The sequence below is a fragment of the Magnolia sinica genome, chromosome 1 (genome assembly GCF_029962835.1).
Source record: "Magnolia sinica isolate HGM2019 chromosome 1, MsV1, whole genome shotgun sequence".
NCBI classification, from domain to species: domain Eukaryota; kingdom Viridiplantae; phylum Streptophyta; class Magnoliopsida; order Magnoliales; family Magnoliaceae; genus Magnolia; species Magnolia sinica.
Genome location: NC_080573.1, coordinates 80,697,202 through 80,769,290, shown reverse-complemented (window position 1 = coordinate 80,769,290; position 72,089 = coordinate 80,697,202). Strand labels below are relative to the sequence as shown.

At 39.8% G+C, this 72,089-nt stretch overlaps 1 protein-coding gene, 1 long non-coding RNA gene and 1 other non-coding gene across 11 annotated transcripts; 1 reads left to right on the top strand and 2 right to left on the bottom strand.

Moving 5' to 3' along the window:
• Nucleotides 1-21,583: 21,583 nt before the first annotated feature.
• On the top strand, nucleotides 21,584-21,690 carry LOC131222630 (small nucleolar RNA R71). The gene has a single exon (XR_009160131.1). It is a non-coding gene; the product is annotated as a small nucleolar RNA R71 (small nucleolar RNA).
• Nucleotides 21,691-35,325: 13,635 nt separating this feature from the next.
• On the bottom strand, nucleotides 35,326-38,829 carry LOC131251202 (uncharacterized). 8 transcript variants are annotated; one of them, XM_058251790.1, is made up of 8 exons: nucleotides 38,722-38,829; nucleotides 38,596-38,639; nucleotides 38,332-38,382; nucleotides 36,694-36,797; nucleotides 36,482-36,505; nucleotides 36,269-36,368; nucleotides 35,989-36,111; nucleotides 35,688-35,861 (listed from the first exon to the last, which is right to left on the bottom strand). In XM_058251790.1, the coding sequence occupies exons 1-6, from the start codon at nucleotides 38,769-38,771 to the stop codon at nucleotides 36,354-36,356; spliced, it is 288 nt and encodes a 95-aa protein (XP_058107773.1). In that variant the 5' UTR covers nucleotides 38,772-38,829; the 3' UTR covers nucleotides 35,688-35,861; nucleotides 35,989-36,111; nucleotides 36,269-36,353. The 8 variants fall into 8 exon arrangements, 3 of the variants coding, with proteins under 3 accessions (XP_058107773.1, XP_058107781.1, XP_058107764.1); XM_058251798.1 differs by having other exon boundaries at nucleotides 35,989-36,067; nucleotides 36,270-36,368; XR_009173666.1 differs by having other exon boundaries at nucleotides 36,482-36,565; nucleotides 36,694-36,953; nucleotides 38,332-38,483; nucleotides 38,596-38,829.
• Nucleotides 38,830-44,443: 5,614 nt separating this feature from the next.
• On the bottom strand, nucleotides 44,444-45,669 carry LOC131251197 (uncharacterized). Of its 2 annotated transcripts, none has more exons than XR_009173658.1 (5): nucleotides 45,529-45,669; nucleotides 45,296-45,371; nucleotides 45,083-45,172; nucleotides 44,912-44,990; nucleotides 44,444-44,800 (listed from the first exon to the last, which is right to left on the bottom strand). It is a non-coding gene; the product is annotated as an uncharacterized LOC131251197 (long non-coding RNA). The 2 variants fall into 2 exon arrangements; XR_009173657.1 differs by having other exon boundaries at nucleotides 45,296-45,385; nucleotides 45,529-45,643.
• Between the last annotated feature and the right edge of the window lie 26,420 nt (nucleotides 45,670-72,089).

The window sequence follows — 72,089 nt, the reverse complement described above, 5'->3', positions numbered from 1 at the left end:
AGGCGAACGTGGTGGCGGATGCCCTCAGCCGTAAGCCATGAGGCCTGGTGGCACATATGATTATTCAAGAGTGACGGATGCTTAAGGGTATAGCAGAGTATGATTTTGAGTTCGGTCTGCAGTCTTCTATCGTGCAGTTATCGAGCCTGTCGATTCAACCCTCTCTTGTTGCAAGGGTGATCGAGGCTCAGCAGGCTGATGAGTCGTTGTAGGGTTATATGGCTAAGGCGACATCTAAGAGTCAGGCAGATTGGTAGATTGGTTCAGATGGTGGACTTCACTTCAGATGTCGATTATGTGTCCCGGATATTCCGAAGTTACGCAGAGATCTTATGACCGAGGAACATCGATCGCAGTTTTCTATCCACCTTGGCTCGACGAAGATGTACCGTGACATGAGATGACAGTATTTTTGGGCGGGGATGAAGTGCCAGATCGCCAGTTTTGTGGCCGAGTGTGATACGTGCCAGCGTGTCAAGGCCGATCATTAGAGACCCCCTGGTCTATTGTAGCCATTGAGTGTCCCGATGTGGAAGTGGGAGCACGTGTCGATAAATTTTATTATAGGCTTACCAAGGACTCAGCGCGATCATGACACTATCTGGGTTGTTGTGGATTGTCTAACGAAGTCGGCGCATTTTCTTTCGATTCGTGTGACTTGGCCTTTGGACCGGCTTGCGAGGTTATTTATCGAGGAGATTGTGAGACTGCATGGCGTTACAGTCTCGATCGTTCATGACCGAGACCCGAGGTTCATGTCTCAGTTTTGAGGAAGCTTCCAGAGAGTGATGGGGATTGATTTGCAACTCAGCACCACATACCATCCATAAACCGATGGCCAGACCGAGAGGGTCAACCAGATCTTTAAGGATATGCTTCAGGCCTGCGCGATTGATTTCGGAGGTAGCTGGGATGAGCATCTACAATTGGTTGAGTTCACGTACAATAATAACTATCAGGCGACTATCGGCATGACTCTTTTTAAGGCACTATATGGCAGACCATGCAGGTCACCGAGTTGTTGGACCGAGGTTGGAGAGCGCCATCTCGTAGGTCCTGAACTTGTGAAGGAGACGTCAGAGGCTATCGATCTCATCAGGCAGAGGCTGCGCACAACTCAGAGCCGGCAAAAGAGTTTTGCTGATCGTCGGCGTCGTCCCTTAGAGTTTGATGTACGAGACCATGTGTATCTCAAGGTCTCACCCATGAAGGACATAGTTCGATTTGGAGCGAAGGACAAGCTTGCCTCAAGATTCATAAGACCTTTCGAGATAATTGGGCGCGTTGGTGCCGTGGCCTATCGGCTTGCCTTACCATCTAAGTTGTCTGGCGTCCACAACATTTTTCATGTCTCTATGTTGAGGAAGTGTGGGTCAGACATCGTTCCTGTTATTGATTGGCAGCCATTAGAGGTTCGTGAGGACACTTCCTACTTTGAGCAGCCAGTTCGTATCCTTGATCGGAAGGACAGGTCCTCCAGACCAAGGTCATTCCGTTGGTGAAGGGTTAGTGGGGTCACTATTCTGTTGAGGAGGCTTCTTGGGAGCGCGAGGTTGAGATTCGAGAGCGCTATCCCCATCTCTTTGATGATTGATTATGTGTTGTATTTTGTATGCTATTTCTGATTTTATATGATGATGTTATGTTTCTTCTTCCTCATGAGTTATGTCTAGTTGCGATGATTGTGTAAATTTTGAGGATAAAATTTTTATTAGGAGGGGAGAGCTATAAGCCCCGTGTCTAAGTCCGTACCCTTTTGTAGGCTTTTCTTGACCTTCTCGATCAAATTTCGGCGGCCTTCGACCTTTATCCGACGTTTGTGCATGACCCTGAGTTACACGCCATCAACCTGAGTCAACTCAACATAAGGCTTATACCTTAGCCACCTCGTCGTCACTGCGGTTCCGATGCCACGTCTCGCGACCGAGGGATACCTAGGCCAGGAGATGTGGGCCCGTATTCGGTTTGAGGAAAACACCGCGCATTGCAAAACCCAAGAGAATCTCTACCAAATGTCACATCCATCAATCAATCAATCCCATCAAGGGTCAAGTATATGTCAAGTACACATCACCTCTCATCCATCCCCAAGCAACCCCTAAAGTCAAAAGTTCTTACACAAGCCCATACCCCTTCTTACACAATCTATCCCAAAGTCAACAAAGTTCTTACACCCATCACTCACTACATCCATCACTCCATTACCCATCTCGCTCTTTACAACCCTCTCTCTCTCTCTCTCATTTCTCAAACTCACCTTTCCTAAGCAAGAAAAATCACACGTCCAAAGCTCTCTCAAACCTCCATGAGAGAGAGCTTTGTGTGTGACCCACTTCCTACCCCTCATCTCCCATCTCAATCATCAAAACTCCATCTCTTCCGTTAAGATCGAAGTTAAGGAGCAAAGGAAGCCAAAGGAGCAAGAACAAGTGATGATGGTGATCTTGGACCCACATTCTTCCTTTTTTTATATTTTCCCTTTTTTTTGTGATTAAGGGCCCACATATGATGGGACCCACCTTGATGTATGCTTGTATCCAAGAGGGACCTATAATGGCGGGGTCCCTCCGTCATCGCCAATCCCTTTCCTCTCTTTCTCTCTTTCTCTATGATGAATGGCCCACCTACGATGTGGGTGTTTTATCCATGTCGACCAACTAGTGGGCCACTTGATCCTGAATTCGGGGTCCCCATGACCGGATGGACGCACAGGCCCGGATGGATGGGGAAGTTGATCCAAATCAAGTGAGCCACGTCTGTGTGGGACCCACCTTGATTTTTTTGTGAACACGGTCCGTCCAACATCCTTTTGGCGCTGGACGTGTTCACTAAGGTGTGAACCGATAGTGAGGTGTACTCACAGGAGCATTGGTTTTTTTAGCTTTTGGGTGAGCCACTTGTACAGGCCCCACCTTGATGTGTACACCAAATCCACATCATCCATCCTATTCCTCGACTCATTTTAGGCGTTGAGCTGAAAAATGAGGCCAGTCCGATTATTCGGCCGGCAATAGCATAGAAAATAGTGTTTTCTACCCTTGAAATCTCCCTTGATGTTTCTATACACCCAAAATATCTTAAACATTGGGCTCATTTAGCCTGTCATGAGCCGTAGAATCCAATGGCTAGGTTGGATTTTTCGGACGCGGGCCTTACCATGGAAAATCCTTAGAAATCCATGTTTTTAAAAAAAGGGGAATGCAGTAGCAGGCGCTGCTGCACCGTGGACGGTAAAAGGGGTAGGGACCATGGATCCCAGCCATGGGCCCCACCATGATGTGTGTCGATCATCCACACCGTGCATTTAGTGGGCCCCTGCTGGCCGTGGGCCACCCTCAAGATTAGTCGTACCTGGAACTCAGGTGGCCCACATCACAGGGAACAGTGTGATTGAATGTCTGCCATGGAAACCCATTTTGGACATCCTGAAGTTTTGGATTATTTTGAAATTTATTTTTCCTTACATCCAGGTCCGTGTGATATTATGAACAGTTTGGACGGCAGGTAAACATTATGGTGGGCCCCACATGGGACCCAATGATGTATGTGTTCTATCCTCACCGTCCACACTCTTGGATGGTGGGACCCACCCTATGTGTGGGGCCACCTTGGCGTATGTGTATGTCTAGACCGTCCAGGGCCTGGACGTTGGAGTATTATTTATATAATATTAAAATATTATATTATATTATATATATAATATGATATATTATATATATATTATATGTATAGGAGGGTGGGCCCTACGTGGGACCCATCTCTGCCTTATTAAGTACAGTTGTAGCTGCAATGTGCAACAACTATACAGCTGTTGTGTACATCGAGCTAGTGGGACCCCTCCCCTGTCCTTCACGTCAGCTAACTCCATGGGTCCCATGTGATGTATATCTACATCCCAACTGTCCTGATGGTGAGACCCACTGCTAGGCAATGTTTGGATGGTGCTGATGCAGCTAGGCAATGTTTGGATGATGTTGATGCACCTGGACAAGTTTTGAAGGTGCTGATTTATATGGACAAGGCTTGGGCAGTGTTGGTCCTCATTGATGGGCCATGAGCCCCATCGATTTATTATGTACAATGATGCACATGTTACACCTACAACTATTGAAATAATTTTGGTATGGTCTAAGCCACTTGAGGACTATGGGTACGGCCCATCCATGAGGCCCATCATGATGCATTTTGGCCCATGAGTAGGGCCCACCTATTTGTATTGTTATACCTAGATTCATGATCCATTTGGTACGTACGAGGCCTAGGTAGCGTGGCCATTTATTGTATATGAGGCCCAGTTGATCGGCCCATTCGATTCGGCCCATTTGATTCGGCCCATTTGGTCGGCCCATTTGATTGGCCCATTCGATTCGGCCCATTCGATCTGGTCATGCCTTGGGAGTAGTGATGATTTGACGTCCACTTTGTAGACCAATGATAGTTAAATGCCCGCATTGTAACTCTCCCTGGGGCCTATGGTTAGGCCTATATTGGTAGTGTGTAGTCCGTCTAGGCCCATCTTCGTTACGAACAAGAATCCATCGCCATATAACATATTTAGTATAGTTCCATGATTCATGATCATATGCATCATATGTATGCTTGATATGAGAAGTGACTGATCATAGCATATGTCTTTGGGTAGATTATTTATGGGCTCCCGGATAGGCGGTGTTGCCCTATAGGAGCGCATGATATGCGTAGGATTGCTGCATGACTGGATAGTGTGATTCATGCATTTCACATGTGTGTGACCTGGTTACTATACGTCCTAGCGACATCAGGGCCGTAGCCTCCACAGTTGTATCATGGTTGGCAGGATCGGATACCAGAAATCTTGTTCTACATGGGGTGTTATATATATCCCGGGTGAAAGTCTCAAAACCCTTATGATACTAGGAGGTTACTTCAACGTCCCAAAACCCTTATGGGCCCAGTGCCAATTACCAGAAGGCTGCGCTTTCCACTTGTCGTGGTCGGTTGGAAGGGGGTGCGGCCTTACCTGCCTGAGAGGAGGGGGCAAAGCTAGGCTGAGTTTGACCAGTTCGAGGAATGTGTCCGCTATCGACGAGCCGGGCCCGATATTAGCAGGCGGATAGTGAGGTCTCTTCCACTTACCTTATTGCGCACGATCGGGCGGCAATCTGGTTTGGAGTGTACTAGACTCCGGTTATATTCCAGAGTTGATCTGTATTGATTGTGGACTCAAATGAGGATTTGTATGCTTGAGTTGCATCTTGCATCACATGGCCTTGGTATGGCCGACACCATTCATGCTTTGCATTGCATAGCCCTAGTACGGCTAATGGTATTCATGGATTCATCAACATATTCCGCATTACTCTGATACTGCATAATTGTATTACTACCTTGTACACACTTTCACAGCCCTCTAAGCTTTCCATAAGTTTATGTACGACCGTTGTGTGCAGGTGACGTTGGATCGCAGCAGGGTTGAGGCAGGAGCGCATAGCCAATCATCTTGGATCTTTTTGTCCATTATCATTGTATTTCCCTTTATGCTCATTGTACTTATGAAGTTTTTTATCATAGTAGAAATATGGAGTTTTTGGTTGTTGTTTATGGGTTATGCCTTTGATTATGCTTATTACGAATCAAACTGATGTTGAAAATCCTCCTCGTAGCATCCCAGGATCGGAACCTGGCAAATAGGCGCTGGGAGCCGACAATGGGGTTCTAAGGAGGTTGTCGGCGCCGGATTCAGCAATCGGGAATTTTGTGAGCCCGGTTTCTGAGTTTGGGGCATGACACTTAAGATTTGGATCCACTTGATTCGTGGTTAGTGGCTGGCTGGGACCTCTAAAGCTAATGGAGGGAGTGGATTTCCCACAACCATCGCCATGGGCCCCAAAAGGCGTGCATGTACACCAGTGCAACAACACTTGAGGTGCTCGAGACCGTCAGCCCAGTCAACATGGTTTTAACCCACGTCTTTCCAAAAATGGAGAGATTTCTCTCTCGTCTTGCTGTTTACAGTGGACGGACGGAAGTCCGTTTGTGATGATTTGTGGCCCATCATCATCATCCTTTGGGTCGATCCAGACCATCCATCGTGTTAGGGCTTGAGCCCTACCAAAACCTACCTCATCTTGCAGGTTGGAATGTATTTGCGTGAATGCAATCTCTAGTGCAAACCGGCCCTTCAAACACAACATTCCAAAAATGGAAACTTACTGCTGCCAATAGGGTGATCTGCGTGAGTCTCTCTCCCTACATCTTAGTTGTCCACCCCGGTGTATCACAACCCTCCATCTGATGCAGGCAGTTTAGGTTTTCCTTCCGTAGTAAAACAGAAACCAGCAGCCGGTTTCCTCACCTTACCACTTGTGCTTTATGCGGTTGCAAACCAAAGCAATCCTAGCCCTTTGATTCCAATTCTATAGCTTAGGAGAGCTAGGGTTCTCTATAAGGAGAGTCGGATTGAGCAACAACTCTTTCTCCATCTCTTACGGCCACATGCTATCCAAAACTTTCTACCTTAGAACCCACCGAGAAAAGCTCATCTGAACTTCATTTATTCTATTCTCCAAGCTTACTGGGGTCCATTAGATCAGTCTAAAATAGGTAGAATGAAGAAAAACCCAATGAATTCTGTTTTGCCATTAGAGCTGCCTCCTTCTTCCTCATTCACTGATTGTGTTACACCACATCTAGTCGCAGTGGGTTAGAGTGAGCTCTGGTTGGGTTGGAGGTGTTGCTAGCTAAGGTCAAAAGAAAGAAAGAAAGGATAAAAAGAGAGGAAGAAAATGAAAGAAGAAGAGAAGAAGAAAGTAAGAGGGAAGAAGTGTGGTGTGGTTACTGTTGCACTGCACCACCATGACCGGCCGTCCAGACTGTGAACTGGGTCTGTTTTGTCGGAGCCGAGTCCGAATTCTCTTAGACTTGCAGCAGGTAGGGGTGGTGGCGATGACGTTGTTGTTGTTGCTGCGGTCATTGCCGCACTTGAGAAACCTCTCAATGGGCCACGCCCTACATAGTGGGCCACGAACTGGGCTGAGATGTAGACCTTCATCACGCCGTGAGGGGAGCTGAAAATGCCCCTCAACTGGGCCTTCAATTGAGCTGGAAAATGTTCCTCGATTGGGCTTTCAATATGAGCTGAACTCGGCCCTCAGTTGGGCTAAAAATTTGAGGTGAAGCACTTCTCAGATGGGCAAAGATTTTGGTGCTGCTGGGCTAGTAGTCTGCCCAGTTCTGATAAGTGCAAAGATGACCCATAGGCTCAGTTGGGCCATTCGCTTGTTGGGCCAAGGATAGCCTAACCCAGCCCCATTTTTGGGCTTATAGTGGACCCAATGGCTGGGCCAAAATAGAGACCCAGTTCGATCCTTAGTTGGGGGTAAATTTGGGCCCCAAATTGGGCCCTTTTTGGAGAAGAATTTGTCGAGCCTGATCACCCTAATGCATGCCCAAATAACCACATTCATGGGACCCTTCAAAACCCAACTTATTGTCAAGTCAACCATTGTAAGTCGACTTTCTCTCCCACAGTAAATCGTTGATTTATTACTAGAATTGGTGTTACTAAAGTTATTGCAATTATAAATTATGTTTAGCCATTAGCAGGGTATGTATGTTGATATTGGTTATTATAAATAAATTACTACAAGTAGATGTTAGATGTTAGTATTTATGTACCATCCCTAGATATTACATTTGCAATAGACCACACTATCCAATACCATTATAACGAATGTTTTTGCTACACTAGCTAATATGGATTATAACACCAGGGTTAGTAGACACTTCATAATTACGAAATTAACATCATTTGTACACTAACTAAGGTTCAAATCCAAAAAACTAACCTAGACCTAAACTCCAGGGTAAATTCCTAGGCCCACGTAACCTAAACTCTAGGTCTATACTTTAAACATAAGTGTTGAGACCATAACACCTATTATCATTACTAAATTCATTATTATGACTATATTATCATTTTTTCTCCTTATGGGATTAGTATAATACTTATTTATATAATTATTAGTATTAATCCTTATTATATTATCATTAATAAATATTATATTATTATTATTATTACTTGAATTATTTAAGGGATTATCAGTAATTATAAAAATATTAGATGATGTCAGTACGTTTAAATATGAACTTATGGATCATTATTAATAATATGAATGGATTAATGTTCTTATTATGAATTTTATTTGGCCCATTGTACAATAATAATAATAATAGTATTATTATTAATAATAATCTAGGATTCAAATACTAGAATCCAAGCATTTAACTAAATCCTAGGATAAAACCCTAATCTCACGTCAAAACCCTAAAAATAAGTAATCCAAACCCTATGTTATAATCTTAACCACAAATAGTATGTAGAACTTGATCTAACCATACAATTTCATAATTCATGATAGGACCCAACTCTAAGGGCGCACGTATCTCCTAACAGTACTAGTAGGTGATCCTATACATAAGGTGATGATTCTTCCCCTTTAGCTTTTCATTTTCCCATTAGCTTTAGTTATAGTTCTTATCTAAATTTTTAATCACATATGTTAATTGTTGGAATTGAATTGTTATATTACATGCTTAATATTTATCTTGCGTATTTATTTCATGCCTGTGGACTATTTATGTATTGCTTATGGAATTTAAACTGGTACATTAGTGGGAAACCCCCACCTATAAATATACACCCATACTTGGGATGTAACTCAACTGGTTGTGATTATAATGGACTTTTGGCTTAGTGGTTATTGATTGGTGGTTTAAATTGACCATTGATGTGGGCCTGCCATCTTGGGTTATTGTATCCAATGGTTTTCAATGATGGTCTTTTATCGCATGGTTCTGATACTCGCCCTATGTGGCCTACTTTGATATCGCCCTATGTGGCTTTGTTCTAGTATTTTCCCTATATGGGTTTGATGTTTTATACTGTGCAACCATGTTATGGTAAGCCCCATATACTGTAATATGATTGACCACTAGTCGACGGGCTTCCATTAAACATCCTAAGGTGGTAGTCTCATGAGCCGAGGATGGTGGTATGGGACTTATGCTTAAGCTGTCAGCCTACATTGGTGATAAGCCCCCGTAGTGACCTTTGAGCTTATTTAAAATGGCTGGTTGTAATTGGACTAATAATGAGTTGGCTAATCATGCATACATGGCATATTACGATGGCTTGGATCATTATGCCCATGCGATTACGCTGAGTGTTGTACTAATGACCAGTCATTCGATTTATGATGATGACTTGGATCATCATGCCCATACAATTATGCTGAGTGTTGCGCTGATGACCACTCATATTCATGGGTGATGAGCCCAATGTCCGACTTGATGCTTTTCCCAGGTCAATGATATCTGACAGGATGCTTTTCCCAGGTAGATGATTGCATGGGTGACGAGCTCACGTTCGCACGGATGAGCATCCTGGGGCAATGATTGCATTCACGTATCCATGCACATAATAAGACCTACATCATGTATTATTTTGTATCCTTTGTTTTATAACTATGCTTACCTAATGCGGCAGTGTGTAATCTTGAGGGGAATACACACTGAGTTGGCCATTCATCCATCAAATAAATATAACTATACAGGTAGCACAGGTGGCCTAAGTGATTTTCAGGTTTAGACTGATGAGGAGCCGGGTTCAAGTGCTAGGGTTGCATGACTGTATCTATCTTGTGAAGCTAAGGGGTCTTGCAGCTCAAATTTACTTGCATTCTACTATTCCTCATGTACTGGATCATGACATTCTTGTATTTGTTAATTTTGGAGACATTGGATTGTATAAGTCATTATGGGCAGCTTGTTATATATTTGAATGATAATGAAATCTCCCTTTATGTCGATTTGTCCGTTCTATGCTCATTTGCTTACTTTGATAGAATTAAAAAGAAATACACTCGAATTTGACCATCCTTTAAGGTTAACACATGGGTTTTTGGAAAACAGGTCATATACTCGGGTCCTGAAAAGTCGGTGTGTTACAAGTTGTCTTTCTCTCATACAACCCTTCTAATTTCAGCCATAGGCTTGCGGTTGAGGTCTCCGCAGACACATGGTGGAACATGAAATTGTCCAACCATTGTCTAATAAACCCCACCGCCTTCCATATGATCCAGTTAGAACCATTGAGCTGATCTTCCTTGATGAGCCACCTTCCATAATTCAGAACCGATCCCAGTCTGTTCAATGAACTTAGCTCTGATACCACTTTGTTGGGGGCCTTACACAAAACCTTAGGATCTAGCCTCCCAAAACAAACCAAAATTATGACATAATAAAGTAATGAAATAAATCAAAGTATAAACCACACTGCACAAGATATTTTTACGTGGAAAACCCTCGAAGAGGTAAAAACCACGGGACCTCATCCAAATCAACAATCCACTATGAAGTAGAACGTTACAACCTTCTTCACTCACGCAGGAGTGGATAAACAATAAGATAATAAAAAAAGGAGAGATCTCACCAATCATGAGGACATAGAAGCATTGAGTTATCAAGTGCACAATAGATCACCTCTATGAGCATAACCTCCCTTCCACAAGCTTCCTCTCTCTCTCTTTCTCTCTCTCTCTCACACCTTTGATAGCCCTAAACCCTTTATCAAACTATTGTAAAGCTTTAGGAAATCCTCTTGCATTACCTAGAAAGCCCTAGGTACCTCGTATTTATAGTTTAGGAAACTCCCTTTCGCACTTCTTGCGAAACCGCCTCAGATTTCTGTATCCCGCATAAAGATGGAATCAAATCTGCATAACCTCGACTGGTCGTGCAGAGTCCTCGACCAGTCGAGCAGCACCCTCGATCGGTCAAGCACATTCCACGACTGGTCGAGCACCTCAAAAATCCAAAACCACAACTCGCTATAAAACGAGTCGAGCCAGTCAACAACTGGTCGTGCACCTCGACCGATCGAGTGGAGCTCACGACCGGTCGAGCCTGGGGAAAAAACTCCATCAATAAGTTGTTAGAATAAATAGGGGAATAAAAGATCAATTTATTTATTAATAATAGAGCCAAGAAATAAACTATAAATATCAAATTCAAATTTAATTAGGAAGCCATGAATTTCTTAATATGAATTTCTTATTGTTCCTTGATCTTTCGCACCTTATGCTCTTTAGGAAACCATTTAATGAGACTTTGTTTCTATATGTGTTGGTGAGTTAACCTAAAAGTTTTAAATGATCTTAAGTATATACTCGTGGCAATCAATCACTTCACAAAGTGGGTAGAAGTAGTATCCTGCACCACTATTACAACATCTCACGTGGTAAAATTTATGAAGAATAACATTATTAGCCGATATGAAATCCCACATGCCATAATCATGAACAATGAGTTATCTTTTATCAACAATAAGATAAATGACTTCCTAGTAAAATTTAAGATTCAATGTCATTAGTCAAGCCCCTACCGTTCTCAAATGAATGGTGACGTCAAAGTTATAAATAAGACACTTATACAAATACTCAAGAAGATTATCAAAACATATTGTGATTAGTTCAAAATGCTTTTATATGCAATTCGGGCTTATCAGACGTCCATATAGTTTAATATGAGCGTAATTATTTTCGAGCTTGCATACTGAATGAAAACAATTTTACAAGTCAAAATCAAAATTTCATCTCTATGACTACTATTTAATATTGAAATCAAGGAATGTGAGTGCCAACAAGCTCCGTATGATCAGTTACATCTTACCTATGAAAAGCTAACACATGCACACTGAACCACTCAATGCCAGAAAAGGATTGCTCAGGTGGGCTTATACCAAGAGAGTCCGAAAGAGGAGCTTGACAGTAGATGACTTTTATGAAGTGTATCTTGTCATCACACCCATCAGATCCTAGGGCAAGTTCAAGCCTTCTTAGGATGACTGCTTATCATTCGTGAAGTTATTCTAAGAGGTGTTATTCATCTCATCAACATGAGGGCCGAAGGTCGTCCTGATTCCATCAACACCGACAATGTGGAAATTTATCATGGGTAATCTTACTTAGCTATGTCAGTAACTACAATCATGATGCTGAAACTTAACAACAAACAGTAGCCATCCTAAGATAGCTCCCACCATCATTCCTCCCCAATAAGTGTTCAACATAAAGGGTTTTTTTTTTTTAAAAAAAAAGAAGAAAAAAGGACAAATAAAAGTGCTCAATCCAAAAATAGTAAAAAAAAAGAGAGAGAGAAAAATTAAAAGGGTCAAACCCAGAAGGAATGAGAATACAAGTCCCCAAGTATTATTCACTCCCATTTTAAGACGATTCAACCTGAAGTTGGTAACTTCACTATCATGATTGAATACAAAGTCAGGCATATTATAAATCGAATGATAATGGAGTCTAAGCCTCTGGCCATTGTTATACAAAAAGAAAACATGCACTTAAGCAAAATAAGTGAGGTAAAAACTCGAAAGGGCACCTCGAGTAAAAACATGGCACATAGCGAACTTAATTAATTGAGTGCAAGAACCGTAAGTGATAGGCTACGTAGTTGATCAAACTCCAAAAATTCAAAATTCAATCTCTATCTTATCATTATACTTAAAACATTCTTTACATGCATAAATTATCATTTTTCAAATAGATTTCTACTTGAAACATTGAAAATTTCAATTTTTTTTTTTTACTTAGAACTAAGAAAATAAGAAAGCACTGATTAGTTTACCTAATCCACACCCCTAACCTAAAATCTACACTGTCCTCAATGTAAAAGAAATAAGTATGTTATGCAAAAGAGGCAACGAAAAGAAAGTAGAAGTGATGGAAAGGTAGTACCTGAAGAAGGAATTTTGAGGCTTTTTTCGAGGATCTCAACGTGAAGATGGGTCAGCACAAAGACTAAACAGACGAAAAACAAACCATCGTAATCCTAAATTTTATGAAAGCAATAAACCTAACTACACCTCCATCAGACTAGGAGGTTAATCTTAGTAAACAAGCTTAATCAGAGGTATGGACATGTCCTCTGAATCATGTTAACAAATGGCTTTAAATGATGTCCATTCACTTTGAAAACATTTGCACTCGTTGGATTTTGAATCTCGACAGCCCCATGAGGATAGACATTTATAACAATGAAAGGGCTGGTCTAACGAGATTAGAGTTTACCCAGAAAAAGATGTAACTGAGAATTATACAAAATGATTTTTTGACCAGTCAAGAATGATTTCCGAAGTATGTTCTTATCATGGAACACCTTCATCCTGTCCTTATAAATTCTTGAGTTCTCGTATGCATTGTCACACTCCAAACTTAGAAAACGGGCTCACAAAATTCCTGATCACCGAATCCGCCGCCGACAGCCTCCGTAGTGCCCCATTCTCGGCTCCTGACTCTCATATGCCAGATTCCGATCCTGGGATCGTACAAGGAGGATTTTCAGTATTTTTTTTTGTAATGGAGCATAACCACAAGCATAACCAAGTCACAAAATAACATCACCACATATCCACTATATCAAAACTTTAAGTACAGTGCAGAAAGGGAAATATAAGGTGATAAAAAAGCTCCAAATAATCAGAAGCACGCTCCTGCTTTGGTGCTGCTGCGAACCAACGTCACCTGCATGCAACGGTCATGCATAAGCTTACAAAAGCTTAGAGGGTGGTGTAAGTGTGTGTGCAAGTCAATTGCCAAGTATACAATATCAGAGTAATGCGAAAATATGCGGGTAAATCTATGAATGCTATCAGCTGTACCAAAGCTGTGTGATGCAAGGCATGAATGCTATCTGCCATACCAAGGCCATGTGATGCGTTGCCTACGTAGCCAAATGTCATATATAAGATGCAAAGCAAGCATGCTAGTACTCATCAAGTACACATATCAGTACAGTTTCTCTCTGGGATATCACTGGGGTCTAATACACTTCACACTGACTGTCGCCTCCTTAGCCACATAGCCCAATAAGTGGAATAGACCACATTATCCGCCTGACTAGTACTCTGCCAATACTTACTTGGCTCATCGATAATGGACTCATTTGTAAGCTGGTCAAACTCAGCCTAGCTTACAACCCCCTCACTCGGGCGGATAAGGCTACACCCCCTTCCAACTGACCATAACACTGTGGGAGACGCAGCCTACTGGTATTCGGCACTCTTACGCTTGTGTATCCGCTCGGTCTAGACATTGGAGCATCTCCTAGTACCAAAAAGGTTCTGGGACATTCAACTAAGGACATCATATGTTCCCACAGTGCTAGAACCAAGTATTTTCGATATTTGATATGACCATCCACGATGTGCCTGTAGAGGCCACAACCCTGATATCGCTAGGGCATACAATGATCATGACACACAAATGCGAGATGCATGAGTCACAATGTCCAGTCATGCAACAATCATGCGCATACCATGCGCTCATGTAGGCAACTCCTAATAGTGAGTCCCATAAACAATCTGTCTAATAGCATATGCTATGATTAGTCACCCCTCATATCAAGCATATATATGATGCATATGGGCATGAATCATGGAGTTATACTAAGCATGTTATATTGTGATGAACTATCCTCACAATGAAGATGGGCCTAAATGGCCTACACACTAGTATGGGCCTATCAATGGGCCTTGTGGAGAATTACAATGCGGACTTATAACAAACATTATCCTTACAATGTGGGCGTCAAACCATTATTGCTACCAAGGCATGGCCTGCCTTAAATATCATTACATAAACTGTGGTGGAATCACACATTACAATGGGCCTTATGTACATCCCATTGGGCCTCGACCCATGGGCCTCAAATGCATCAGATGTGCTACATCACATGGGCCTCATATATATATATATATATGTATGTATGTATGTATGTATGTATGTATCAAGGTGGGTCTTATACATTCTAAAAAAAGAATCGTATGGAAGGATCATTTAGACCATTCCATAAATAGCAATGAAGATAATGCTTTTCACCGTTAAAATCTATAGGGCCCACCACAAAAAACCGTGAGAACGGACGCACCCACCATTAAACATTTATAGGACCTACCATGATGTATTTTGATATCCAACCTATTCATCAGTTAACAGGGAGAGAGGTGAAGTGAAAATAAAATATAAGCTTGATTGGAAAGTAACATGGCCCTTAAGAAGTTTTGAATGGTGGAAGTCACTGTCCCCACTATTTCCAATGGTGGGGTCCGCGTGAACTATAGATCTGACTCATTCTTTTCTCATGCCAGAAAATGATCTCTCAAAATGGTTGGAAGGTATGGATACAACACATGCATCATGGCGGGGTCCACACACATGGCCACCAAACAAATGGATGCTGTGCATTTACACCGTTTGGATGGATAGTTAGCGTGGATGAAGCAGGTGGGACCCACAGACTTGGTGATGCCACTATAGCAGCTATGTAGCTGGAGTGAAGTACACCAGCCATCCCACTCCCAGTACGTGGGGACGGTGTGGTTGAAACACAACATCAGTGGGTCCCATGTGGGGCCCACCATAACGTTTATCTGCCATCCAATCTGTTAATGAGGTCACATAGACCTGGATAAAGAGGAAAAATAAATTTCATAATGATCTAAAGCTCTTGGACCACAGGAGTTTCAATGGTAGACGTCCAATCCCACTATTTCCTGTCGTGTGGGCCACCTAAGTTTCACATACAACTGATTTTTGGATGGGGTCAGCTGCCCTAAATGGGCCATCAAATACATGGTGTGGATGTTCTACACACGTAAGTGGAGCCCATGGTTGGGACCCAATGGTCCCTGCCCTTCCGTTCACAGTGCAGCAGGACGCTGCTACGCCGTCCTCTGAACATGTAGTAGCAGCACCTGCTGCATGTGATTTTTATTTTATTTTTTTATTTTATCATGGTTTTTCCTAGGTAGGGCCCGCATCCAGAAAATCCAACCCAACCATTGGATTCTATGGCTCAAGATAGTCTAAATGAGCCCAAAATTCAGTATGTTTTGGCATGTAGAAACATCAAGGTGGGTCCTAATAGCCTTGAACGGTAGAAATCATAGTTTTCTATGGTATGGCTGGCTTGATAATCAGATAAGCTTCATTTTTCGGCTCAATGCCTAAAATGAATTGGGAAATAAGATGTACAGCGTGGATTAAAGCAATACATCTAGGTGGGGCCTACACGAGTGGCCCTCCCTAAAGCTTGCTAAATCAAGCTGATATTTTTATTTTCAGTTCACGTCCAGCGTCCCTAGATGCTGGACGGTTTGGGCATAACACATACATTTTAGGTGGGCCCCACCTATAGACGTGCTGTCCAGGTGGGCCATCATGGATAAGACATACATCAAGATGGGGTTCATCCAGGTGGGCCACATGGCCACATCATCACACCAAAAATAATGAAAGAGAGAGGGAGAGAGAGAGAGACGTGTGATGGGGGACCTTGGCACTATGAGCCTTCCCTTCCATACATCACAACATAAATCAAGTGGGTCCCATTACATGTGGGCCCACCGATCTAAATCAATGGTGGAGATCCTTTCTCCACTAAAATGCAAGGTTTAGATGACCCTATTCATGCAAGGAAAATAAACATCATGATGGGGTCCATGGAAATTGGCCTTATCATGGAATGATCATGAGGATCAAGGTGGGCCATCGGCCACACATAGGGTTTAAAGTGAGATTCATACCATCAATCAGTAGGTCTCACTTGGCCTATCAACAAAGCACTAAATCTAGGCTTATAAAACACCCACCGTTCGATCTTCTTGGTCTTATGGAACGACAATCTTCTTATGTCTCACTTTAATGGAAGATGATGAGAAATGAAGGGCTAGGATGATGGATTTTGGGATGAGAAGTGGGCTACACAACATACTCTTTTCTCTCTTGGAAGTGCTTGGACGTGCACCTCCTTGGTTGCTTAGAAAATGTGAAGAGAAAGAGAGAGAGAAGGGGTGGTTGTAAGAGAGGTGATGGGTGTGAGTGATGGATGTGAGTTGATAGATGTACTTGACATGTATGGGTGTGTAAGAGAGAGAGAGAGAGGGAGAGAGTTGACTTTGGGGTTACTCTTATACTTGACGTGAGGTGATTGATTGATTGATTGATGGGACATGATGTAGAGATTCTCTTGGGATTGCAAATGTATAGTGTTTTCCTCAAACTGAACACGGGCCCACATCTCCTAGCCAGGGTATCAGATCGCTATGCAAGACGTGGCGTTGGAACTAAGACGACGGTGCGGTCGCAATGATACAATTCTCGGATTGAGCCGACTCAGATCTATAGGATACGACTAAGGGTCATGTGCAAACGTCGATTATAGGTTACAGGTTGCCAGAATTCGACGAGAAGGATCGCGTGAGTCTACGGAACAGTACGGATTAGGATACGGGCCTTGCATGCGTCATTTTGGATTTTCTCGAGTTCATTTAATTGAAGTTTACGAAGCGAGCCAGTGTTGTCTAGATTAAAATTCATATTTTTAATAGCGTAGTAGGCTCTATGTTCCAATTCTACAAGCAAGTGACAAGCTTTTCCATAAACAAGTCTAAAGGGAGACATTCCAATTGGGGTTTTTAAAGTAGTACGGTAGGCCCATAAGGCATCAGTTAAGCGAATTGACCAATCCTTACGATCAAGGTTAACCATCTTTTCCAGAATATGTTTAATTTCCCTATTAGAAATCTCAGCTTGCCCACTTGTTTGCGGGTTGTATGGAGTACTCACCTTATGGGAGATACCATATTTCTTTATTAAGTTTGTAAATGGTCTATTACAAAAATGTGAACCTCCATCACTAATGATAAGTCGAGGTGTTCCGAACCAAGAAATGATGTTTTCTTTTAATAATTTAATAACCATTTGATAGTCATTGTTCAGATATGGGATCGCTTCGACCCATTTAGTGACAATCTACTAATAGCAAAATGTACAAATTCCCAAAGGATTGGGGAAATGGTCCCATGAAATCGATGCCTCAACAATCAAATGCTTTAATCATTAGAATGAGATTCAAAGCCATCATATTTTGATGGGACAATGCTCCCAATTTCTGACAACGCTCACAAGCTTTGTAAAACTCATGAATATCTTTGAACATAGTGGGCCAATAGAAGCCACACTGTAGAATTTTGGCCATGATATTTTTAACAAAAAAGTGACTACCACAGGCCTGAGAGTGATAGAAGGAGATGACACTTTAGTGTTCATTGTCTGGCACACATCTCTTCATAATTTGATCTAAGCAATATTTGACTAAACACGGGTCATCCCAGAAGAATTTAAGAACCTCGACGAAGAATTTTTTCTTATCTTGCGTAGACCAATGAGTCGGCGTGAAACCTATAGCAATATAATTTGCAATGTCATCAAACCAAGGTAAATGGGAGAGTTTAAACTTTTGTTCATCAGTGAACATGTCTTTTATAGGTGTTGTCTCAAGGGAATTAGGGAGATCAAGTCTGAAAAGATGGTCAGCCGCTATGTTCTCTACTCCCTTTTTGTCTCGTATTTCTAAATCAAATTCCTGGAGGAGGACGATCCATCTTATCAGGTGGGGCTTAGCATCATTCTTAGAAAGAAGGTACTTGAGTGCCACATTATTAGTGTAAATGATGATCTTGGATCCGATCAAGTAGGACCTAAATTTGTCTAAAGCGATACTATGGCTAGGAGTTCCTTCTCCGTAATAGAGTAATTCACTTGGGATTTAAAGCTCTACTTGCATAGTGAATAACATAGGATTTCGTTTCTTTTCTCTGGCCTAACACCGCCCCAATAGCATAGTCAGACACATCACACGTAATCTCAAAAGGAATGCTCCATTCGGGTGGCTGCATGATAGGAGCAGTGGTAAATATGCCCATGAGCTTAGTAAAAGCTTCCTGGCATTGCTCAGTCCACTCGTATAGTACATCCTTTTAAAGTAGATTACGTAAAGGACGAGAGAGGTGACTGAAGTCCTTTATGAATTGTCTGTAAAATCTGGCGTGTACTAAGAAGGATCGCAAGTTTCATATGCTTTTGGGTGGATGTAGGTTAGAAATAAGATCAATTTTCGCCTTGTTTACCTCAATTCCCTTTGACGAAATTTTATGTCCAAGAACTATTCCCTTAGAAACTATGAAATGACACTTCTCCCGATTTGGTACCACATTCTTTTCCTCACATCACTTCAGCACATTTTTTAGATTTTCCAAACACTCGCTGAATGATGGACCAAAGACAGAGAAGTCATTCATGAAGACCTCTAAATATTGCCCTACCAAGTTAAAAAATATACTTATCATGCATCGCTGAAAAGTGGCAGGAGTATTATATAGTCCGAATGGCATCCTTTGGTAAGCAAAGGTGCCATAAGGACATGTGAACATCATCTTCTCTTGATCTTCAGGGGCTATCTCTACCTGATTGTAGCTCGAATATCCTTCAAGGAAGCAATAGTAAGAGTTCTAAGATTTGATTAATGAAGGACAAAGGAAAGTGGTCCTTCCTCGTGACGGTATTCAACTTTCTTTAGTCAATGCACATTATCCAACCAGTAGTAACTGTAGTTGGCACGAGTTCATTGTTAGCATTGGCTATGATGGTGATTCTAAACTTCTTAGGAACCACCTGAGTTGGACTCATCCATTGGCCGTCAGATATGGGGTATATAATACCCACATCCAAAAACTTAAGTACCTCGGCCTTAACCACTTCCTTTATTTTTATATTTAATCTACATTGTGGTTGCTAGGAGGTCTTTGCATTATCCTCAAGATGGATGTGGTGAGTACAAATCAAAGGCCAATTCCCTTAAGGTCCGCAATCGACAATCCAAGGGATCCTTTATGCTAAATGAGAGTAGAGATAAGCATACTCTACTATTCTTACTCAAGGTGGGAAGAAATCACCACTAGGTATGTCTTATCTTGACCTAAATAGACATATTTGAGATTAGAGGGCAAAGGTTTTAGGATAAGCTTCAGTGCTTTGAGGTTAAACGGTAGAGGCACTACATTGGTTTGGGGCAATTTCTCAAATTATGGCCTCCACTGGTTAACTTTAAGTACTAGTGCAGTATCAAGCATGGGGGCCTCATCATCATCCTCTACTTGTCTGCTCATGTTAAAAAATATATTGAGCTCCAATGTCATATTTCCAAAAGATAAATTAATAACCCCATTCCTGCAATTGATGATTGTGTTGGATGTAGCATGGAATGGGCGGCTAAGTATAACAGGGATTTGGGTGCTCATATCTACAATGGGCTGAGTATTTAGGATAATAAAATCTATTAAATAGTAGAATTTTTTAACTTGGACCAACACATCCTCAATCATCTCCCTTGGCACACGAACTGAGCGATCAGCAAGTTGTAATGTGTTTCGGGCGGGTTTCAATTCACCTAGACCCAATTGTTCATAGACTGAGTAGGGGATCAGATTTACGCTTGCCCCCAAGTCAAGGAGTGCATTCTCAATCTGGACTCAATCTTTATATTTTTGTGACACATTTTTCTTGAGAATGGCACTCACTTTTTATGTTAGCAAAATTTTCTTTTTGATACTTTGCCACCTCTTGGTTGTGCATAAGTCTTTTAGAAATTTGGCATATGAAGGAATTTGTTTCATAGTATCCAGAAGAGGGATGTTAACCTTCACTTGTTTCAACACCTCTAGAATATCCTGTGAATTAGCTAGAGGTTTTAGTGCAATCAACCATTGGGAGAATGAAGTAATCGGATTACTTTGAGATTCCGGTTCTAACCCATATGAGGCAATGCTAGGTCTATCATCTGTGTCTTCTTTCGGGTCCTTAGACTTTTTAGCCCTTATCAGAATAGATTTGTCAATTGTCTTTCCACTCCTAAGAGTAGTGATAGACTTAGCTTGCTCCATCTGATTTGAAGAGCTAGGGTCACTAATTTCATATTGTGGTTTTGGATTAGGGAGAGGTTGGACTAGAAGCATCCCTTTCTCACCACTCGCTAAGTGTGCCTCAATCCTTTGAATGTATTTATTAAGGTCTTAGAAATCCTGTAATATGTTTTAATTAAAAAGCTCTTGATTTTGAATTTGTTTTAAAACTGGATCCTCTTGAGGCTCCTTTTAATTTAAAAGTTGAGATAAAGCCCCTTGGGGGTTAGCTGTTTGTCCATTCCTCCAACTGAAATTGGGATGGTTCCTCCAGCTAGGATTGTATGTATTTGAGGTGGGTCCACTGAAAGTTCTTTGGTAATTGTTCATGACATTTGATTGTCCATTCAATACGTTTTGAAAAGTGGGTGTGGTTTGACAATTTTTAGTTGTATGTATCTTACAAGCACAAATACCGTAAACAACTTAGCCTTATCCTTCTTAAGTTCCATGACCTCTATTTTCCTTGTGACGTTAGCAACTTTAGCACTTATGTCATCTTCCTCTTTCAAAATATATATTTTACCCCTCTCCTTTGATTGAGTAGGCTTAGAAGTGGTACTAGATCTTTGGGAGATATCCCATGATTTTGCGTTTTCAACAAGTTTGTCAAAGTAATCCCACACATCGTCAACATTGTTATTCATAAATTCCTCATTGCACATTGTCTCAACCAATTGGGGCATGAAAGATGACAGTCCATCGTAAAAGAAATTTGTTATGCGCCACGTTTCGAAGTCATGTTGTGGGCATGAACTGACAAGATCCTTGAACCGATCCCAACATTGGAAGAATGTCTCATCTTCCTTTTGGGTGAAGTTCATGATCGACTTTCTGATGGTGTTCATCTTATGGTATGGGAAGAATTTCATTATGAACTCCCTTGTCAGGTCGTTCCATCTGCCAATGGATCGTGGACATAATGAATGTAACCACGTCTTACCCTTTTCTTTTTAAGGAGAAGGGAAAGAGTTTCAGCCTGATCGTGTCCTCAGACACATTAGGAAAGTATAAGGTGACTATTATCTCATCAAACTCTCTCATGTGTAGATATGGACTTTCATATTCAAGTCCATAGAACTTTGGAAGGAGTTGGATTACCACTGGCTTAATATCCATCCTTGTATTTTCTAGAAAAATCATACAGGAAGGTGTACTCACCCCTACCGGTTGTAAAAAATCTCGTATGGTACGAGGCGGGGGTGCGTTATGCACCTCATTCTCATCCTGAATTTCCTCAACTAGAGGTTGAGGTTGATTTGCAGCCATCACTTCTATTGACTCTGAGGATCTCTAGTTGTGTCCAATCCTATGATGGATATGCAACCCGTCGACCAATCCTCCTTCACTTAAGAGATGTCGAGTGTTGTCACGAGTCCACTGGGCATGAAACACTTGAAACTCTCAAGTAACTAAACTTAAACCTAAGAAAGAAAACTAGAGAAACTAAAACAAATAAGAGATCTAAAATAAGTGAGAGAATTAGAAAGAGGTTACCGGATTGCAGAGTACTATGTTATAATCCTACAAAACAGAAAACCAGGTTAGACTCTAAAAATAAGTTCAGAAAAATCCTAACCTAGAAAGTTAATCCTAATCTTAACCTAATTCTAATACTAATTAAATTTAGAAAAGCGCAGTCGTAGTCCCCAGCAATGACGCCAAAAAATTGTTCACAACCCCAAGTGTAGGGATGCGATGTAGTAATAATCTCGGTAAGACTGGTCGAATCCACAGGGACTAATCTTGTACGTTTCTGAAAGGAACTAGAATTAGAACTAGAAGAAGAACTAAATTAGAAATTTGGAATAATTGGAGTAATTGTGATATTATAGATTGAAATTTATGAATTTAAAGGTCGGAACTAGGGTGCCAAGGATCCACTTGTAACTATTAAGATGCTACCTTACTTAATACAAGAGGCACAACTGTAATTAGAGTCCTATCTTATCCAGTCGGAAGAAGAGATGATCAAATCTCTAAACTTTTCATTGAACTAGCCTCAATGGATGAGAATTGTGAAGATTTGGAAGGGATTCCATCACCCAACCATGCCCAGGAAACGATGGTGAACAACAAGATTTACCAACCCCACAATCTCAAATAGAAAAAGAAGATATTCAAAGCTATCGCAGTGTCTATTATAATTTGAGTCACAACAAACCATAGAAAACTGAAAATATTCCTTAAAATCAACTAGAAATCAATTAAGTTCAATTAAAATAAGAATCAAAGCAAAGTAAACATCCCAATCATGCTGCAATCTTCACCTCTTAGCCCTATCTAAGGTTTAGTTAACCATAAACATGATTAAACTAAAATCTCTTAAGTAAAGCATAAAAACAACTAACGAAAAATAAAAACTCTTGGTGGTGGCTCTCCACCCTTTTTCTCCACTTCTTAAACCCCCGAAGATACCTAAGAACATCCTAGGGATTCCTATTTATAATTGTGAAGCCCCATCTTACGCAACTCATTGGAATTTTTGAAAACCGTCTTAAATTTATGCACTTTGCATAAGTCCCGTGTTATGCTTTGGTCGGACTGAAGTTGGGTTCGGTCGGATCGAATTAAGATTGAAAATCATACTTTCTTGCTAGACAATTCTGCGCAAATTCGATTGGACCAAAGTTCACTTTGGTTGGACCAAAGTTGATGCTGAAAAATCTTATGCAGAAAATCTGTCAAATTTAGGTCGGACCGACTCCAACCAAAGTCTCCAACCGAAGCTTCGTTTGGACTGAAGTTGGCTCAGGTTAGACTAAATTATCTTATTTTCTTACTGGACTATTTTCTACTATTTTGGTCAGACCGAAGTCGGTTCAGGTCGGACCGAAATGTCTTGTTTTCTACTATGGATTCTGCATTCTTTCAAGTCATTTCTTCATCCTTTGTACTTGATTTCCATGGATCTTTGACATATGAATTCTTCATTCTTAGTATCCTAAGATCCATCTTTTTCCTTGGTGATTCTTGAGTATTAAATCCATGCTTTTAGCATTCTTTTCAATATAAGCTCTCAAATTCACCTTGCAACACAAACATGTATAAAATATACCATTAAGCCTTATTATGTTCATAAAACAAAGATATAAATGGGGAAAAATATGTAATATTTGACACTTAAAATGGCCCATCCAAGTCATGGATTGATTTGATTTTTAATCCCGTGTCCCACCATGGAATGGTGCATTTGATTGATGAGGTAGATGTTCGACGCACCTCATAGTGGGGCCCACATAGCTCGAACTGATCGGTGGAGATCTTCGCAGAGTTGCGAATTTACGAGATTTGTTTCCTTTTCTGATTGGGTTTCCTCCAAAAGCTATATATTGGAGTGCAATCGGAATTAGGAGAGTGTGGAAGTGTTCTAGGGTTTCCAAATCGTCCAAGGGTTTCAAAGGGGTCTAGCAAAGGTGAGATTCGAGGTTGTTCGAATCAGGTAAGCTTTATACTTTGTAATTCTGCTTTCATAGTGATCTTCATCGAACGCCCTTTGCTGTCATCAAAACTTATCCTTCGATGGCATCAAAGACGGGTCAATGGCATTGAACTAACACTCAAACATTCTAGAGACAAAACCTGATTTTTTCAAAATATCTCAATTGCATCGAGCCATGTTCAATGTCATCGAAGGTGCAATCGAACACCCTTCGATGGTATCGAAAAAGTGCCAAGATAGGTTAGCGACTAACTGGAGAAAAATTGAAAAATCTCGATGGGATCGAGCACTATTCGATGTCATTGAAGGTGACATCGAACAGTCTGTCGATTGCATCGACATGCCTAGTAATAGACTCAATTTAAGACATCTATTACAATAATCTCCACCATGTCTTTAATCATCAAACTTGTAGCTTCTTATCCTCTTCACTTATCTCTACCTCGATAATATCTCCATCATTTCTTCTCGCACACACTCCGTATTCCTTTTATGCCATCGCCATGCTCAGAGAAGTTGCATAGAACTTGAACTTCTCTAAAGGAACCACCTTGGTGAGCATGTCCACAGGATTCACGGTGGTGTGAATCTTCTTCAGAGTTACGTTTCTTTCCTCAAGCACTTGTTAGATAAAATGGTGACAAACATCAATGTGTTTACTACGGGAGTGATAAACAAAAATTTTAGCAAATTTATAGCGCTCTCGCTATCATAATTAACCAACACGTCATCCTGTTGAAGCCCCAACTGATTTATCATGCCTCTAAACCAAACACATTCCTTAAACTCTTCCGTCACTACCATATACTCAGCTTCGGTCGTGGAAAGAGCCACCATGGACTGAAGTTTTGACATCCAACTGATCGCTCCACCCAGAAGTAAAAACGAGTAACCTGAAGTCGATTTTCAAGAATCCACATTGCTTACATAGTTTGAATCCACATACCCTACCAAATTTGCTCTTATCTTCTTAAAAGTTAAGACATAGTCTTTTGTACCTCAAATGTGTTGAAGTAGCCATTTCACCGCTTCTTAGTGTTGCTTGCCTGGGTTTGATATGTATCTGCTCACAACACTGATTGCCTGTGAAATATCTAGTCTCATATAGACCATGACGTACATTAAATTACCAACTGCATTTGAATAAGGCACATGAGAAATATCATGCTTTTCTTTATCTATTTTGGGACATTGTTCTGAGGAAAGCTTAAAGTGAGCCGTGTGGGGAAGGCTCACTGACTTTTCCTGGTCCATCCCATACCTGATCAACACCTTCTCAAGGTATTCACCAAAGCATGCTCCTCTTCCCGTCTCTATGAATATCTTTGCTGAGAACCCTATTTGTAGCCCTCAGATCTTTCATTTGGAATGTCCCTGATAGCTGAGTCTTAAGTATGTTGATTTCAAAGATATCATGATTGACGATCAATATATCATTAATATACGATACTGGGATTTTGAATTTGCCATCACTCAGTGTCTTGTAATAGACATAGTGATCGTATTCACTCTTAGTAAATTTCTGACTCAACATGAAAGAATTATTATTTTTTATACCACTGCCTAGGTGACTATTTCAGGTTGTACAACGACCTCATTAACCTGTAAAATTTATTCTCTACCCCTTTAATTTCTTAGCCCTCTGTTTGTTTCATGTATATTTTCTCTTCCAACTCTCCATGCAAGAATGCAGTCTTGACATCTATCTGTTCCAGCTCGAGATCGTATTAGGCAATAAATGCTAACATGAATATTGTGGATACCTATTTAACCCCCGGTGTGAATAACTCAATGAAGTCAATTTCTTCTCTCTGAGCATAACCCTTCACTACTAGCCTCACTTTATATTTATCTTGTTTTTTTTGAATAACCCCTTGCATCCGATCGCTTTTCGGCCCACTGAAGCTCCACTAGCTCCAATGTGTGGTTCTTGTATAAAGAGTCCATCTCATCGTCTGTAGCCACCTTTCACTTTTCTACATCAGGCTCATCAAGAGCCTCTTAAATAGTAGATGGGTCCCTCTCATTTGTAATGAGGGCACATGCAATATTAGAGTTGTCCCTGTATCTTGCCAGTAACCTGCGATCAAATGGTGGGTTTATTCTCATAAGTGGCAACTTCACCTACTCCCGCGCCTTTATCTATGCATCTGTCTCTGCTTAAGTATCATCTGTGTTAATCTGGACATCTACGATCAACCTTTCTGGTTCCTTTTGATCCTTTTGATCATTTTTACGGAATAAGGAGCTTTCATCGAATCTAACATCATGGCTAGTGATGACCTTGCGTGTGACCTTGTCGAATAACATGTAATCTTTCATACCAACGCCATAGCCAATAAAGTTGTACTTTTTAGCTCTATGGTCTAGCTTATCTCTCTTAACTGACAGTATTGAGAGTAAGCCTCACAACCTCCATCTTATGACCACTTCATACTTCCTCTGGGATCTTACAATTAATTGTTATAGAAGGGGACTAGTTCATCAAATAACAAGTTGTATTAACGGCCTTAGTCCATAGGTCCTTGCTCAATCTAGCATTACGTAACATGCATGAGGCCCTCTCCAAGAGAGTTCAATTCATCTGTTTAGCCACACCGTTTTGTTCGGGTGTGTGGTGTATCGTGTTGTGCCTAATGATCCATTTATCTCTGCAATATTCATTAAACTCAGTAAAAGTAAATTCACCTTCATTATCAGTCCTTAAAACCTTTATTTTTCGCCCTGATTATTTTTCCACAATTGCCTTCCATTGTCTGAATGTGGTGAAAACTTCGGATTTATTTTTAATGAGGTAAACCTAAACTTTCTGAGAGTAGTCGTCAATGGATGAGACAAACCACGACGACCCTCCAATTGAAACCTCTGGTGATGGCCCCCATACGTCAGAGTGCACACAATCAAGCACTCCCTTATATACATGCTTTCCAGATTTAAAATATAATCAAGATTGTTTACCATATATACAATGTTCACATATATCTAAATTATAAAAGATGAAATTAAACATTGATCAGAAAGTACTTTCATACACTGCTCGCTCATGTGGCCTAGACGATCATTCCAAATACGTGTAGATGTGGAATCTGCAACAGTTGCTGTCGATCCACTTACTAAAGTGCTTCCAATTAACCTGTAAAGGTTTTCGTGCCTCTGCATTCTCATAACCACGAGTGCACCTTTTGAAAATTTAAGACACTATTAAGACGGATGAACTTGCACCCTATAGCCTCAAGTGCACCAAGAGAAATCAAACTCTTCTTCATATTAGGAATATGCCTGACATCAGTCAAGGTACGCTCAATCCCATCAAACATCTTGATGTGCACCATACTAATAGCCACAACATTACAGGCATTGTCATTGCCCATAAAGACCTGTTCACCATTGCACTCTCTGTAACTAGCGAACCAACTTCGATGAGGAGTCATGTGATATGAAGCTCCTGTGTCAAGGATTCACTTGTCTTTATGATCGTCATACAAGTGTCTGATCATAAACACAAACAAAACATCACAGGTGCTTGTCTCTTCATCAGATGTGACAATATTCGTCTCCTTGGAAGAAGCTTCTGAGTTTTCTTTCTTTGACTTAGGATTTGTGCAATCCTTCTTCATGTGTCTAGTCATCTCATAGTTCTAGAACTTTAATTTTCCTTTGCCCTTGCCTTGGATTTAGATTTAGATCTTGAAGATCCTATACTTCGCTCAATATTTTTGCCTCTCGTAAGTAATGCATCAGAAGATGTCCCCACGCTACCGTTTACTTTTCTCATAACCTTCCTCTGAAGGGATGAGATAATGGTGTCCACACTCAGGGACTTATTATCGGTGCACAAGGAGTCCCTGAATGACTCATACAAAGTTGGAAGAGAATTTAACAAAATACATACCCGATTTTCATCTTTTACCACTTCCTCCATGTTTATCAATTTACAAATCAACTTATTAAAACTACTAATGTGGGCCTCCACATCTCTACCCCCTGCCATCCTGGAGTTGAACAACTGTATCTCTAAGTATAGGTGATTCTCAAGGAACTTTTTTACATAAAAATCCTCTAACTTCGCCCACAAATTCGCTGCAGTTTTCTCCCTCAAAACATTGTAAAGAACCTCATCCATGAGATACTATCGGATGGAGGATAATGCCTTTGTATTAAGAGTATTCTAGTCTTCATCACTCATAAACGACCGTCGCTCCTCAAGAGCCCCATCTTCGGCTTGCTTAGTTAATAGGCTAATCATCTTAACCTTCCATAACTCAAAATTATTTTTTCCTGAGTATTTCTTAATATCATGCTTAGCGTTTTCCATTGATACTAATCCTTCATATTCAAGCCTGTGCCCCAATGTTAGCTCTGATACCACTTGTTACGGGGAACCGCAAAAGCACACAAAGATAAATCAAGGATAACAATAAAAAAACACTCAGCAAAAGTGAGAAGAACACAACGACTTAATGGGGAAAAACCCTTGCGGGAAAAAAACCATAGCACAAAGCGACATAAGATCACTATGAAAGCAAAATTACAAAGTATAGATCTTACCCGATTTGAACAACCTCGAATCTCACCCTTGCTACACTCCTTTGAAACCCTTAGATGATTTGGAAATCTTAGAACACTTTTACACTCTCCCAATTTCGATTGCACTCCAATATATAACATTTGGAGGAAACCCAATAAAAAAGGAAACAAATCCCACAAATTTGAAACTTTGCGAAGATCTGCGTTGATCAGTTTGATGGCATTGAATGCCCTTTGATGTCATCAAAACTTATCCTTTGATGGCATCGAAGATGGGTCAATGGCATCAAAGACGGGTTAATGACATCGAACTAACCCATAAATAGTCTAGAGATAAAATCCAATTTTTTGAAATATCTTGATTGCATCGAGCCATGTTTAATGTCATTGAAGTGTAATCGAACACCCTTCGATGACATCGAAAAAGTGTCAAGATAGGTTAGCGACCAACTGGAGAAAATTCAAAAAATCTCAATGGGATCGAGCACTGTTAAATGTCATCGAAGGTGACATTAAACTGTCTATCGATTGCATCGACATGCCCAGTAATAGACTCAATTTAAGACATCTATTACAACAATACCTACCCTCTTGGTGACTTCCACCTAGCATGATACCGAACTTTCTTTTATGCTTCTCTCCGCTGGCGAGTCAAATCAGTCTTTGTTTGCACCTTAGCTCTCCACCTTTGGGTTCACACCATAAAAGAAAAAAAATAGTGGCCCTTAGATGTTTTCACGGTAAGTGTTCAATTCCCATTGTTCTTGTGGTGCAGCCCGCCTAAGCCTTGGATTTGCTTTAAATTTTGGACTCAAATCTAAAATGATTTGGAAAAATAGATGGATGGTTTGGATAAGACCAATACATTATGGTGGGCCTGCAAGAGACTTGTCATGTGGGTAGCATGAGATTTGGATCCGGCCCATTTTTGGGCTCATGCACTAACTGTTCTGGGGGCATGGATGGACGACAAGGATGTACAATACATGCTTCATGGTAGGACCTACAGTGGGCCCCACCTATTAACCTAGTATTAGCACATTACAGCCAACAGCGTGCATGGCTGCACGTTGTTGATAACACTGTGAGTTACTGATGCTTTTTATTTTATTTTATTCATTATTATATATACAATTTATTATATATATATATGTTATGGCTAGAAATGGACTGACTAAAGAGAAAAGGTCTGCTCGGACATCTCAGCGGGACAAGAGGTCGACTAGCGCCGGTCATGACTAATGAGCTCCTTAATGGCTAAGGTAGAGATGTCGACCAAAACCAGCTTGGCCTCGACACCTCTGCTTGGCCTCGCCAGCTCTGCTTGGCCTCTGCAAGTCAACTCGGCCCTGACAGCTCAGCTCCGCCTCAACAGGTCTACCTGGCCTCGGCAGGTTAGTTTGGCTTCGGCAAATCAACTTGGCCTTGACAGGTTAGTTCGGCCTCGACAAGTTAGCTCGGCTCGGCTAGTCAGTGCTTCCTCGGTAGGTCAGCTCGGTTCGACTAGATCAGTTAGGTATGAGATTCTCTCCTAGTAACACACAATAGGAGTAACTACCCAAGACGTGATTCTTACGTAACTACCGGCATCCATCACGCCCTGACATCTCGTGTGATGGCAGAAATTGTGCCTAGAATTACGGACCACACTGTCCTATCTTCACTATAAATAAGAGTCCCATCTACATTGGAAGGTACACAATATCTCTCACCCGAAACCTACCTGTACTACTTAGACCCAGATTCCTAGTCTGACTTTGGCATCGGAAGGTCCCCTGCTCTAGCAAGGGTCTCCTTTATCCTTCTCTTGTGTAGGCTTATAGGGCTCGGAGTGAGTTCTCGGAGCTCGGTGAGGGTGAACCAGATTTTTGCATTAACATTTTGGCACCATCTGTGGGAAACCGAATAAAAGACCGTTTCTACTCTAGCAAAAAACCACAATGGCAAAAGAAAAGAAGAAAGGTCTAGATGTCATTGTTACAGCCTAGCAAGACCTCTTTCTGAAGCATTTACTGTGGCCAAGTTAGATCTCTTCCTCGACAGCTCAGCTCGGCCTCAACAGCTTAGCTCAGCCAAGTCGGAGCATTTGCTACGGCCAAGTCAGAGCTCTTTCTCTCTTCCTAGAGCATCTACTGCGGCCAAGTCAGAGCTCTTCCTCTCTTCCTAAAGCATTTACTACGGCCAAGTCAAAGCTCTTCCTCTCTTCCTAAAGCATTTGCTGCAGCTAAGCGAGAGCTCTTCCTGAAGCATTTGTTGCGGCCTAGTTAGAGCTCTTCCTCAATAGCTCAGCTCGGCCTCAGCAAGTTAGCTTGGCCTCGACAACTTAGCTCGACCTCGACAGCTTAGCTCGGCCTCGATAGCTTAGCTCGGCCAAGTCAGATCATTTACTGCAGCTAAGTCAGAGCTCTTCCTCTCTTTCTAGAGCATTTGCTATGGCCAAGTCAGAGCTCTTCCTCTCATCCTGGAGCATTTGTTGCAGCTAAGCGAGAGCTCTTCCTAAAGCTTTTGTTGCAGCCACATCAGAGCTCTTACTGAAGCATTTGCTAGAGCTAAGCCAGAGCCCTTTTAGAATCATTTATTGCAGCCAAGTTAGAGCTCTTCCTCGATAGTTCAGCTTGGCCTCAATAAGCACGCTCAACCTTAACAGGATAGCTTAGCCTCGGTATGTCGGTTTGTCCTTCGAAGATTAGCTCGGCCTCAGTCAGGTCAGCTCGGCCTTGACAGTTCAGCTTGGCCTTGGCAGAGTAGCTTAGCCTCATCAGGTCAACTCGGCCTCAACAGGCCCGCTCGGCCTCAACAGGTCAGCTCGGCCTCAGTCAGCTCAACTCGAACTCGACATGTCACCTTAGCTCACCCTCAGTAGGACAACTTGGCCTCGGCAGAACAGCTCAGCCTCAATAGGTCTGGTCGACCTCGGTCAGTGCAGCTCGGCCTCAGTCAGGTCAGCTCAGCCTCGACAGTTCAGCTTGGCCTCGACAGAGCAGCTTGACCTTAATAGGTTAGTTCGACCTCGGTCAGCTCAGCTCAGCCTCAGTAGGTCATCTTGGCCTCAATAGAGCAGCTTGACCTCAATATGTCAGCTCGACCTCGGTCAGCTTACCTTGGCCTCGGTAGCTCAGCTTGGCCTCAACAGGCCCGATCAACCTTGACAGGTCAGCTCGGCCTCGACATCATAGCTTGGCCTCGACAGGTCAGCTTAATCTCAGTTAGGTCAGCTCGGCCTCGACAATTCAACTTGGCCTCAGCAGAGCAGCTCTGCCTCATTAGGTCAACTCAGCCTCAATAGGCCCGTTCGGCCTTAACAGGTCAGTTTGGCCTCAGCAGGTCAAATCTGCCTCAGTTAGGTCAGCTCGGACTCGACAGTTCAGCTTAGCCTTAACAGGCCCACTCAGTCTTTAAGGGTTAGCTTGGCCTCAACATGTCAACTCAGCTCAGCCTTAGTAGGCCATCTTGGCCTTAACAGAGCAGCTCGACCTATACAAGTTAGTTCGACCTCAGTCAGCTCAGCTCAGCCTTGACAGTTCAACTTGGCCTTAATAGGCCCGCTCAGTCTTTAAGGGTTAGATCGGCCTCGACATGTTAGCTCAGCTCAGCCTTAGCAGGCCATCTTGGCCTCAGCAGTGTAGCTCGACCTCAACAGGTTAGTTCAACCTTGGTCAGCTCAGCTCGGCCTCGATAGTTTAACTTGGCCTCGGTGGAGCAGCTCGGCCTCATCAGGTCAACTCGGCCTTAATAGCCCTGCTCAGCCTCAACAGGTCAGCTCAACTCGGCCTTAACAGGCTCGCTCAGCCTCAACAGGTTAGCTCAGCCTCGGCTTGTCAGTTTGCCCTCGGCATGTCAGTTCGGCTCAACCTTAACATGTCAACTTAGCTCAGCCTCAGCAGGCCAGCTTGGCCTCAACAGAGCAGCTCAACCTCAACAGGTCAGCTTAGCTCGGCCTCGGCAGCTCAGCTTGGCCTTAACAGGCCTGCTCAGCCTTAACAGGTCAGAACGGCCTTGGCATGTCAGTTCGGCCTCAGCATGATAGCTCGCCCTCAGTCAAATCAGCTCGACCTCGACAACTAACCTCGACAATAAGGCTTATCGGCCAACTCTGACCTCGACATCAAATACTGAGCGACGTATCGACTAGAAGATAAGGGGGGCTCTTATCCTAATCATGGGATGTCAAACGCATAAAGGTCTACTACTCCCAGGGACTCAAGAGGCCCTTCGATCAGGAGCGCGTCGACTGACCGACCTACTCGACAAGGGTTACCTTTTTAAAGGAAAAAAAAGTCCTCTACCATCAATTCTACTATGGAAGAGCTTCCCCAGATTGGGAAGAAAATCTCTTTTTCTACAATCTGAGCTACACGAACTACTGAGGACTTCTCTTAGTGTAAGGGAAAAATAGTCCTCACCAATTGTCCGACCCTTAATTGGTAACGCTACTCATATCGCGCGATCTACAATGAGGATCTCTTAGTGCAAGAGAAAATAATCCTCCTAAGTAAACTGCTTGACTCCTCAGCCAACTCATTTGTTTAACAAAAGTAAATGACAAGATCAACTGAGAAGGAAGAGCTCACTCTAACGCTCCTACTCAGCTAAAATGTCCGACCTCAACAAAACCAACTTACCTTTTAAGCCCGCTATGTGAACTCAAAAATAGGGGGCTTACTGTTATGGGTAAAAGTGGACTGACTAAAGAGAAGAGGTCGGCCAGCGCCGGTCATGACTAATGAGCTCCTCAATGGCCAAATTAGAGATGTCGACTAAAATCAGCTTGGCCTTGGCACCTTTGCTCGGCTTCGCTAGCTCTGCTCGGCCTTGGCAGGTCAGCTCAGCCTTGGCAGCTCAACTCCGCCTCAATAGGTCTACCTGGCTTCGGTAGGTTAGTTCGGCTTCTCCAGAGCAACTTGGCCTTAGCAGGTTAGTTCGGCCTTGGCAAAGCAACTCGGCCTCGACAGGTTAGTTCAGCCTTGGCTAGTCAGTGTGTCCTCAGCAGGTCAGCTCGGCTCGGCTAGATCAGTTAGGTACGAGTTCTCTCCCAGTAACACACGATAGGAGTAACCACCCACGACGTGATTCTTGCGTAACTGCTAGCATCCATTACGCCCTGACATCTCATGTAATGGTTGAAATTGTGCCTGGAATTACAGACCACACTGTCATATCTTCACTATAAATAAGAGTCCCATCTACATTGGAAGGTAAGCAATATCTCTTACCCGAAACCTACCCGCACTACTTAGACCCAGATTCCTAGCCTGACTTTGGCATCGGAGGGTCCCCTGCTGTAGCCAGGGTGTCCTTTGTCCTTTTCTTGTGCGGGCTTATAGGGCTCAGAGTGAGTGCTTAGAGCTCAACGAGGGTGAACCAGATTTTTGCATCAACAATATATATATATATATATATATATATATATATATATATATATATATATATATATATATATATTTGTATTCAGGTCACGTGTGACCTTGTCAACAGGTTTTATGGTAAATAAACTCACAGTGGTCCCCCCTCTTTCAATGGTAGACATTCAATCCTCATTATCTCGTGGTATGTGTCCCACCCGAAACTCGAATCGGTTCCTGATTCGGGGGCCCACTTCATGTAGTGTTGGGAGATTAATGGACGATTTGGATGTAAAATACACCCATCACAGTGGGACCTGCAACAGACCCCTCCATCTGTCCTCAGCAGTAGCACGTTGCTGTCAACAACATGCATGGTTGCACACTATTTACAATAGTGTGACCTGCTGACCATGGTTCGGATGGCTTGGATTACGTAAAAACATCACGGTCGGACCATAGCGGATACCACCTAAATTGGATCAAGCTGATATTCATGTGGACCCTTCGACATGGTCCTTGTGACCTTATCAACAGGTTAGATGGCTAGAAACATTATGGTGGGGCAAACAGTCCGTGGGTCCACATGTATTTTGGATCAGGCTTTGAATCAAGTTAATATTTGTATTTTCCTTCCCAGCCAAATCCTTGGATCTCAAGGACGGTCCGGATGGCATGTGATCTCCGTCATGGAGTCACTACAAGAAAAGGGGGTTTTAGCCTCGGTTCAAAACTGTGTCTAAAAAGGTTAAAAACCGAGGCTAAAGCCTTTAGCTTCAGTTTTGCCTCAGTTATCCAAACCGAGGTTGAAACCCCTGTGGCTAAAGGCTTTAGCCTCAGTTTTAGCAATTGAGGCTAAAATGACTCTTATAGCCTCGGTTCTTCGAGGCTAAAAACCTTTTTAGCTTCAATTTTCTTAAAATGAGGCAAAATCAAAATTTTAGCCTCCATTGTTTTCAACTGAGACTAAATCCAAATTTTAGCCTCAATTGCCTCCAACCGAAGCTAAATCTATTTTTAACCTCGGTTCTCAACAACCGAGGTTAAAGCCTTTAGTCACAGGAATTTCAACCTTGGTTATCAACAACCGAGGCTAAATTCAGGCCTCGGTTACAAATTGAGGCTAAAAACATTTTTTTTAAATATTTATTTAGACTACTAATTCATTCATTCAATCCACTCATGAAACAATCAATCATGAAAGCCACAATACCAACAAAACAGTTAACAACAGTCTATTTAAAGTTTAACTCAATCAAACTGTTACACAACACTAGGTTCCACAAATAATACAAAGTCATGGTTGCCCCCGTCATCACTAGTGCCGTCGTGCTTGGCGGACCCTAAGATAACACCACCCGTCCATCTTCTACTGCTTCCAAGCCAATGTCATCATTGCCTCCACCAGCATTCTCCATTCGAATCGTGCGTAGCAGGCTCGGCAACCTCAACAGGTAGCTCTAGCCTGTTGGCTGCAACACATGAAATGAAACTCTCAAACAAGAAATGAAATGCAGATGGATGTGTGTAGGGAAAGGAAAGGGAGTAGAATTGAGAGTTGGAAGTGCTGGAAAGGAAACCCAAAAGGAGGATCCAATAATGAATGAGAAAACAGACAAGATGTGGATTATAGTACATTCTCAATGACCCGGATTTGCTTAATGCGGCGGACCTCATCAGGTCCATGTTGCAGACTCTCAGCCTGTAGAAATTGATAAAAACCAAGATGAGGTAGGGGAAATAAACTTATGCATTGTAGCATAAGACTTTTATCCTATGAAAGACAATGCATCATAAGATATTCATTCTTCAAAAGCAATTTATATGACCTTCTTTTTCTGATCCAAGCTATGCTTTTCACAATAAGCCTTGTGCTGAAAAAACTTGCCTCCACCAGTCTTCACATCCATGATACTTATTATTTACAGTATCAGGAGTTAAACACTCACAAACTTCGCTCATACCCAATGAGAATCCAAAAATTAATTCAGGAATGTCAGGGTTAGACAGATGCAGTGCCACAATTGGCTCAGCCATAACAAATTACAATTTTTTTTTTTAAAAGAAGAATTTAGAAATAATTATTATTCAAATAAAATAGCACATTACCTCAGTCTTCATATCTATCCCATATATACAGAAAATGTTTTTCAATGGAGGTCTATCCCAAGGTGTAAGAGGATTTAGCATTGGATCACCACGATACAACCTGAAATTTACAACATTAAAAAACATAAGCCTGGTGGAAATGATATGACTCCAAAAATGCAGAACATTAGTACAGCACATGCAATCAAATAAAATAGCTTTTCCACCATCTACCTCGGGTAACAAGCCAATCCGCATCTATAAAATCAAAGGGCAGAGGAGAACTTTAATCAGGCATGAAAGTGGACGGGTCAAAACCTGCAAGCCGTAGAAAAGCATTTACAGGCAATTTCTAGCATCCAAACACAGACTATAAACCATTTACCTGTAAATCATTTACAGTTAACCCCATTTACAAGCATCATCCAAACACATCCTAACCATACCCATAAATAATAAAACTTGTCACCTTCTTCTTTGGCAAAAGAATAAAACTTGTCACCTTCTTCTTCTCTGACAAAAGAATAAAACTTGTCTCCTTCTTTTTCTTCTTCTTTGGCAAAAGATTTCGAAGTTACCAACGCATCCATAGGCAATTCAATGGCTCAGTAGCAAATTGGTGAAGTAAGCCAAAGAAAAGTTCTTACCACTGCTAAATCACATGCATGACTATCTTCTTGGAGAAAATTGTATAAACATACAGTACCTGAGTATGGATACAGCAAGGATCAAGTACAGCAGATCCCCTAAATCCAAATTTTCATGACAGATACAACAAGGGATTGGTCAGAACTCATAAGATAATCATGTTATGGATTGCACCATGTTTGATTGATGCTTTCTACTTTGCCTAGAATAGATGAAAGAAAGGCAAAAGGAAAACATTTATATGGTGTCTCTCCTTTCTAGCAGTGGTGTGATCAATCTAGAAAGGAAGAAACAATAGGTACTTCCGCAATTGCTTGGAATCTGTGGAAGAGATCTTTCATAAGCTAAACAGTTGGATCCGTCTTGGGCAATGGGTTTGCCTACAGTTTAGAAGTAAAAAGGAGGAATTATTGGGCTATTGTGTCTTTTTCTTCCTTAATGCCATCTTTAGGGGTGAATGCAATGATCTCTCTTCATCCCACATTGCTTATTCTCATTTTTCCCTCTTTTCAGTGTTTCTACTAAAATTTTCTTGTGTTACTGTTCAAAAAAGATAGCCAAGTTCAAATGATGCCCCAACAATATCAAGCAAGATGGACTTGCAACCCAATTGGTAATATTCATATAAAATTCTAAATAACTGATAGCTCAACAGTTTAAAAACAGAATGGATCTTGATTTCAAGTCTTGTGAAGGCAGGTCTCTTATCCATACTTTATCCTACTGTTTGAGTATCCAACTCAGATACTCCACTTTTGAAGGACCCACATAACATGGGTAGAAACTATTTATTAAAAAAAGTCAGTTTAAATATTTGAGATACCAATGAGTCAAGATGATTTGTAATAGTGCTGCAAGAACAGAAATTGGGCTATTAATACAAATTCAAGCAGTAGTGGTTCACTGAATATGCTGAACATTGATTCTAAACCCCATCTGTAAAGGACCGGTTCATCCACCCAAAAAAGAAGAAGAAGAAGATACCTTTCCTTTCCCTTATGCTAATTTGGAAAGAGCAGACCAACAAAATAGTCTTTCTTTTCCCTAATGCTCATTTGGAAAGAGCAGACCAACAAAATAGTCTCATAGAAGGAACATGTGCATGCGTAACTTTAAGCAATTCCAATCCAAGTGAATCATTACTTTGAGCAATTCAATATTTGATGTTGACAAAAAGATTTTTATTTTTTGAGATAATCCTAGCCTAAATTTATTCTCCTCCTCTAACCAAATGTGGGCCATTGACCATTTTTCTTTTGGGGACTATTAGTTTAGAATTATTATATGGCTAAAAGCACAACTTATGGGGGTATTTATCGAATCAGTACTGGGTCTATACACAAAATATGTGGCATTTGTAATGTTTTCCAGACAACTAAGATTGCCTGAAGGTATTTGAGCCAAGAATGACAAGGGAAAAGCATGTACATACATACCTGCTGCTTCTGCTTCTTCTACTGCTTCGGTGACTCCTTTAAGAAGCAAGCCTAAAAAGGTAGAAAAAGATGAAAGTGAGGTTAGAAAAGTCTTCACAGGCTATTCTGCATCAACATCAAGCAAACAAAGAACCTGTTGTTTCGTAGGTTTCCTGAAGTTGAGAAGCAAATAGTAGTTAACAAGACTTTTTAGCTTCTAACTATAGCGGTCATTACAGATACAAATGATAGGAGTTTTGAAAATCTTAATACTAGCAGACATACCATCAACCTCGTCCATAATCAACACAGATTTTGGATGCTTTGACCTGATTCAGAGATAGATAGCATTAGAAAAATGTCAATTATTCTCCGGAACATTAGAATAAGCAGAACAAAGTAAAGACCAACCAGTCCATGTTAGAACTCAGAGCTTCATCTGAGAGAGAGAGAGTTGGCATGATTTAAATTCCCACTAAGGCAGTTTGCCTCCCTACTCCAACCAAAGCCTAATGAATGGTGCTCTCAAATAGTGTTTCTTCTATCAAGATTTGAAACAGGAATTCTCATGACTGCTTGATAGAACTTCATGCCAGCTACCTACATGACATCAACCCTCCTTTTACCTGGTCTGGGGACTGGCTGGCTGAGAAATTGCTGAGAAGGACATTTGAAATTCCATGAATTTGTAACAAAGTATTCATGTGACAAACATTTTTTAAATCTTTTTAGTTTCACCAAGATATTCCCAATAATATCCTGAGAAAACCTCGAAATCTAAAATCTCCCCTGAATTCTAGTAGCAGAGAAATTACTGAGAATGATATTTATCTCTGTGACAAGGATGTTTGAATTTATTTTATTTTTTGTGACAAGGACATTTGATAATTCCACTCATTTATAACCACAATATTCATGTGACAAATGTAATAGATTCATCACATGGATCATACATAACGTGCAGTTCCTTGGCCAAGAAAAGCAGGTTGGTCCACTAATCAGGTTGAGAACACTTGTGTATATTTAATGCAAACTGCCATTTCTTCTCTATATTTTGGCCTACCTTATATAATGAGCGGACTAGCCAGATTCTTCAGCCTAGACGACTAATAGTCAGCTTGCATGCCATGTGTCTGTTTTCATATTTTCTCAGTTTTTAACATTGAACATTGCATCATTTGTAGCATTTTCTCTATTAATAATGTTGGCTTTTGGTTGCAGAAATGATTGATAATCTAATGGCCTCAAGTCGTAATTAGGCAGAGAATAAAAACAACAACGAAGGGATACAGAGCTTGGCACCACCACAACAACAATGTCGTGCATTCTCCAAGTCTTGCAGCTCTTCCCCTGAGACATTTCATCAAACACATGTTGTGCACACCTTAAACATTCACAACAAATGATGAATGGCAAGACTATTCTATGCCTACATCCATTGTATACATGGCATACATCTATAGCAACCCAGGCCATCTAGATCATTGGTCCCATTACAGAGATTAGGAAATCCCATTATAGGTCAAATTTGGGAATTTCTTCCCAAAAGGAATATCAAAGTGAAATAATGGAATTTATTATGAGAATCAAAATGTACAAAATGAGATTTTTAGAAAATGCATTTTTGAGCAAATCATGACACAGACATGCATTAGGCACAAAAACTGAGAAATTTAGGGGGAAATCTGATACTGGAATGGTACCTAAGACGTGGCAGCCGCGAGGACGCCGGGATGGTAGAGTTGCTGCTTCTATAGTAACGCCTGCTGCATCAAGGCTTGTTGCTGTTGCTGTTGCTTCAATCTCTACTACATTCTCCCAACCTTCTTGAATGTATTGTCCAGGAACCCAACGGACAAAACAACAAATCTCGGGCAGGAACCCTAGAAAGGAGCGGCGAAGAAGGATTCCAGCTCTTTTACAGAGATTGAAGCTGAGAAAACGAGAAAAAAAAGGAGTAAAATCTTCAAATCAGGAGCAGAAACCCTAGGCGAAAAAGCAAAGAAAGAGATCGAGGTCTTGACAGGTTCTTCAAAGATAGAAGAAATCAAAGAGATTTGTAGAAAATTAAATGAAAAAAAAAAGGAAGGACAATCGAAGTGTGAAAATCCCAGGGGAAAAGGAGTCAGGTAAAAAGCATCCATTCGCGCCCGTCCAATTAATAATCTAGAAGTAGACTTTTTCATACTTTTAGAGAAAAGGAGTCAGGTAAAAAGCATCCATTCGCGCCCGTCCAATTTATATTTTAGAATTAGACTTTTAACCTTGGTTCGTATGCAACCGAGGCTAAAAAGTTCGTGTGAAATCTTTCTTCTGCCCATCCGATTTCATTTGAAATTTCTTAATTTTTTTTTCAGAATTTTCAATTATTTGAAATTTCTCAATTTTTTAAAAATTTTCAATTTTTTTCAAGATTTTCAAATTCAAAATTCTTTTTTTCTTTCAAAAATTTCAAAAATTTTCAAAATTCTTAATTTTTTTAAAAATCTTAATTTTTTAAAAAATTCATACTTTTTCACAATTATCATTCTTTATTCTTAATTTTTTAAAAAAAATTCTCTATTTTTTAAAAGTTCTCAAAAATTTTAAAAATTCTTAGTTCTTAAAAAATTCAAAATTCAAATCTTTTTCAAAACTCTCAAATTTTTTTTTTTCAAAATTCTCAATTTTTTTCCCAATTGTCTCGATTTTTTTTTTCAAAAATCTCAATTTTTTCACAATTGTCAAAAATTTTAAAAATTATTAATTCTTTCAATATTCTCAATTTTTTTCAATATTCCTAAATATAGACTTTTGGCCTCAGTTCTTATAAAACGGAAGCTAAAAAGTAGACTTTTGGCCTCAATTCCTATGCAACTAAGGCTAAAAAGTAGATTTTTCGCCTCGGTTCTGGCTAAAAAGTAGACCTTTCGCCTCGGTTCCTATGCAACTGAGTCTAAAAGGTAGACTTTTCGCCTCGGTTCCTAGGCTAAAAAATAGACTTTTTGCCTCGGTTCCTATACAACTAAGGCTAAAAGGTAGACTTTTCGCCTCAGTTCCTAGGCAACTGAGGCTAAAAGGTGGACTTTTCGCCTCGGTTCATATGCAACTGAGGCTAAAAGGTGACTTTTCGCCTCGGTTCCTATGCAACTGAGGTTAAAAGGTAGACTTTTCACCTCGGTTCATATGTAATTGAGGCTAAAAGATAGACTTTTTGCCTCGATTCATATGCAACTGAGGCTAAAAACTAGACTTTTCACCTCGGTTCCTATGCAACTGAGGCTAAAAGGTAGACTTTTCGCTTCAATTCCTATACAACTGAGGCGAAAGATGAACTTTTAGCCTCAGTTCCTTAACAACCGAAGTTAAAAGACACATTTAGCCTCCATTTTTTCAACTGAGGCTAAAAAATTGTGGCTAAAGGCCTATTTTCTTGTAGTGAGTCCATCTTCTTGAATCCCACACTTACATTAAAGAAAAAGAAAGATCAAATAAATCCAACTGAAGAAATGTGAGGGGAGTGCACTCATCTTGATTAAAGGCTTGGATCTCCTTGATTGGATGGAATTTTCTTGATGGATGGTCCACCATCACTCTGTCTCTTATTTCTAGCTAGGAAAGGGTTAACTAGAGATAGAAATTGGGCACTAATGTGCCCAAAACTTAGTTAAGGAACGACTATATATGAAAGGGAAGGTCATTAGAGGGAGAGTTCTAGATTAAAGCTTAGCTAGAAGCACCTCCTCAATTTAAGGTTGATTTGTCCTACTAAATCAAAGTTCAAGGGTGATAATAACACCTTTACTAATCACAAGTTACTTTTCTTGAAAAGTAGGTGATATGATACTTGGCCCTCCAATTCCAGGAAAAGCTATTTGACATGCACCACATGCATTCCTTCATTTGGTTATGCAAGCATTATATTGATCCCTTGGTAGTGAGACATTTAACATCACAAAAAGTATACATCATGTATCCTGGACATACCTAATAAGCCCTCAACTTATGGATATATTTGTCAATCCTAGGCTCAGAGATAATAGAGGATTTCAAGGCCGAGTCTAGCAAGTGAATAAGGAAAATAGCTTACTGGAATAATATTTTGGAATTATGGAGATTTGTAAAAACTGAAATGGTGTATATGTATCTACCATTGCACATAGACATTTATAATCAGTAAAGGTTGCCTTGTGTACAATACATGCTTATTTTGGATTGTGATACCATTGCCTTAAAAAGGAAAAATAAATTTTTTTACCCCAAATCCTTTAGTCGGGCATGGGGTGTCGCATCGAGTTTGGGGTTTGATGCATTGTGAGCGCTCACAATGAGTCGGACCTCGAACTAAGCACCCGGTGCCCATATGCCAAGTCCCGATCTTGGCACCTAACTAAAGGATTTGGGGTATTTTTTTTTCCTTTTTAGCGCAATAGTGTCACAACTCAAGATAAGCATGTACTACATGTACACAAGGTAACCTTTATTGATTATAAGCATCTATGTACAAGAGTAGATATATATATATACACCATTATAATTTTTACAAATCCCCATAATTCCAAAATATTATTCTAGTAAGCGATCTCTCTTCTTCACTTGGTAGCTAGACTCAGCCTTGCACTCTTCCACTGTCTTGAGTCTTGGATGAGGTATGTGCAAAATGCATGATGCATACTATATGTGATGTTAAACGTCTCACTGTTAGGGGATAAGTATAATGCTTGCATAACCAAATGTAGGAATGCATGTGGTGCATGATATGCAATACAAGGAATGAATGGATGTCAAACTTAAAATAGTAAATCAGAAGGCTACCACAGTCATAATACTGTATAATCACTAAATATCTTGGGAACCACTGGGGTCAACACCCATGCATCAGACATTAGTGATTGACCTCACTACATGCTAGTGGGGTGGTATGCCACCACAACTTTGTTGCACCCCAAACCCAACCTCCCACGTGATTGATCCATGGTGGCCAGACCTCGGTCACGATGCTTCGGATCCTATAGTTGACACCCTACATCCAATACAGCAAGTCCCACTTAACCTTCTCCTTTTTAGTGAAATTGTAACACAGTTCAAGATAAGCATGTACCGTATACAAGGAAACCATTGAAGGTAATAAACGTCTATGTATAAGAGTACATACATATACACCACTACAGTTTTTACAAATCCCGAAAATTTCAAAATATTATTTCAGTAAGTGACTTCTCTTCTTCACTTGTAAGACTCAGCCTTACACTCTTCCATTATCTTGTAGCCTGGAATTGACAAATATATCCATAAGTTAAGGGTTTACTAGGTACGTGTGGAATGTATGATCTATGCTATATGTGATGTCAAATATCTTACTGTCAGGGGATGAGTATAATGCTTGCATAACCAAATGCAGACATGCATGTAGTGCATGACGCATGCAATCCAAGGAATGAATGGATGCCAAACTCACAACTGTAATCTAGTAGGCCGCCACATTCATAATACCATACAGTCACTGAATATCTCAGGAACCACTAGGGTCGACACCCATGCAATCGACATTAGTGATCAAACTTGTTACCCACCAGTGGGGTTATATGCCACCACTAAGCACGCCATTAACGAACCCTCATTCATGCTTCTTCTTATTAGTGGGATCAAGTTGGTCCCTTTTCGCACCTTAGCCTTAAAGCAGGTTGGACCCAATGCTTCTCATCCCAACCTTAGCAGTGGGAATCAAATCTATGACTCATGTGTCCACACAACAAGAAAAATAGGCATTACCGGCGGCCAAAACCGCCCCTAAAAGTCCAAAAAATCGCTGGTATAAGAATTACCGACGGTCGAGTGGCTGCCGCAAAAGGGGGGCGCTGCTCCATTGTTTACCAGCGTTCGTCCATTTTTACCACCGTTTTTGGCGGTCGCCACTACAAATGTCCTTTACCGGCGCTTATTATCATTTACCGGTGACTCTGCTGACTGCCGGTAAAAACTATAAAAGTGCTGGTAGAAACCATAAAAGCACTGCTAAAAGGTGCGAGCGCTGAGAAAAGCTGTATCAGAACGCCGCTAAAAGATATGAGTAACGTAGGTAAATTTTGTAATAAACGCCGGTAGAAGTAACAACAAACGCCAGTAAAAAGCTGTAACAAATGCTAATGAGAGCTTAAAAAATGCCTGTAAAATCTGTTTAAAACGCCGATAAATCATTTACAGTGTAAAAGAAAAAATAATAGAAACAATTAAAAATTCTGCTAGGCTGAATCTTCTAAATCAAAAGACCTTTACAGGCTTAAATTAGCATTCAAACACAACCTGTAAATCATTTACAACCAGCCTCATTTACAGGGGACCTGAAAATGAAAGGTTACATAATGGATAGAAAATTTACAGATTGAGACACAAGAAAAAGCAGAAGGAAAAAAATAAATCAACAGACTTCAGCGACGCTTGAGGCAAGACTTCTCAAATGCACCCCAAGAACTAGAACTCATGCATATAGAGGACCTTTGTCAACACCACCCTGCCATGCATAGAGGTCAGGTAATAAAACAGTATGTACACTCATAATATGAGTTACACTATCTAAAATTAAATTTTCAGTCATAAATAATTCCTACAAAAACAACCATACCGAATGAAGTCCATATCCATCCCCATATGAAGCAGCAAAGCCCCCCTCTATTACCAATGCTCCACCCCAAATGCTCCATCTTCAGTTACCAATGCAAAGACAAAAGTTTACAAACAAAATAAAATAGCCAAAAAACAAATTTGATATAAAATAAAAGGAACCAATAAATACCTGTAACTAGCAGATGGAGGAGAATAGCTATGGAAATTTTTTTATAAATATGTGGACAAATTTTTCTTCCCTTTTTCTTCGAGGATAAAACTGCTTCATAAGCATCATAGCATGCAACTCAATATGAGCCTTTTTGCAGAAGCATTAACTAGCATGCACTCAATATGGATGGACCTAAAAACAGCATAAGGAAAGCCAGATAGTGTCTTGTACCTGATGAGCAGCTTTGATCATGCATCCATGTAAGCATTGTGGACCCCTGAGCCTACACTATATATAGTTACTTCCACTTTGAATAAGCATCTTACAACTAAAGATAAATATATAATACAAGTCAAACATTGTGGAAACCCTTCGTTATATTGAAGCAATGAAGATTGGTCAGAAAAATAAAAAAAATAATAATAAGCCAAGGGTGTGGGGTCCTTGCTTTTGGTGATCCTTACATGGAGTGGACTTGCCTGATTTTTGGACCGTGGCATCAAGAAGTGGGGAACCACCTGATGTAAAGCTTGGATATTGCACACCTTTTTATCCAGGGCTGTGTTGGATTGTAAGAGAGCTGGGTTGCACAAGCTCGAGGCTTTCCGACCTCAATGCATCTGTGTGAGCATTCGATATAAGGATAATTAGTGGTTGAGGTCCATTTCTTGGCTCAAGCAATTATGGACAAGCCATGCACACATGATTGTATATTTTAATGATCTGAAACATCCCTCTGATGGATCCTTATGTATTTGGATAGACTTAAAATTACTTTGGCAATTGCATTTTTATCATCAGAATGGTATCCCTCAAATAGGGCTAAAAGCAAAAAATGGTTAAAGTTCATCAAATCTATAAGGTGTAAAAACACATAATGATGAAAGAAAAGTTTAAATGGTCAGACCAGCTCTACTTTTATCCAAAGGGGCATCAATGGTATAGATCACCACTAGAAGGATTATTTTATAGCTAAAGTGAACTTCATTTTCTAGAAAAATATAACATGGAATCAAATGGAAACGAACATGCTGTTTGAGAGATTTTTCAATGCATTAGGTATAGAACTCCTGTACAACCCAATGAAACTGTCAAGTGCCACGATACCTGTATTCACATTGGGTAATTAGAAGATTGCTTTCCTTCGCAATAGGCAATTTCTGTTGGAAGCAAATTAGAGATCAATAGTTGCACAACAAAAGACTACACGAACTAAATTGAGAACTGTAGTATCATTGTACAATACAAGAATGTAGAATATTGGTTGGTTTAGTTATCATCTAGTGCATGAACAATTTTTTTTAATAATCATTTTAGTGTATGCAACCTGGCTTCTTGTGTACAAAATAGATTATTATTATTATTTTTTTACATTCAAATTAACTGCAGTTTACTGCACCGGTTGCATTCTTCAGCTTGCTGATTCAGTTTTTAACACGTCAAAACTGAGAGAAAGATAGGCCTGATAGTTGAACACCTCTTTCTTGTGGAACCGAATGTAGTAGGTTCAAGATTGTTTCTTGTCCATTGAGCTGTCAGGTTCTATTTGGAAAGTGTGGAAAACCCAATCCACATTGAGCAGCATGAAGACCATCAAACCATTGTAAGTTAAGGTCCCCATAAGAATCTTTGGATAAACAACCAATTATCTTATGCACAGGTCATTTAACTAAAATAGCACTAAATAAAGGGTCATTTCACATGTTTTCCCTTTTTCATTATTAGAATCTATTTGTTGGCCAATTAAAGGGATATAGTATTTCAATATAGAAGATTTTTGTACATGGGTCATCTGTAATGGGCCCCACAAAATCAGAGATTTTCACATGTGGACCACCTGCAAATACAATTGCAATTTGTTTGGGAAAGCAGAGATTTTGACAGATGTAGCTTGGTAGCAGCCATGCATCTCCTTAAAGGACGAAAAACTATATAGCTTGGTAGAGTATAATTTTAGAAGATTTGTTGTGGTTTTTTTTAAGGACTTTTCAGGGCTATAATGTTTTCTCATATATAAAGAAAAATTCAAAAAACAAAAAGGTTCAAGTTATTGATTTCTAGTTGTGTATGTTTTATGGAGTTTTTTTAGGTGTGTGGCTTTATTCTGACTCATATGATATTTGCCAACATTTTAGAAGTTGTTTCACCTCGATCAATTTACATTTGAGGTATAGGGTCGATTTCTTTGGAGTAAGTTTGTTGTTGAACCTATATTTGTGACTTTTTATGTTTTTGTTTTATCTATCTTGGGATTTTTGGGTCTTGATGATGGTTTAAGATGATTCCATGAACTGTTTTACAGCTATTTTTGAAGATTCAACAGTGTTTTGGGGGAGGAAAGCTATAAATTTGTGTTCAAGTTGTGTTACGTGCCTAACCAGGGATTTAGTATGTACTAGATCGACGACTCAGTTTCATGTGAGTTTTGTGGCTGATAATTGCAACTAGTTCTGTTGGAAAGAAAGTGTGATTCAATGGAAGGCATATCCTCATGTTTGAATGATTTGTCAAGCACCATGTTGACCTCAAGGGGGATGGGTACATATGGGGCTAGAGATCATCCAAATTGGTTAATGTAGTCAAACTTTTCGGGTAAAAATATTTGGTGTGCTCAAGTCTACCAAAATGTTCATTGGAGGGAGAAGGGAGATAGGCTATCTTGATGGTAAAGTTGTGGAACTCCACTTGATGATCTACAAATGTCCATCATTCTTTACTATGCCTATATTTGGTGTTTCCTATTACATGTTTCTTAGAATGATTATTTGCAGGATGGAAAAAAAAAAACATACCAACGAAGGCTAGTGACTGCCGTTGAGTAGCACCTTTCACAGTCACCACACCGCCAACACACAAGGAAGGAGGAGAGACCCAGACCATCAGTCTACCCTTTCCCAGTAAAGAAGACCCACTCATTACCATGAATGCATAGAAGATGGTATTTAAGTATATCATTGCTATGCTCTACAGATATAAGCTTTAATAAAGCAGACTATGACATGTATGCCTCAAAATCAGACACAGCAACTATAGCTAGATCAGGTTGGCTTTTAGCATAGTTTATAAGGTATAAATATACAAGCTTCTTCAGCTCCAGATTCTCTGTTTGCATGTAGTTCACAACATCTGTAAACAGTGACAAAACATCCTTCCCAACAGTCATTGCAGTAATTACCTTCTTCATAGCACTTACCTGCCATTGCCTCGTTATTTCTATCAATAGAATAAGATAAAGGTTTTTCACTACTAAATCGGCTTGGAAGATGATACATGCATAAACAACATCCAGACAAATCAAAGAGAAGAAAAAGTTAATGGGAGAGGATAGATAATTGTCCTGACCTCTATCCAGATAAATCGGACTGCTTGATGCTTTGAATGGACACTGAATTCTTAAGATTAATCAAGCAGTACCCAGTATTTGGCAAGGAAATTTTTGCTTAAAAAATGGCATACTTGGGATATTACGTAGCAACGGGTTTCTTGGTTGCATCTGTTGGGTTTGTATCCCAACTACTTGCCGATGTGTGGCTGCAGTCACCGTAGAATAAAAGATTGAAAAGAGAAAGATATGAACTGCTGCTGTATTTTCTTATTAATAGAAACGAATTACATTGCTGCCTTTATAGGCTTTCTTATACTATGAAATTACTAATTTATCCCTATCTAGATTCATCCTAGGGGCATCTAAAGAAAGAAAAAATCCAAAGGAAAAATCTACTGTTTATCTTCTCCAACTAATATTCTAAACTTAGAAAAATCTCACAGCTAAAAAAATCTTACAGCTAGCATGCACAGCTAGCACATGCACCCTTCACATGGTTTTGGATTTGCAAAATCCTCCACCGTATCCAACACTCCCCTTCAAACCCACTCCCCTTCAAACCAAAACCGGCTTCATTCCGAGCATCGTTCTTAGTCGTTTGAATGCATCTGTCGGCAATGCCTTTGTGAAAATATCCGCCACCTGTTCCGTAGTATGATAATACTCTAATTTCATCATTTTCTGCTTCACATGATCTCTCAGAAAATGGTATCGGGTATCGATGTGTTTGCTTCTTCCATGTTGCACCGGATTTTGGCTAGCTCGATTGCCGACTTGTTATCCACATATATGACTGTGGATTCTTCCTGCGGATGTTTCAGCTCCTTTAGCAGATTTCTCAACCAAATTCCTTCACAGACGGTGGACGATGCTGCCGTGTACTCTGCTTCACATGTGGACAGGGCGACCACACTCTGCTTCTTCGAATTCCATGTGAGTACTGTCGACCCAAGATAGAAAACATAGCCTGTGGTGCTTTTTCTTTCATCTTGATCACCACCCCAATCACTATCAGAGTATCCATACAACATCGCATCATCATTGTACGGATAAAAGAGACCAAACTCAATAGTCCCTTTGATATACCTCAGTACTCGTTTTGCAGCTAGCCAGTGTGACTCTTTTGGGGCTTCCATATACCGGCTTAGAAGCCCAACACTGTAGACTATATCTGGCCTAGTGATTGTGAGGTACCTTAAGCTTCCGATTAGGCTCTTGAATAGGGTGGAGTCGACATTTCTTCCTTCTCCATCTTTCGTGAGCTTTAGGCCTGTTGTAACAGGTGTATTTACTGCTTTACAGTCGACCATCTGAAACTTCTCAAGAAGTTCCTTTGTGTACTTCTTCTGGGATATGTGAATGCCGCCGACTTGTTGCTTCACCTCAATGCCCAAGAAGAAAGACATCAATCCACCTTCAGTCATCTCGAACTCTTTGAACATAGCCTGCTTGAATTCTTTAAACATCGCCTGACTGCTCCCAGTGAGCAGCAGATCATCAACATATAAACAAGCGATAAGCATATCACCACGGGCATTCTTCTTTGTGTAGACGGCATGCTCATATGGACATTTGACGAAACCATTTTCTTGAAGATAACTGTCGATCCGTGCATTCCAAGCACGAGGAGCTTGCTTCAACCCATACAGGGCTTTCTTCAGCCGATACACCTTGTGTTCCTCCCCTTGCATGACAAAGCCTTTAGGCTGATCAACGTATACTTCTTCTTCAAGTACCCCATTTAAGAATGCAGATTTCACATCCAGTTAGTAAATCATCCAACTGTGATGAGTTGCAAGGGAGATTATCATTCTTAAAGTATCAAGGCGAGCAACTGGGGCGAAAACTTCTTCATAGTCTACGCCATATTTCTGTTTGTAACCTTTTGCTACGAGCCTTGCTTTATATTGTTCGATCTTACCATCGGCATTCTGCTTGATTTTGTACACCCATTTGAGACCAATGGTCTTCTGGCTTTTGGGGAGTGAGGTCAACACCCATGTTCGATTCTTCTCGATGGCATGAATCTCTTCTTCCATAGCCTTTCTCCAACATTCTTCATTCACAGCCTCCTCGAATGTGAGAGGCTCATGGTCCGCATACAGGCAGAGTAAATTTACTTCCTCAGTTTCTGTATAGACGTCGTTGAGGCTTCTCATTTTAATAGGAGCCAAGGGTGAAGAAGAATGGGATGAAGATGTGCTGGATGAATTCTGATTTGATGAAGTACTTCCAGGAGAGATGGAGCGTACTCCTGGACTTCGGCGATTCGAAGGGGGTGATGTCTGCTCTTGAATCTTAGGTTTCTCTTCTTGGTATTCTTCGACCTCGACCTGCTTTTCTTTGGCCGAGTTTCCCTCGTTCCATTTCTATGCTTCTTCCTCATAAAATACCACATCTCTACTCACCACCAGCTTATTGGTTAGTGGGTTGTAGAGCTTGTATGCCTTTGACTCTTCGCTGTAACCGATGAAGATGCATTTCTCGCCACGATCATCAAGCTTTTTCCTTCTCATTTTTGGAACTTGAGCGTAGGCGACACACCCAAAGATCTTAAGGTGCGCCACGCTCGGCTTGTATCCACTCTATGCTTCTTGTGGTGTCTTAAATCTAACACTTTTGGTCAGACACCTATTAAGCAGATAGGCAGTACATGCAACTGCCTCTGCCCAGAAATTCTTTGGCAGACTTTTCTCCTTTAGCATGGTCCTCGTCATATCGAGGATGGTGCGGTTCTTCCATTCTGCAATTCCATTTTGTTGTGGCGTGTATGCTGCAGTGTGTTGTTGCTTAATGCCATGTTCCCTGCAATATTCTCGAAAAACATTTGAGGTGTACTCCCCACCTCTGTCAGATCAGAGAGTTTTGATTTTAAGACCACTTTCTTTTTCAACAAGGGCCTTAAAATTTTAAAAAATAGTAAAAGCAGCAGACTTCTCTTTAATTATATATACCCACAATTTTGTACTGAAATCGTCAATGAAGGTAATAAAGTATTTATTACCTCTAAGAGAGATTGGCTCTAATGGTCCACAGATGTCAGTGTGAACCAACTGCAACAGTTCTCTTGCTCTTCGGGATACTTCACTCGAAAAGGAGTTTCTTTGTTGTTTCCCAAGTGTGCACGTCTCACACACATGTTCTGGAGCTTCAATGGCAGGCAAGCCATGCACCATGCTTGATGAGGACAGAAGTTTCAAGCCACTGAAGTTTAGATGGCCAAAGCGAAGATGCCACGTCCAGGAATCATTCTTTGCTTTCCCATAAAAAAACTTCTCAAGCATTGTATTTATATGGAGAGGAAACATACGATTCTTCGCCATCTAGACTTTTATAATCAAACGTCCATGGATATCTCTTATGGAAAGAGAAGAGTTCTCCATGTGTATGACATACCCTTTTTCGAGGAGTTGTCCGAGACTCAGTATGTTACTTTTCATGTTGGGCACATAATACACATTAGAGATATAGTTTGGAACACCATTCTTCTGAAAGATTTTGATTTTGCCTTTACCTTTTACTGGCGTTTTTGATGAGTCTCCAAACGTTACATCACCATGAACTCCTTCTGTGAGTTCCACAAAAAGTTTCTTGTCGCCGCACATGTGATTACTTACACCCGTGTTGAGATACCATACATCCTGCTGATCACTACTTTTCTCTTGTGCAAGGAGAAGTGTGGAGCTTTCTTGTTCATGGCCTGATGCTTCAGCATAGTTGGATAACTCGTCTTGAGTTACCGGCTTGCTCCAGCAATCAGATGCATAGTGGCCAAGCTTGTTGCAATTATAGCATTGGATGTTCTTTGTACTTCCCCGTCCACGCATAGATCTACCTCTACCATTTCCTCTTCCATGAAAATTGGTATTCTTCTGTTGGTTTTGGCCATGACTCTGTTGGTATCCAGGCCCTCTGCCTCTTGCGCGATTGTTAGTAAAATGTCCACCACGTTGTGAACTTCCATGTCCACCATTGTTATCATTCAGAGTCAATCTTGACTCCAAAGCTTGTTCCATTGGCATGGAACTGGCATTCTTCTGCATTCGTTGCTCATGAACTTGCAACGATCCCATCAACTCCTCAATGGAGAGTTTCTCAATATCTTTTGATTCTTCAATCGCCACAACCACATGCTCAAACTTGGTTGTGAGGGATCGAAGTATCTTTTCAATAACTCAGACATCTTCAATCTTTTCACCATTTCTTTTCAAATTATTGACAGTTACAAGCAAACGCGAAAAGTAATCAGTAACATTCTCACCTTCCTTCATGTGAGTCGCTTCGAACTCGGCTCTTAATGTTTGAAGGCGAACCCGCTTCACTCGATCTACACCCTTGAAGATGGTGCCAAGGGTATCCCATGCTTGCTTACTTGATGTTGCTTCAACAATCTTTTCGAAGGTGGATTCATCCAACCCTTGATAGAGGAGAAACAAAGCCTTATTGTCTTTTTTCCTTTGATTTTTGAGCGCAGTCTTTTCTTCGTTGGTGAAGGCGGTTTCTTCTTCCATAGTGGGTTCTTCATACCCATCGGTGATGATCTCCCATAGTTCTTGCGACCCGAACAATGCCTTCATTTGGATGCACCATTTTTCATAGTTGTCCTTTGACAACTTAGGAACCTGTGGCTGGATTGTGCTAGCCATCTTTTTCTATTTCTTTTTTTTTTTTTTTTTAAAGGATGGACTAGAAGAAGAGATTTTGTTTTTTTTTTTGTGCTGAAATCTGATTTTTTTGAATTTTTTTTTTTCAATCTCTGATTTTTATTTTTTTTCTAAACAGATTGTTTGCTGCAATCTAATTTTTGGAAAAAGATTTTTTTGAAATCTGATATTTTTTTTAAAAACAGATTTGCAAACCTCCTTCTCACGGCTTTTGAAAAACAGGTGTTGAAAAACAGCTTTAGGATCTGATTTTGAAAACAAATTTTTTTTTTTGAAAAACCAGGGAGTGCAACAGGACCTGCCTTTTGCTGATGAGGCCCAATGATCGAATGCTGCTCTGATACCACTTTGTTGGGTTTGTATCCCAACTACTTGCCCATGTGTGGCTGCAGCCACCGTAGAATAAAAGACTGAAAAGAGAAAGATATGAACTGCTGTTGTATTTTCTTATTAATAAAAACGAATTACATTGCTGCCTTTATAGGCTTTCTTATACTATGAAATTACTAATTTATCCCTGTCTAGATTCATCCTAGGGGCATCTAAAGAAAGAAAAAATCCAAAGGAAAAATCTATTGTTTATCTTCTCCAACTAATATTCTAAACTTAGAAAAATCTCACAGCTAAAAAAATCTTACAGCTAGCATGCACAGCTAGCACACGCACCCTTCACACGGTTTTGGATTTGCAAAATCCTCCACCATATCCAACAGCATCAGCATGTGTATCTAAAGTAGATAGCCAAGTTATAATCAAGGAAACAACATGAAGGAGAGAAATAAGCACACCATGGTAAAAGCATTACAAAACAGAGCAACATATTGGTGGTCAACTCAACACACCACTTGAAGATTAGGAAGATAACGAAAGTAGAAATACAACTATATGAAGGAACGAGTTTTTTCATTTTTCAACCAAATGATTTAGAACCCTAGAAAAGGAAACACAGTAATGAAAAAGTCATACAGTTTTTTTTTTTTTTTTTTTAATGTGAAGACGGTTAGGTGAGACATCCACGTCCCCGGAGGGAAGCATAAGCCTCAAGATCAGGAAGCATAGGCTTCCAATACGCCTTCCTAATTTCCTATTTTTTTATTTAAAATATGAAAGGAAAAGTAGATAAAATTTAAGAACATATCATATGAATTATCACTGTGTATTATGCATTCAATTAGTATTACATTTAACTGTTAAAATAATATTAACATATGGCGATATGATAGAAATGCATATCCAAAACGTGAATAGAAGAATATTTTATGAAGTGTGTTACTTTGCCATCACATGGGGCCTTTAGAAGGAAAGAAATAGAAGGATATTCGACGGTAAAGAAGCACTGATGTTATACAGAATCAAGTCAATGATCATGGACTGGGTTCCAACTTGTCAGAATTTTCCAGAATATTAAATGATGTGATGCTTATGCAAATTTGCCAGCATGTTTTCGATTATTTCACGGAGAGAATGCCCATGTCTCATATCGAACTTCGTGAGACATCACTTGTATGAAATTACAAGTATGCAGGTAATTGGTGAAACATATGGCTCCATTCTCTTAACTAATTTCTTTGTTGTGTTAGGTACACTGTTATTTCCATTCGCTTTTCCTTCTCATCTTATTGTGGTTGTAGATGTTGAATTTGGAAGGATTCAAGCGAGGGATATGTTGCAACATCTATGGACAAGCCCAATTTCAAATGTAGTTGTTGATGTAGTCCAAGGTAGTCGATCAGTTGAGCTCTGATCTATTGGTGTTACAAAGGTGGGCACAATTCAATTTTCTTGAAGGGATTTGGTATTTTTTGTGTGCTTTTTAATGTCAAAAGATGAAAACAATTATATTTATGAATGATAACAGTCCTGGCATTGCTCCTAGTTTCTATGATGCGTTGGGGTTTTCAGTTTGTAAAAGTTGGGACCATGGTTCAATGATTGAAACTGTAGATATGAATGGTGGCCACGAACCAAAAATGCCCCAGAAAGGAAGATTCTAGGCATTGAGTCTTTGGCCTTTTGGGTTGAATGTGGACCATTGCTATATTTTCTTTCTTAACTATCCATTTGCTGGCCATCAATTGGACTAGATCTTCCAATCTAGGAGCTGTGGTACATCCATGATGGCTCCCATCATATATCAACACTTTGGATGGTGTTCTCAATTCCATATTTTAATCTCTTTTCCTTTTCTTTATTTCCCTTTTTTTTTTCCTGATTTTGTGGGGAAATTTATTGCTTCATTAGTTGGAGTTCATTCTATACGAAAGGTTCATTTCTAGAAGTTAGCAAGTATGTGAACATCTAGGAAGCAGGAGAGGGAGCAACAACGAGTGCTCATAGCCCAATTTGAAGCAGGAGTGGCATGTGGGTTGATGGTTGATGGTTGCCCCGATTGCTTGTTGTGGAATCTTCACAGAAAAAATAAAGGTAGTGTATGAGCCAAGTGTTTTTTTAGCATATCATATCCAACCTGGATGCATAGAAAGATTATTAAATTGAACAACAGTTCATGAATCGACTATAGTATAACCAAAATGAAATGATAATCATGAAGCAAGTAACAATGCGTAGAACTTTTTTCTTTTCAGAAAACCCATCTCAAATCCAAACTTTTTTTCCCTTCCATGCAACAAACCAATCCATCCCTAACCCACATAAAAAATCTATGCACACAGTTTATGCCTCTGTAACTGCTAACAAATGAGAGTAGCAACCTTTGGCGAAAGTCGTATGATGAGGAGCAGTGACAACTTGTAGCCCATCTAACAGGTGGAGCCCACTTGGTAATAGGGGACAATCCCTTATATATGTAATAATTACACTTTTTGAATCCCATCCCACCTGATCCTTCCCAATACCATGCGCTAAACACCCCCTAAGAATCATGCTCAGGCCAGGCCAGTCTCACCAGCCAAATACTTGGCCTACAAATTATTAATCTTTCAGGCTGGACTGATTAGTAAGGCCTGCTTAGGCACATTCAACTTGAAACTCTAGCTTGATACCAATGCTAGCTGGCCTCAGGCCAGACCTAGGCCAAACTTGGGCCAGGAGCAGTTAGTGGTAGCTAGGGCTGTCACTATTAGGTTCAGGTCAGTTACTGGTGTTCCCATATCCGGCTGGTAACACACATGAGGTACACAATCCAAATCTAATCTGATTTGAGTAACTCCAGCAGGTCCTATCAGGTCTATTTCAAGCATAATTTAGAATTCAAAATGGGGTTCAGGTCTAAGAATCATGGTCAGGTGCATAGTAGAAAAAGCCTTTTTATCACTTTTAAATAATGAACGTAATTATTATTTTTTTTAAAAAAAAACACCATAGATTCTAGACAGAATTGCATGTGGACCCAAACCTGACCCAATAATTAATTGGTCCAGAAATCTGGATTCATACCCAATTAAATCGGGATGGATACATGCATCCACTGATCTGGATACCAACTGATAGTTTAAGTTGCAATTGTAGCTTACTCCGACTTAAAGCATATGCAAGGTTAACAAAATCTGGTCTATAGGTTGGACATTGTGACAAGCATGAAGCACCACATTTATTAGAGGAATGATCAGAATTGTATGATGATCCCAAAGTTTGCTAACACATTAGATTTTGTTAAAGTGTTTAAATCGGATCATTCCACAATAGAAGACACTAACAAAGCAGAGATTTAGGTTCAGGCAACCATGTATTTATGGGCTATGTAACAAGGAAATGGAACCTTTTAAAAAAAATTCCATGTCAACACATGCCTTTATCAATATTCATCGTGTGTTACCACATTGGACATAACACATTAAAAATAAAAAAAATTAAAAAATTAAAAAAAATAAAAAACCTTTCATGATTATTGCAGTTGTCTTTTGTTCTTATGATACTTTTAGCATAATATTTATTATCTAGTTTTGGGATTTTTAACATATCGGAAATCACAAATGTACAATAGACCAATGAACTTTTATTCATAAGACTTTGAACACATTGCTGCTGCTTTCCGCTCTTTTGCAAATACCAAAAGTCTAACATAATCAATGATCCACTTTCTCCTACAAATCTCAAGTGTCACTGTTTACAAGGGAAGAAATTAATATTTTGACATGCAAGTACAACCAATACCCAAAGGATAAGATACAGCCTATCACCCACTTGTCCCAACTCAAGGCTCGAGCTTACTAAGCATATCCTCAACTTAGGAAGCATATAATTCTGTCAATTTAATTGATCTTTCTTTTTAAAAAAATCAAACTATAGGTGACAATATATATATCTTATTCAAGTGCTTCATAAGGATATGAAACTTCCATTCATCAGTGCTGCAGCCACAACACCACAATAACAGCAAAATAGATCCAGAATCAATGCACAAATACAGACCTAATAGCTGGTTGAACACAAGTGGGCCCCAGTGCAGCACTCATGGAATAAAGCTTATTCTACCAAGACTTGTACAAGAACAGTTCTCAAGACCATTCATGTGTACAAGATTAAGTTTCACTCATTTACATCAAATTCATAGATCTCAATCTCAGAGCACACACTGCTAGTAAAGAATGGGAATGTATTTATGATTGTTCCCTTCTTAGAGAAAAAGAAAAGGGCATAAGATGCTACTCAAGAAGCTTTTGCACTAATTTCTTTTCCCTCTACTTTCATCTTGCAGCTCATCAATTTAAATCCCACCCAAGTGTCATAAAGACTATACAATAAAACCATTTTAGGGGTCTGAAATAAGCGAAGTTTAGCAAAAACACAACATAACTATATCGAACATGACTGGGGTTGAAATGAGACTAACTCTATATAGGCTTGCTAACAAGACTGAGACATCGAGATTCATAGGCATGTGTGTTAACATTGAGCGCATGTAGAGAGCTAGGCTGTTTGTCAGGTGGGCCCACTATGAATTCCCTGGCCCAAAAATCAAGCCAAATGCAGCATGCACTCATATGATAAAAATCTAGGTATAAAAAATTATATAAAAACAAATTTAAATGCGGTGGAGGTCCACTTGTTTAGATTGTGGAGAAGCTAATAGTATCAGACAACTACACCTGATTTCTTTCAGATCCATGGAGAAGGAGAAGAGAAGTTGAGCTGACATGCATAATGATGTTTGATGTATAATCAGATAGGAAGGGTGAAGCATTGTGCAATAAAAAAAGTGATTCATGTAGTTCTCATCCTTAATCACACGTCCTGTAAAAAAGATCACTTTTATTGGAAAATAATAACCACCCATTCAATGGAGTCAGCTTCCAACAGGTGAGTACTGCACACCAATGTGGCATATTGGAGCAAGACCCAATCCATCCATCACACTCAGAGAAACAGAAGCTTCATTAAAGAAAAACAAAATAGAGAGAAACAGACCGCTGAGATAGCGAACTGAAACTCCATACCAAAAACCAAAGGGAAAAGCAACAGGAAACAACTAAAAACTATAAAAAAAGAAAAACCAAAAACCACACCACCCCTAAGATGCAGATCAAAATTTTCCACCATGTATGACATGTTTGCAATTTCTAAGTGCTTGTGTATCATCCATCACACTCTGTAAGATATTTCAGACATGATGAAACCTGGAGAGAGAGAGAGAGAGAGAGAGAGAGAGAGAGAGAGAGTAGCATACTGCTGCGGCTGTTGGAGAAGGTGAGCTACTGCTGCGGATATTACTGGTGCTTCTTCCTCTTGAGTGACTTCTCGGACTTTTACGTGTTCTAGCAAGAAGGACAAGAGAGATCAACGTCTTCAACAAGCAATGGAAATGGAAGCCATATCAAGAGGCCGGATTAGAGGGACATTGGAGAGAGAGAGACTTTCGGGATTTGGGGATGGGGCAATTTGGGAGAGAAGAGGGAAGAAGGGTTTTGGGAGAGAAATTTTGGCGCGTGCGCGAGTTGGGGATGGGGAAATTTTGGGGAGAGAAGAGGGAAGAGGGTTTTGGGAGAGAAAATTTGCCGCTCGGATTTGGGGATGCGGGAGGTGAAAAGCCCTGTTTTGTGTTTTCTAGCGGCGGTGGCTTACCATACAGGGCCGGCCATGTAAAAACGCCCCTCATTTTACATTTACATGGGCAGTTCGTTGTGGCCACCTATGGACGTGCATCGCTGATACGCATATTTCTTGTAGTGCCACCCAGACCATCCGAGAGGCATCCCTAGGTACTATTAGGGGTTAGAGACTTTCAACCCAAGGGGCCTTGTCTACCCCTACTATTCCATATTTCTGGTGTCCCACCCTTTGCAAGGATACACAAATCATATCATCATTAATGTACTGACTTCCAATTATTTCCCATACCATACGGTATGATTGTGGGGGACTCAATTTTAACCAACCGTCATGAGCATAATCCAATGCCATATGACAATCATCATATGCAAGTGATCTCCATGCATAATCAAGATCATACCATCCACTATGTAAATATATCTTGACATTCACGATTTGTCATGTTCATAATGCATGAAGTACTACTGTATGCAAATATAATATCACATAACTCAATTAGCCCATACTCAATTTCCAAATCCTCCTCCTTAATCATGATAATTAATTTGGTCACTGTTCAGCTTTACACTAACACATACTTTTACCCACCGTCACAACTGTTAAGATCATGTCTACCTTAATTACCTTTTTTTTTTTTAGCGGGTGTCCTCATAATTACTAGTGTGGCTAAAAATCTCATTTTCTTAAGTTGATTCAACTACTAATAATTCATCCCAATTAGTTCACAGGTTAGTTCCAATTATGGTTCCATCATTTGTGTTCATCCTTACACCATTCATATCACTCATGGGGGTTAATTAGAAAGTCATTAGTTCGAGTTGTACATAGGGACCAGGGTGATGGTCCAAGCACACTTCTTATTGGGTTCATGGAAGGATGATCTTAGCTACCCTAAGTGCAGGATTGGAAGGTGTATATACTCAGTAAAACCGAGGTCTATCTAAAATTAGGGTTTCTGGTGAATTAAGAAGATTAAAAATAATAATAAATGAAAACTAAGGATCCAAGAATCCCCAATTAATAAACTCTTAATGCCAATTCATCAATCCAATATTATAACTCAGTTGGAATCAAATAAGGATTTCTTCTACATGGGATATAAAATAATTAAACCAATTTAGAATATCTAAACAAGATATGAACTTTAATTAATCAATTTCTCATGAAGATCTAAGTAATTGATTGTGGAAATTCTGAGAATTTATTGTACCTCGAGTTAACAATATATCAATGGATTTTAGAGATTAAAACTTTCACCAATACTAAGAATTCAAGCAAAACAATCTCAATTCATCATTCAAACCAAAATCCTTGAAATAAAAATAAATTAACCATAAGAAAAGGGAACAAACTAATCTAAAAAAGAAGGAAAAAAAAACTAGAACTAGAACTAGAAAAGGAAATAAGAAAACTAGAAGAAGAAGCTCCCTTTAAGCCTTCTCTCTCTGTCACGTCTTTGCTTATATAATTCCCCTATAGAGGGCCTCCCATGTGCAAGTTGCGTGGGTTCCTTGATTGCGTGGTCGCACAATAGGCTTAGCTCCAACATGTCTTCTTTCTCTTTCTTCAACTCTAAGAACTCCCCGGCCTAGGATGTGATGACTAAGGTCAGTGTATGACTCAGAGGAAGGGTATCTTTCATGAGTCCTCTCGATACCTAAGTTCCTCGAGTCAAAGTCTTCCAAGAGCTCCCAAATGTTTGAAGTGGCCAGATGAGAGGGATGAATGAGTATTTATATGCATTCACATGTGTGAAACCCCAAATCCCTCACATCTCATCAGTATTGTGTGGTCGCACAATCCTTGTTGCGTAGTTGCATTCATATGACTTCCTTTAGCCTATTGCGCAGACACGCAACAACTTTTATTACTTCCTACCTTTCTGTTAGGTTGTCCAACTATGCACATAGCACCATCAATCCATCCAAGTATTGCCCTGAGCCTTTTTACATGTTGCGCAGCCGCGTGAAACCTCCTTATTACGTGGTCTCGCAAAAGCTCCTAGTTGTGTGGTTGTGCAATTGTTTTTTTACCTCAACACCATCCTCTAGGTCAGTCTCTTTTCTAACTCTTATGCTCCTTCTTGGTTCTATTTCTTCTACATTTTCACTTTCAACAATCTTACTAGTTGAGGAAATATCAAAAGTATTAGTATCTTTACTTTCTTTATATGCAGATTTCATTTGAAAAACACTCTCAAAGAATTTTGGGTCTCTTGCCTCAATGATAGTGTTAGTATTTCAAATTTTATCCTTAGATTTTAAAACTAAGAACTATAGGTTGCACTATTTTTTGCTTATCTTATGGACACAGTTTATTATTTTAGGACCTAACTTTTTTCCTTTTTTTTTTTTTAGTTTTCAGTAGCCCTACTTTTTCTAAGCACCTCCATGCTTTAAAATATTTAAGCTAGAATGATATTTCTTCCATAGTTCATAGGGTGTCTTACCTGTAACTTTATAAGGTATCCTATTTAGAATGTGATAAGTAGAAAGGATGACTTCTCCCCACATGTTTGAGGGTAAACCAGAACTATTCAATATTACATGCATAATTTCTTTTAAAGTTCTATTTTCTCATTTTCTTATACCATTTTCTTCATGTGTACAGAGGCAGTGGTTACATGTATAATTCCATTCTTTTCAGAGCTTTCCTTAAACTGTAAGGATTCATATTCACATCCCCTATCTGTTCTAAGTCTCTTAATTTTCTTATTTAACTGATTTTCAATTTATATCTTATACTTGATAAAGAACTCCAGAGCTTCATCTTTACTTTTTAGTAGGTATACCCTATTATACTTAGAGAAGTCATTTATGAAGGTTATGTAGTATTTTTTTTTTCATTTCTAGACATGTGATTCTTAAAATCACCCAAGTCGTTATGAATCAATTCTAAAATATCGGATTCTCTAAAAGCTTATTTGAATGGTTTCTTATGGAACTTAAATTTTGCACACACTTCAAATTTGTTTGGTTCTTAATTTGAAAAATCAAGTATAAGACTTAGTTTATTCATTATTTTAAAAATATTTATATTTACATGTCCTAATCTGTTGTTCCATAAATCAAGTGAATCGATCAAGTAGAACTGTAATTCATCTTATTAAGATCAATAGAGGATACATTCGGAACAAATAGTCCATCACAACAGTAACCCTTCCTAACAAATGTCCCATTCTTAGACAGTACAAAATTTTCCAAATCAAAAACTAATTTAACACCAACTTTATTCAGGAGGGAGCCAAAAACTAGATTCTTTCTGATGTCAGGCACATACAGAACATTATTTAATTCAAGGGCCTTTCCAGAAGTGAGCTTTAAAATCACTTTTCCTTTTTTCGATTACTGAGGAGGTTCGAGAATTTTCCATAAACACTTGTTCATCCCCTACAACTTGATAGAAAGCAAACATGCTTCGATCATTACAGATGTGACGCATAGCCTCAATGTCTAATAGCCAATGCATTGTGTTGACAATGTTTACTTTAGATACCATTACAACTATTTCATCTTGTCCATATTGTTCAATCAAATTGGCCTGAGCTTGAGAAGCCTTCTTCTTTTGTCTGCACTCTCCAATATGATGTTGGGTTTGCCATAATGAAAATATTTTCTTTCTTTTTTACCATTTTTTCTTTCTTATTTTTGAGCCTACATTGTTTAACACGATGGTATGGTTTTCCACAATGAAAAAAGGTCCCTTTCAAGTATCCGCATTGATTAATAAGGTGACTTGCTTTTCCACAATGAGAATAGGGTCCTTCGATCTTTTTATTCTCCTGATTTGTTTCAACCAGGTTAGAATTTGAAAGAGTGTCGATAGCAGTTTCCTTTTGATCTCTTGTACAATTGGCTTCCTCTATTCGGATACGAATAATAATATTTTCCATGGACATCCAATTTTTCTCGTGTTTCATCTTATTTTTGTATTCTTTTCAGGAGTGAGGGAGTATTTCAATTAAAGCACCTCCAATAATGATATCGTCCATTTTCATTCCTTCTGTTATAAGCCTGTGCACTAAACTTTGATACTCAACTCTAATCGGATACAAGCTTATTATTTAACATAGAAATGTTTTTTTTTTAAAAAAGAAGAGTAAATAACATGATTTTTAGCACCAAATTCTTCTAACATATATTTTTTTAGCTAATGCAGACTAGATATCTTTAGCTCTTTCATATGTAGGATACATATCACACATTTATTAGAAATGGAATTTATGATATAGTTTTTGCAATTATGGTCATCCCTCACATCCGATTATTTATTTTCACCATATTGGAATGTATCAAATAGTACGTATAATACTTTTAGAGTATCCAAAGTGAACATCAGTTTCTATCTCCATATTTTAAAATGACATCTAGAGAAAGGTTTGATTTTAGATAGTTTAGCAACCGGGTTGACTGTAATGTTTGCCATTATTACAAATGTACGAATCAGTAGATCTACTTCAAGATTGCAGGAATTTTGGATATGTAAATTGCCAACAATGGAAATTTAGAATAAAAAATTTGTAAAAGAAATGAAAAGAAAATAGAAACTTGAGTTAGAAAGAATAGGAGAAATTATTGGAATTTAAGGCATGATAAACGTCACTCGGCTTAAAGTTAATTTGCCCTTTGGCGCACTTGGTGTATGAAGACTCTAACCATCACTGTATGTCTGACTCGATGCCATGAATGGATGCATAAGCACCCCTTCCCATAGACATGTTTGTTGGGTTTCTCCAAAGGAGGTGACTGTTTGTTTGAAATTTTAAAAGGTGACCATTCTGGTCATTTGTTGCAAAAAGAAAACCGAAATTTCAAAAGCAACAAAAAACTTTTAGACTCTAGCAAGTATACTTGCACACGCATGCACATGCGCCCCCACACACACACACACACACCTATCCAAACTCTCCTTTTATAAACTCAAAGATTTCCACTTGCCTATCCGATGTGGGACTAAATCCACACCACTATAAGATAAAAGCCTTTCATGGAGTGTGTACTAACAAGCTAATCCATATATATATATATATATATATATATAAATATATATATATATATATATATATATATATATATATATATATATATCTTAAAACAATTTAATGAATAACATGCACATGAGAAAGATGGTGTTCTCTAGCAACTGTTTTGAGATTTGTTTCGATCAAGATCCAATCCGAACTGTTCATTGGATTCCAGCTCTTCTTCAAAATCAAGAACAAATCGAGAGGAGCGTAACAACCCTTGTTGCAAACAAAAAATCTGTTAATCATTGTTATTGCCATTATGCGCAAAAAAAAAAAATTCATAATATGAAAACTTAAAACCCACCAACCAAACCCATTTAAACCTCTGATTTTATAGTCCTTGGAGCTTTACTTGATCAATCCAGACCATCTCAAAGAAATAGTTCGAAGGAAGATGCTCTAGTTACAAATCTACCATTAAAGATGGGTTTTCTTCCTTAGATTTAAGTTGAACAGTGTGATCAGCTATGGGCCTCGCTTTAAGTTAAAAACCATTGTTGAATGGCCCACCTAATGAGCATTGTATCCTTAAGGCTATCATGAAGATCACACAACCACTCGCATGCAAGCAACATCTAAAGAAATCAGTGCTGCAATCGCTTTGCACGTGGTTATAACATAGACTTGACATTGAGTTCTCTTAGACCTGACATCCTCAGGTCTGGAAGGCTATAAAATCCCTCTCCCAACTTAAAATAGGCCTTTACAATTGGAGAAAAAAAGGAAGAATGTGAGATTGCATTCGAAATTGACACACCTAATCGGGTCGGGTTGTTGAGCCATTCAGCTCAAGTGAGACCTATTTAAGTGCTTGTTGAATGATCCAGAGAGAGAAAGAAGGAAGAAGGAAGGAAGAAGGAGGAGGAAGAAGAAGAAGAAGAAGAAGAAGATGAAGAAGAGAGAGAGAGAGAGAGAGAGAGAGAGAGAGAGAGAGAGAGAAAGAAATACTGTTGAGTTGAAACTGAGTTAATTCGCTGACTCATTTGACTTTGTGATTCTAGCATCTCTTGTTGGTTTAGCCAAAGCACTCTCTGGTTGAGTCTAAGAGGGAGAAGGAAAGTAAGGGAAAAGGAAGGAGGAAGAGAGAGAGAGAGAGAGAGAGAGAGAGGAGAAGCTGGTTCATGATCAAATCGAGTTTGGGCTTAATCGAGTCTACTCCACCCAGGTTTCCACCAAGTTAAGTTGGGTCTAGCCATGCTAAGTTTTCTGATGGGTCGTTTCAATTTAATTTAGGTTGAGATTGAGTCAAGTTCACATCCAAGTCAAGACCGAGTTATTCGAGATGAGTCAATTCCTATGACTTAGATTCAATTCATTAATAATGAAATAAGTTTTTTTTTTTTTTTTTTGTGATGTGGGAAATAGAATTTCTAAAATCCTAACCTTAGATCTAGATTATAGATCAAATACCCTTAGGTTTCATGATCAAACCATAATGTTAATGCCAATTGTTGGTCTTCGATTTTCAAATTTGGTTACATGATGAGTGGGGGTGTACAAGAATTGAATGTGCAGCTTAATTTAAACCGAACAACTATGACCCCAAGTGCCAAGATAGGTACATACATAGCATGTGACCAAGATCGAATAAGATTGGTCACCTATTCAACCAATTGATAGTGTTTTAAATGATGATTAGGCAATAGTCAAAGGGTTGGGTTCATCCTCTGAAAATGGGTAGATAAAAGAACAAAAAAAAAAGAAATTGTTATAGTTAGTCGTGGAGAATAGTTGCAAAACACCTTTCTGGATGGATAACTCTGCTTGATACTTGAACCGAATCTAGCATGCGAGCATAGATTTGAATTATAGCTAAAGTTTAATAACCACTTGATTACTATTACGAATTACACTATGGAATGTAATTGACTAGTAATGCTGAAGAACATAAGATAATTAAAAGATAATTTTGATTTGGTTGGTATGAGGCCATTTCTTCTGCTGAATTCATAATTTTGATTTGGTTGGTATGAGGCCATTTCTTCTGTTGAATTCTTTTGTTATTTATAGCCTTAAATTAATTATATGGAAGCTTCCCACATCCTGACAGTTTCTATAACCATTTCGGCACTAGTTGCTTTCTTTGTTTCTAAACCTGATATATGTCCTGTAATAGCTTTAGCATGATCACTCTTCACTCGACCAATATGGATGATGTGCTCGATAAACACCTGTTGTATTACCGTAGAATCCTCTCCGTATATCCCCAAAGATATACAAATACATCATACAAATCCTTTCTGAGTACACACAATCCATTCTAATTGGCTCTCATAGGAATTGACAATAATAGAGAAGAACATTGCCTCCCACGTCATTTTACCTTCGGAAAAAAGTTAAAAGCGATGTGTAACCCCTTATAAATGCTACCTTTCTTCAATACATGTGGCAACACTACAACTACTGCCTCTAACCGAGGTAATCCCGCACATCATCTCCACTTATGTTTTCTCGAATAAAGAGCTACCCCCATGGTGACATGTGTACATGCGTCGTATCAAGTGAGAAATTAATGATGCCCTCATTAATGCACCATATTCTTGGTCGATATGTACATTGTTTCAAGCATTCTTCCTCATTTCACCCTTTCTTCTCTATCTCTCCTCTTTTGAACCCTAAATTCTTTTTCTTATTTTAGTAATGACTGCTTCTTCATCTTCTGCTCCAACCTTCCATCAAAATGATCTAATCAATGCCATGGACGCTCTCTCTAAAAAGATTTCTGACAAACTAATCTTCAAATCACTGATCGGAGATTATTACTATATGGGATCGGCATTCCTCCCAAGAATTGAACCTAAAGAAATCAGGATCCTAGATCCCACGTTCCCTAACTATCCAGGTGAAACAATATTGATTTGATCTGAATATGTCCTAGAGCTATCCAATGTTATGAAGAATCCACGATCCCAGCTGAAACCCCTGCCATAATGGGACAACTGGTTCGATTGTATCGCTATTCAATACGAATTGTCATGGAGAGATTTTGGCATTTATGAATGCATCAAACTCTCCTTATATGACTATCCATCGGATCCTGCTCTTCTCACAGCAACGTCAAGATTCTGGAGCCCATCCAACAACATATTCTTCTTTGGATGTGCCCTTATGAGTCTAACAATTTTAGGCATTGCTGCTCTTACCCAGCTTCTTACCTTTAACGAGACAATTTTCTCTAGCTTCACTCAGAAGGAACAAAGACACTTCATCAATATGATTGCCATGGCCTATTCACACTTCATACAAGTATACCACAAACATGAAGGTAGAGTCGAATGTGAAGAACATACAATCTTCTTACTGCTTTGGATCTGTTGACATTTACTTTGTGTGAATGTTCTCCATATCAACAACGAATACATTCAATTAACCAAGGCACTTGCTAAAGGTCGAAAGCTTGCTCTTGTGTCTTTGGTACTCGACCACTTATACAAAGATATCTTCGAGATCATCACTGAAGGTTTGTATCTTGGAGGAGGACCACTATGGCTTCTCCAGATGAGGATCTATGAATATTTCCATTCCTCCTTGTACATTCACTCATCCATTTTGATGTTGTATATACTTCCTATGGTCACCGTATTATTTATTCTCCTCAAGAGATCCACAAATTTTCTAACTATGTGGACTCCTTATTTTTTCCTCTTAATAAAAGTAAACATAGCTGAACCTTCACCCCTTTCAATCTTAAAGAATTTGTCCTTGCTTGTTCACCAATCAATACAAAAATAATGATAGCCAGTTGGTGACTCAGATGCACCTCACCTGGGAGAGTTAACTCATTTTGCAGGGATCTCCCCTATAGTGGCACAATAGATACTGGTAAGAATGTCAAGGCCAGAATTGAGCAATATTATCTGAATTTACTCGCTTGTCAATTCGGTCTCGTTTAATGCATGCTCTGCCCATTCGCCCAAAGGACTTGTAATTAACCCGCTTTCTCTTGGTCGTTTGCCAATCGGGTCGATATTTACCACTCCATTTATTCTACCTTCTAGTTGATTAACATGACTTTTAAGCTTCCAATCTTTCTGAACCAACCTTAGATGATGGATATGTTTTTTTTATTAGTGGGAGAGTCATTATAAGCGATGGGTTAATAAACCTCTATAAGTGCCATGATGTAGTGCACACATAGGCTGTCAAATTTCATGAGAAAAAAGCGCTTCAAGGTAGAACCTGAAGATCAGCTCAAGATCAACTTATGTTCAAGAAAAGATCGATACAGCTTCTCAAAGACAATTGTCGCCCAAATTCAAGATAAAGCTAAGATAGAATTCAAGACAAAGTTCAAGACAATCTAAGACAAAGTTCAAGTCAAAGTGATTTAGATATTTGATATATCTTAGGTGGTATAAACCCTAGAAAGACCTTAGGACTAGGTACTTTCAAAACTATTTTATCATCAATTGTTTCTAGTGTTTTTGCCTGAAATTTTGCCAGCCTAACTTCTGGTTTGGCTAGCCTAAACTTCCTCGGCCAGCCCAACTTCAAGCCTGAGCAAAATAACAAATTTTATTAAAAATCCAGCTAGCCCGAATTTTGGTTCAGCTAGCCTAAGCTTGAAATTTGGCCAGCATGAGAAAGTTCGGGTGAAATTCCAGCAACACTATCTTTTAAAATTCGCAGAAATTCGGCCAGCTGAACAGAAAATTCGGTTAGATGAATTGTGATGTTTGGCCAGCCGAACTTGACCTTGGGCCAGCCGAATTTTAGAAAATTCTTATCCCGCATAATATGAAATTCATTGAACTAAATTTGGTGAACTTGGGATAGTTGAAGCCTATCTCAGGCTAGCCGAAGTTCTAACTTATTTGCCTATAAATTGAGTCTTTCTCTCATTCTGAATTATATAAAATTATTATCATAATTCTTCTACAAGAGAGAGAGAAGCTCAAGTCCTTGGTAAGTTATTTGTTGGTATTTATAATTTATTTTAGTAACTTATTCAATTCACTTTATTCTTAGATCTCTTAAGTCTTAATCCAAGAGAGTCAACTATACTCCTCTTTGAGATCTAGGAGAATTGAGTTAGGTAGCATTTGGGTTTTTCATAGTTAAAATCTATAGAACCATAGATTCATTTTGTCTGATTGAACACTGCGCCATCTATGTTCAAGAAAGAGGTCCTTCTGCTACAAGCTTCTGCTATGTCTTCTATATTTGAAGATAAGTATACCTTCTAAAACTCTATTTAGCTTTTTCTGAGATATCTTGTGAAAATTTCACTTGAAGTTTTGTCTAAGATAACTTGTGAAAATCTCAATTGAGTTTTTATTGTGATAGCCCGTGAAAATCACAAGGAATTGTATCAAATTATTAACGTAACCCTATGAAAACCTTTTTATAGTGAAAACCAAAATTACGAGGGAAGTAATTTTGAGAGTGGAGTAAGTGTGGTTGTTTTTAAGGAACTACTATAACTCCTTGTACCATGTAGTGTGTAAGGTTCGTATCCTAGTCTGTACCGTTCCTTAGACTTTCACGATCCTCCCCGTCGAATTCCAGCAACCCGCGACCTATAATTAGTATTTACACGTGACCCTAAGTCATATCCCATATATCTGAGTTGACTCGACCCGAGACTTGTACTCTAGCGACCGCGTCGTCACCGCGGTTCCAATGTCGCATCTTTCGCACCGATGCAATACCCAGGCTAGGAGTTGTGGGCCTGCATTTATTTTGAGAAAAATGTCGTGCATTGCAAATTTCAAGAGAATCTATACAACCCATCACATTAATCAATCAATCATAAGTCAAGTACACAAACCATCCCTCTCTTACCAACAAAGCATGTCACCCATCTCTCTCCCATCTCCAAAGTCAACTCTCTCTCTCTCCACCCATCCCTTTTCTTACACACACCCATCCTTCTCTTACACCACCAATCCCTCTCATTCCATCCATCTTATAACACCATTTCACTCCATCCCTCTCTCATTTTCTCTACCACTTCCCAAGCTTCCATGAGAGAAAAGCTTTAAGGAGAGAAAAGATCAAGGCCCACTTCTTACCCCCTCATCTCACCATCCAACCCTTCAAACTTCATCATCCACCCTTAAAGTGTTAGCTTAAGAGCCAAGGAGTCCAAAGAACTAAAAAAGAAGACCATCGGTGGGTGTTTTATAGGCTTAGATTTGTGTTTTGATGATGGGGCAAGTGGGGCCTACTGATTGATGGTATGGATCTCACTTTGGACCCTAGGTGTGGTTGATGGCCCACCATGATTCACATGTTCATTCCATGATAGGGCCATTCTACATGGACCCCATCATGATGTTTATTTTCCTACTATGAAAAGGTCATCTAGACCTTGCATTTTTGGTGGAGAAGGGATCTCCACCATTGATTTTAATTGGTGCATCCACATGTAATGGGACCCACTTGATGTATATCTTGTAATGCATGGAAGGGAGGGTTTATAGTGGCAGAGCCCTCTATCACACGTCTCTGTCTCTCTCTCTATTTTTCCTTTTGCAGCCCACCTTGAAGGATAGATTAGATCCACACCGTGAACAGTGGAAATCCCACTATGATGTATGTACTTTGTATCCACGCTGTCCGTGGGATCATGGACGGTGGGGCCTGGTGCATGTGTGGCAATCCACTAGACATGGACCCCACCTATGATGTACATGTATTTTATCCCTAGCCGTCCATCCAGATGTCCAGGGCCAGGATGCTGGAGTACTTAAAAAAATAATATATATATATATATATATTATAATACGTAATACTATATGGTGGGCCCTACGTGGGACCCACCTATGTGGGAAGAGGATTGGCTAGTGTATGTTACACAGCTATATAGCTGTGGTATTGATGTTAGCAAGTTCCATGGGTTTCATCCACACCGTCCATCTGCATGGACCCCACATGATGCGTGTGCTTTATTCACGCCATCCATATATGTTATCCCACCTATAAACCTGTTGTATTGGCGTCAGCAGATCTGTGGGTCCCGCACAATGTATGTGTTACATCCAAACCATCCATCCGCTGGGTCACACCAACTATATAGCTGTTATAGTGACGTTAGCAAGTGTGGGCCTGATCATGAATTATGTGCTAGATCCAAACCATCCATCCACTTCTTGAGCTCGTCTTAAGGTTTGAGACAGAAATAAGACAGATTTGTCTATCAAGTGGACCGCACTGCAAAAACCAGTGGAAGATTGAACATCTACCATTGAAACCCGTTTAGGGTCTCAGAAGTTCTGGATTAATATGAAATTTATTTTCCTCTTAATTCAGGTCTCTGTGACCTTACGAACAGATTGGATGGAAAATAAACATTATAGTGGGCCATGTGAATTATTTAACGGTGAAATCACTATCTCCACTACTATTTGTGGTGCGGTCCAGATGATATTCTGATATGGTTCTTTTTTTGGGTAATGCTCTAAAATGATCTCTAAAAATAGATGAATGGTGTAGATATAATAATAATGTTTTATCCACATCGTCCAGCTAGGACGATGGGTCCCGCTTGATGTATATGAAGCCCATTGTTGTGACCCATGTGATGCAGCCTAATGTGATGTATATGAGGCCTAATGTGATGCATGTGAGGCCCATGAGTGTGGCCCAATGTGATGTATGTGAGACCCTTGTGTGAGGCCCAAAGCGATGTATATGAGGACCGATGTGATGTGTGATTCCACCATGATGTATGTAATGATGTTTATGATGGGTCATGCCTTGGGAGCAATGATGGTTTGATGTTCACATTGTAAGAGCAATGGTGGTTAAATGTCCATATTGTAACTCTCCTTAGGGCCCATTGTTAGGCCCATTCTCACCTCCCCTTAGTGGGCTAACCCAAACTATTGGGTCCCCATGATCTTTAGGCCTATTCTTAATATGAGTAAGCCGTCTAGGTCCATCCTTGATATGAGGAGAGTACATCATCATCATATAACATGCTTAGTATAGCTTCATGATCCATGCCCATGCGCATCATATGTATGCTTGATATAAGGAGTGATTGATCATAACACA

Bases quoted from the DNA above. Each gene is read 5' to 3' on its own strand.
- LOC131251202 (XM_058251781.1), bottom strand. From the start codon at position 38,771: ATGCCAACTCTCTCTCTCTCAGATGAAGCTCTGAGTTCTAACATGGAC. The intron at 38,640-38,721 runs GTTGGTCTTTAC...TCTCTGAATCAG, and splicing joins CTGAGTTCTAACATGGACTG to GTCAAAGCATCCAAAATCTG. The intron at 38,383-38,595 runs GTATGTCTGCTA...CTACCTTTTTAG, and splicing joins GATTATGGACGAGGTTGATG to GCTTGCTTCTTAAAGGAGTC.